This window comes from Ovis canadensis, chromosome 25 (genome assembly GCF_042477335.2).
Source record: "Ovis canadensis isolate MfBH-ARS-UI-01 breed Bighorn chromosome 25, ARS-UI_OviCan_v2, whole genome shotgun sequence".
NCBI classification, from domain to species: Eukaryota; Metazoa; Chordata; class Mammalia; order Artiodactyla; family Bovidae; genus Ovis; species Ovis canadensis.
Window position 1 is genome coordinate 15,136,546 of NC_091269.1, and position 71,032 is coordinate 15,207,577.

A 71,032-nucleotide genomic window follows, 5' to 3' on the forward strand; every position below is an offset into this window, starting at 1 on the left:
TTTCCGGGTGCGGCCAATGTGATTTCCGGGTGGGGCCCACGTGATTTCCTCTGGGGGCCCACGTGATTTCCCCTGGGGGCCCACGTGATTTCCCCGTGGGGCCCACGTGATTTCCCCTGGGGGCCCACGTGATTTCCCCTGGGGGCCCACGTGATTTCCGTGTGGGGCCCACGTGATTTCCCCGTGGGGCCCACGTGATTTCACCTGGGTGCCCACGTGATTTCCCCTGGGGGCCCACGTGATTTCCCCGTGGGGCCCACGTGATTTCCGGGTGGGGCCCACGTGATTTCCCCGTGGGGCCCACGTGATTTCAGGGTGGGGCCCACGTGATTTCCACGTGGGGCCCACGTGATTTCCGCGTGGGGCCCACGTGATTTCCCCTGGGGGCCCACGTGATTTCCCCGTGGGGCCCTCGTGATTTCTGGGTGGGGCCCACGTGATTTCCCCGTGGGGCCCACGTGATTTCCCCGTGGGGCCCACGTGATTTCCCCGTGGGGCCCACGTGATTTCCGGGTGGGGCCCACGTGATTTCCCCGTGGGGCCCACGTGATTTCCCCTTGGGGCTCACGTGATTCCCCGTGGGGCCCACGTGATTTCCCCGTGGGGCCCACGTGATTTCCCCGTGGGCCCCACGTGATTTCCGGGTGGGGCCCACGTGATTTCCGGGTGGGGCCCACGTGATTTCCCCTGGGGGCCCACGTGATTTCCCCGTGGGGCCCACGTGATTTCCCCTGGGGGCCCACGTGATTTCCCCTGGGGGCCCACGTGATTTCCCCGTGGGGCCCACGTGATTTCCCCTGGGGGCCCACGTGATTTCCCCTGGGGGCCCACGTGATTTCCCCGTGGGGCCCACGTGATTTCCCCTGGGGGCTCACGTGATTCCCCGTGGGGCCCACGTGATTTCCCCGTGGGGCCCACGTGATTTCCCCGTGGGTCCCACGTGATTTCCGGGTGGGGCCCACGTGATTTCCGGGTGGGGCCCACGTGATTTCCGGGTGGGGGCCACGTGATTTCCACTGGGGGCCCACGTGATTTCCCCTGGGGGCCCACGTGATTTCCCCGTGGGGCCCACGTGATTTCCCCTGGCGGCCCACGTTATTTCCCCTGAGGGGCCACGTGATTTCCCCGTTGGGCCCACGTGATTTCCCCTGGGGGCCCACGTGATTTCCCCTTGGGGCCCACGTGATTTACCCTGGGGGCCCACGTGATTTCCGGGTGGGGCCCACGTGATTTCCCCTGGGGGCACACGTGATTTCCCTTTAGGGCCCACGTGATTTCCGGGTGGGGCCCACGTGATTTCCCCGTGGGGCCCACGTGATTTCCCCGTGGGGCCCACGTGATTTCCCCTGGGGGCCAACGTGATTTCCCCTGGGGGCCCACGTGATTTCCGGGTGGGCCCCACGTGATTTCCGGGTGGGGCCCACTTGAATTCCCCTGGGGGCCCACGTGATTTCCCCGGGGGGCCCACGTGATTTCCCCGTGGGGCCCACGTGATTTCCCCTGGGGGCCCACGTGATTTCCCCGTGGGGCCCACGTGATTTCCCCTGGGGGCCCACGTGATTTCCCCTGGGGGCCCAAGTGATTTCCCCGTGGGGCCCACGTGATTTCCCCTGGGGGCCCACGTGATTTCCCCGTGGGGCCCACGTGATTTCCCCTGGGGGCCCACGTGATTTCCGGGTGGGGCCCACGTGATTTCCCCTGGGGGCCCACGTGATTTCCCTGTGGGGCCCACGTGATTTCCCATGTGGGCCCACGTGATTTCCCCTGGGGGCCCACGTGATTTCCCCTGGGGGACCACGTGATTTCCCCGTGGGGCCCACGTGATTTCCGGGTGGGGCCCACGTGATTTCCCCTGGGGGCCCACGTGATTTCCCCGTGGGGCCCACGTGATTTCCCCGTTGGTCCCACGTGATTTCCCCTGGGGGCCCACGTGATTTTCCCTGGGGGCCCACGTGATTTCCCCGTGGGGCCCACTTGATTTCCGGGTGGGGCCCACGTGATTTCCCCTGGGGGCCCACGTGATTTCCCCTGGGGGCCCACGAGATTTCCCCGTGGGGCCCACGTGATTTCCTGGTGGGGCCCACGTGATTTCCCCGTGGCGCCCACGTGATTTCCGGGTGGGGGCCACGTGATTTCCGGGTAGGGCCCACGTGATTTCCCCGTGGGGCCTACGTGATTTCCCCGTGGGGCCCACGTGATTTCCCCGTGGGACCCACGTGATTTCCCCTGGGGGCCCACGTGATGTCCCCTGGGGACCCACGTGATTTCCCCGTGGGGCCCACTTGATTTCCGGGTGGGGCCCATGTGATTTCCGGGTGGGGCCCACGTGATTTCCTCTGGGGGCCCACGTGATTTCCCCTGGGGGCCCACGTGATATCCCCGTGGGGCCCACGTGATTTCCCCTGGGGGCCCACGTGATTTCCCCTGGGGGCCCACGTGATTTCCGTGTGGGGCCCACGTGATTTCCCCGTGGGGCCCACGTGATTTCACCTGGGGGCCCACGTGATTTCCCCTGGGGGCCCACGTGATTTCCCCGTGGGGCCCACGTGATTTCCGGGTGGGGCCCACGTGATTTCCGGGTAGGGCCCACGTGATTTCCCCGTGGGGCCTACGTGATTTCCCCGTGGGGCCCACGTGATTTCCCCGTGGAGCCCACGTGATTTCCCCTGGGGGCCCACGTGATTTCCCCGTGGGGCCCACGTGATTTCCCCGTGGGGCCCACTTGATTTCCGGGTGGGGCCCATGTGATTTCCGGGTGGGGCCCACGTGATTTCCTCTGGGGGCCCACGTGATTTCCCCTGGGGGCCCACGTGATTTCCCCTGGGGGCCCACGTGATTTCCCCTGGGGGCCCACGTGATTTCCGTGTGGGGCCCACGTGATTTCCCCGTGGGGCCCACGTGATTTCCCCTGGGGGCCCACGTGATTTCCCCTGGGGGCCCACGTGATTTCCCCGTGGGGCCCACGTGATTTCCGGGTGGGGCCCACGTGATTTCCGGGTGGGGCCCATGTGATTTCCGGGTGGGGCCCACGTGATTTCCTCTGGGGGCCCACGTGATTTCCCCTGGGGGCCCACGTGATTTCCCCTGGGGGCCCACGTGATTTCCCCTGGGGGCCCACGTGATTTCCCCTGGGGGCCCACGTGATTTCCCCGTGGGGCCCACGTGATTTCCGGGTGGGGCCCACGTGATTTCCGGGTAGGGCCCACGTGATTTCCCCGTGGGGCCTACGTGATTTCCCCGTGGGGCCCACGTGATTTCCGCGTGGGACCCACGTGATTTCCCCTGGGGGCCCACGTGATTTCCCCTGGGGACCCACGTGGTTTCCCCTGGGGGCCCACGTGATTTCCCCGTGGGGCCCACGTGATTTCCGGGTGGGGCCCACGTGATTTCCGGGTAGGGCCCACGTGATTTCCCCTTGGGGCCTACGTGATTTCCCCGTGGGGCCCACGTGATTTCCCCGTGGGACCCACGTGATTTCCCATGGGGGCCCACGTGATTTCCCCGTGGGACCCACGTGATTTCCCCTGGGGGCCCAAGTGATTTCCCCGTGGGGCCCACGTGATTTCCCCTGGGGGCCCACGTGATTTCCCCGTGGGGGCCACGTGATTTCCCCGTTGGTCCCACGTGATTTCCCCTGGGGGCCCACGTGATTTTCCCTGGGGGCCCACGTGATTTCCCCGTGGGGCCCACGTGATGTCCGGGTGGGGCCCACGTGATGTCCCCGGGTGGCCCACGTGATTTCCCCTGGGGGCCCACGTGATTTCCCCGTGGGGCCCACGTGATTTCCAGGTGGGTCCCACGTGATTTCCCCGTGGCGCCCACGTGATTTCCGGGTGGGGGCCACGTGATTTCCACTGGGGGCCCACGTGATTTCCCCGTGGAGCCCACGTGATTTCCCCTGGGGGCCCACGTGATTTCCCCGTGGGGCCCACGTGATTTCCCCGTGGGGCCCACGTGATTTCCCCGTGGGGCCCACGTGATTTCCCCTGTGGTCCCACGTGATTTCCCCGTGGGGCCCACGTGATTTCCCCTGGGGGCCCACGTGATTTCCCCTGAGGGGCCACGTGATTTCCCCATGGGGCCCACGTGATTTCCCCTGGGGGCCCACGTGATTTCCCCTGGGGGCCCACGTGATTTCCCCGTGGGGCCCACGTGATTTCCGGGTGGGGCCCACGTGATTTCCGGGTGGGGCCCACGTGATTTCCCCTGGGGGCCCACGTGATTTCCCCTGGGGGCCCACGTGATTTCCCCGTGGGGCCCACGTGATTTCCGGGTGGGGCCCACGTGATTTCCGGGTGGGGCCCACGTGATTTCCCCTGGAGGCCCACGTGATTTCCCCGTGGGTCCCACGTTATTTCCCCGTGGGGCCCACGTGATTTCCCCGTGGGGCCCACGTGATTTCCGGGTGGGGCCCACGTGATTTCCCCGTGGGGCCCACGTGATTTCCCCGTGGGCCCCACGTGATTTCCCCTGGGTGCCCACGTGATTTCCCCGTGGGCCCCATGTGATTTCACCTGGGTGCCCACGTGATTTCCCCTGGGGGCCCACGTGATTTCCGGATGGGGCCCACGTGATTTCCCCGTGGGGCCCACGTGATTTCCCCTGGGGGCACACGTGATTTCCCCGTGGGGCCCACGTGATTTCCGGGTGGGGCCCACGTGATTTCCACGTGGGGCCCACGTGATTTCCCCGTGGGGCTCACGTGATTTCCCCGTGGGGCCCACGTGATTTCCCCGTGGGGCTCACGTGATTTCCCTTGGGGGCCCCCGTGATTTCCCCGTGGGCCCACGTGATTTCCACGTGGGGCCCACGTGATTTCCAGGTGGGGCCCACGTGATTTCCCCGTGGGGCCCACGTGATTTCCCCGTGGGGCCCACGTGATTTCCCCGTTGGTCCCACGTGATTTCCCCTGGGGGCCCACGTGATTTCCCTGTGTGGCCCACGTGATTTCCCCGTGGGGCCCACGTGATTTCCCCATGGGGCCCACGTGATTTCCCCGTGGGGCCCACCTGATTTCCCCGTGGGGCCCAAGTGATTTCCGGGTGGCGCCCACGTGATTTCCCCGTGGGGCCCACGTGATTTCCCCGTGGGGCCCACGTGATTTCCCCTGGGGGCCCAAGGGTTTTCCCCTGGGGGCCCACGTGATTTCCCCTGGGGGCCCACGTGATTTCCGGGTGGGGCCAACGTGATTTCCCTGTGGGGCCCACGTAATTTCCCCGTGGGGCCCACGTGATTTCCGGGTGGGGCCCAAGTGATTTCCCTTTGGGGCCCACGTGATTTCCCCGTGGGGCCCACGTGATTTCCCCGTTGGTCCCACGTGATTTCCCCTGGGGGCCCACGTGATTTCCCTGTGTGGCCCACGTGATTTCCCCGTGGGGCCCACGTGATTTCCCCGTGGGGCCCACGTGATTTCCCCGTGGGGCCCACCTGATTTCCCCGTGGGGCCCAAGTGATTTCCGGGTGGGGCCCACGTGATTTCCCCGTGGGGCCCACGTGATTTCCCCGTGGGGCCCACGTGATTTCCCCTGGGGGCCCAAGTGTTTTCCCCTGGGGGCCCACGTGATTTCCCCTGGGGGCCCACGTGATTTCCGGGTGGGGCCCACGTGATTTCCCCGTGGGTCCCACGTGATTTCCGGGTGGGGCCCACGTGATTTCCCTGTGGGGCCCACGTAATTTCCCCGTGGGGCCCACGTGATTTCCGGGTGGGGCCCAAGTGATTTCCCTGTGGGGCCCACGTGATTTCCCCGTGGGGCCCCCGTGATTTCCCCGTGGGGCCCACGTGATTTCCCCTGGGGGCACACGTGATTTCCCCTGGGGGCCCCCGTGATTTCCCCGTGGGGCCCACGTGATTTCAGGGTGGGGCCCACGTGATTTCCGGGTGGGGGCCACGTGATTTCCACTGGGGGCCCACGTGATTTCCCCGTGGGGCCCACGTGATTTCCCCGTGGGGGCCCACTTGATTTCCGGTTGGGGCCCATGTGATTTCCGGGTGGGGCCCACGTGATTTCCTCTGGGGGCCCACGTGATTTCCCCTGGGGGCCCACGTGATTTCCCCGTGGGGCCCACGTGATTTCCCCTGGGGGCCCACGTGATTTCCCCTGGGGGCCCACGTGATTTCCGTGTGGGGCCCACGTGATTTCCCCGTGGGGCCCACGTGATTTCACCTGGGTGCCCACGTGATTTCCCCTGGGGGCCCACGTGATTTCCCCGTGGGGCCCACGTGATTTCCGGGTGGGGCCCACGTGATTTCCCCGTGGGACCCACGTGATTTCCGGGTGGGGCCCACGTGATTTCCCTGTGGGGCCCACGTGATTTCCCCGTGGGGCCCACGTGATTTCCGGGTGGGGCCCAAGTGATTTCCCTGTGGGGCCCACGTGATTTCCCCTGGGGGCCCACGTGATTTCCCCTGGGGGCCCACGTGATTTCCCCTGGGGGCCCACGTGATTTCCCCGTGGGGCCCACGTGATTTCCAGGTGGGGCCAACGTGATTCCCCGTGGGGCCCACGTGATTTCCGGGTGGGGGCCACGTGATTTCCACTGGGGGCCTTCGTGATTTCCCCGTGGGGCCCACGTGATTTCCCCGTGGGGCCCACTTGATTTCCGGGTGGGGCCCATGTGATTTCCGGGTGGGGCCCACGTGATTTCCGGGTGGGGCCCACGTGATTTCCCCTGGGGGCCCACGTGATTTCCCCGTGGGGCCCACGTGATTTCCCCTGGGGGCCCACGTGATTTCCCCTGGGGGCCCACGTGATTTCCGTGTGGGGCCCACGTGATTTCCCCGTGGGGCCCACGTGATTTCACCTGGGTGCCCACGTGATTTCCCCTGGGGGCCCACGTGATTTCCCCGTGGGGCCCACGTGATTTCCGGGTGGGGCCCACGTGATTTCCCCGTGGGGCCCACGTGATTTCAGGGTGGGCCCCACGTGATTTCCACGTGGGGCCCACGTGATTTCCGCGTGGGGCCCACGTGATTTCCCCTGGGGGCCCACGTGATTTCCCCGTGGGGCCCTCGTGATTTCCGGGTGGGGCCCACGTGATTTCCCCGTGGGGCCCACGTGATTTCCCCGTGGGGCCAAAGTGATTTCCCCTGAGAGCCCACGTGATTTCCCCTGGGGGCCCAAGAGATTTCCCCGTGGGGCCCACGTGATTTCCGCGTGGGGCCCACGTGATTTCCCCGTGGGGCCCACGTGATTTCCGGGTGGGGCCCACGTGATTTCCCCGTGGGGCCCACGTGATTTCCCCTGGGGGCTCCCGTGATTCCCCGTGGGGCCCACGTGATTTCCCCGTGGGGCCCACGTGATTTCCCCGTGGGTCCCACGTGATTTCCGGGTGGGGCCCACGTGATTTCCGGGTGGGGCCCACGTGATTTCCCCTGGGGGCCCACGTGATTTCCCCGTGGGGCCCACGTGATTTCCCCTGGGGGCCCACGTGATTTCCCCTGGGGGCCCACATGATTTCCCCGTGGGGCCCACGTGATTTCCCCTGGGGGCCCACGTGATTTCCCCTGGGGGCCCACGTGATTTCCCCGTGGGGCCCACGTGATTTCCCCTGGGGGCTCACGTGATTCCCCGTGGGGCCCACGTGATTTCCCCGTGGGCCCACGTGATTTCCCCGTGGGTCCCACGTGATTTCCGGGTGGGGCCCACGTGATTTCCGGGTGGGGCCCACGTGATTTCCCCGTGGGGCCCACGTGATTTCCCCTGGGGGCCCAAGTGATTTCCCCTGGGGGCACACGTGATTTCCCCGTGGGGCCCACGTGATTTCCGGGTGGGGCCCACGTGATTTCCGCGTGGGGCCCACGTGATTTCCCCGTGGGGCCCACGTGATTTCCCCGTGGGGCTCACGTGATTTCCCTTGGGGGCCCCCGTGATTTCCCCGTGGGCCCACGTGATTTCCACGTGGGGCCCACGAGATTTCCAGGTGGGGCCCACGTGATTTCCCCGTGGGGCCCACGTGATTTCCCCGTGGGGCCCACGTGATTTCCCCGTTGGTCCCACGTGATTTCCCCTGGGGGCCCACGTGATTTTCCCTGGGGGCCCACGTGATTTCCCCGTGGGGTCCACGTGATTTCCGGGTGGGGCCCTCGTGATTTCCCCTGGGGGCCCACGTGATTTCCCCGTGTGGCCCAGTGATTTCCCCGTGGGGCCCACGTGATTTTCCCATGGGGCCCACGTGATTTCCCCGTGGGGCCCACCTGATTTCCCCGTGGGGCCCAAGTGATTTCCGGGTGGGGCCCACGTGATTTCCCCGTGGGGCCCACGTGATTTCCCCGTGGGGCCCACGTGATTTCCCCTGGGGGCCCAAGTGTTTTCCCCTGGGGGCCCACGTGATTTCCCCTGGGGGCCCACGTGATTTCCGGGTGGGGCCCACGTGATTTCCCCGTGGGGCCCACGTGATTTCCGGGTGGGGCCCACGTGATTTCCCTGTGGGGCCCACGTGATTTCCCCGTGGGGCCCACGTGATTTCCGGTTGGGGCCCAAGTGATTTCCCGGTGGGGCCCACGTGATTTCCCCTGGGGGCCCACGTGATTTCCCCTGGGGGCCCACGTGATTTCCCCGTGGGGCCCACTTGATTTCCAGGTGGGTCCCACGTGATTCCCCGTGGGGCCCACGTGATTTCCGGGTGGGGGCCACGTGATTTCCACTGGGGGCCTACGTGATTTCCACGTGGGGCCCACGTGATTTCCCCGTGGGGCCCACTTGATTTCCGGGTGGGGCCCATGTGATTTCCGGGTGGGGCCCACGTGATTTCCTCTGGGGGCCCACGTGATTTCCCCTGGGGGCCCACGTGATTTCCCCTGGGGGCCCACGTGATTTCCCCTGGGGGCCCACGTGATTTCCCCGTGGGGCCCACGTGATTTCCAGGTGGGGCCAACGTGATTCCCCGTGGGGCCCACGTGATTTCCGGGTGGGGGCCACGTGATTTCCACTGGGGGCGTTCGTGATTTCCCCGTGGGGCCCACGTGATTTCCCCGTGGGGCCCACTTGATTTCCGGGTGGGGCCCATGTGATTTCCGGGTGGGGCCCACGTGATTTCCGGGTGGGGCCCACGTGATTTCCCCTGGGGGCCCACGTGATTTCCCCGTGGGGCCCACGTGATTTCCCCTGGGGGCCCACGTGATTTCCCCTGGGGGCCCACGTGATTTCCGTGTGGGGCCCACGTGATTTCCCCGTGGGGCCCACGTGATTTCACCTGGGTGCCCACGTGATTTCCCCTGGGGGCCCACGTGATTTCCCCGTGGGGCCCACGTGATTTCCGGGTGGGGCCCACGTGATTTCCCCGTGGGGCCCACGTGATTTCAGGGTGGGGCCCACGTGATTTCCACGTGGGGCCCACGTGATTTCCGCGTGGGGCCCACGTGATTTCCCCTGGGGGCCCACGTGATTTCCCCGTGGGGCCCTCGTGATTTCCGGGTGGGGCCCACGTGATTTCCCCGTGGGGCCCACGTGATTTCCCCGTGGGGCCAAAGTGATTTCCCCTGAGAGCCCACGTGATTTCCCCTGGGGGCCCAAGAGATTTCCCCGTGGGGCCCACGTGATTTCCGCGTGGGGCCCACGTGATTTCCCCGTGGGGCCCACGTGATTTCCGGGTGGGGCCCACGTGATTTCCCCGTGGGGCCCACGTGATTTCCCCTGGGGGCTCCCGTGATTCCCCGTGGGGCCCACGTGATTTCCCCGTGGGGCCCACGTGATTTCCCCGTGGGTCCCACGTGATTTCCGGGTGGGGCCCACGTGATTTCCGGGTGGGGCCCACGTGATTTCCCCTGGGGGCCCACGTGATTTCCCCGTGGGGCCCACGTGATTTCCCCTGGGGGCCCACGTGATTTCCCCTGGGGGCCCACATGATTTCCCCGTGGGGCCCACGTGATTTCCCCTGGGGGCCCACGTGATTTCCCCTGGGGGCCCACGTGATTTCCCCGTGGGGCCCACGTGATTTCCCCTGGGGGCTCACGTGATTCCCCGTGGGGCCCACGTGATTTCCCCGTGGGCCCACGTGATTTCCCCGTGGGTCCCACGTGATTTCCGGGTGGGGCCCACGTGATTTCCGGGTGGGGCCCACGTGATTTCCCCGTGGGGCCCACGTGATTTCCCCGGGGGGCCCACGTGATTTCCCCTGGGGGCACACGTGATTTCCCCGTGGGGCCCACGTGATTTCCGGGTGGGGCCCACGTGATTTCCGCGTGGGGCCCACGTGATTTCCCCGTGGGGCCCACGTGATTTCCCCGTGGGGCTCACGTGATTTCCCTTGGGGGCCCCCGTGATTTCCCCGTGGGCCCACGTGATTTCCACGTGGGGCCCACGAGATTTCCAGGTGGGGCCCACGTGATTTCCCCGTGGGGCCCACGTGATTTCCCCGTGGGGCCCACGTGATTTCCCCGTTGGTCCCACGTGATTTCCCCTTGGGGCCCACGTGATTTTCCCTGGGGGCCCACGTGATTTCCCCGTGGGGTCCACGTGATTTCCGGGTGGGGCCCTCGTGATTTCCCCTGGGGGCCCACGTGATTTCCCCGTGTGGCCCAGTGATTTCCCCGTGGGGCCCACGTGATTTTCCCATGGGGCCCACGTGATTTCCCCGTGGGGCCCACCTGATTTCCCCGTGGGGCCCAAGTGATTTCCGGGTGGGGCCCACGTGATTTCCCCGTGGGGCCCACGTGATTTCCCCGTGGGGCCCACGTGATTTCCCCTGGGGGCCCAAGTGTTTTCCCCTGGGGGCCCACGTGATTTCCCCTGGGGGCCCACGTGATTTCCGGGTGGGGCCCACGTGATTTCCCCGTGGGGCCCACGTGATTTCCGGGTGGGGCCCACGTGATTTCCCTGTGGGGCCCACGTGATTTCCCCGTGGGGCCCACGTGATTTCCGGTTGGGGCCCAAGTGATTTCCCGGTGGGGCCCACGTGATTTCCGGGTGGGGGCCCTCGTGATTTCCCCGTGGGGGCCCACGTGATTTCCCCGTGGGGCCCACTTGATTTCCAGGTGGGTCCCACGTGATTCCCCGTGGGGCCCACGTGATTTCCGGGTGGGGGCCACGTGATTTCCACTGGGGGCCTACGTGATTTCCACGTGGGGCCCACGTGATTTCCCCGTGGGGCCCACTTGATTTCCGGGTGGGGCCCATGTGATTTCCGGGTGGGGCCCACGTGATTTCCTCTGGGGGCCCACGTGATTTCCCCTGGGGGCCCACGTGATTTCCCCGTGGGGCCCACGTGATTTCCCCTGGGGGCCCACGTGATTTCCCCTGGGGGCCCACGTGATTTCCGTGTGGGGCCCACGTGATTTCCCCGTGGGTCCCACGTGATTTCACCTGGGTGCCCACGTGATTTCCCCTGGGGGCCCACGTGATTTCCCCGTGGGGCCCAAGTGATTTCCGGGTGGGGCCCACGTGATTTCCCCGTGGGACCCACGTGATTTCCGGGTGGGGCCCACGTGATTTCCCTGTGGGGCCCACGTGATTTCCCCGTGGGGCCCACGTGATTTCCGGGTGGGGCCCAAGTGATTTCCCTGTGGGGCCCACGTGATTTCCCCTGGGGGCCCACGTGATTTCCCCTGGGGGCCCACGTGATTTCCCCTGGGGGCCCACGTGATTTCCCCGTGGGGCCCACGTGATTTCCAGGTGGGGCCCACGTGATTCCCCGTGGGGCCCACGTGATTTCCGGGTGGGGGCCACGTGATTTCCACTGGGGGCCTACGTGATTTCCCCGTGGGGCCCACGTGATTTCCCCGTGGGGCCCACTTGATTTCCGGGTGGGGCCCATGTGATTTCCGGGTGGGGCCCACGTGATTTCCTCTGGGGGCCCACGTGATTTCCCCTGGGGGCCCACGTGATTTCCCCTGGGGGCCCACGTGATTTCCCCGTGGGGCCCACGTGATTTCCGGGTGGGGCCCACGTGATTTCCCCGTGGGGCCCACGTGATTTCAGGGTGGGGCCCACGTGATTTGCCCGTGGAGCCCACGTGATTTCAGGGTGGGGCCCACGTGATTTCCACGTGGGGCCCACGTGATTTCCGCGTGGGGCCCACGTGATTTCCCCTGGGGGCCCACGTGATTTCCCCGTGGGGCCCTCGTGATTTCCGGGTGGGGCCCACGTGATTTCCCCGTGGGGCCCACGTGATTTCCCCTGGGGGCCCAAGTGATTTCCCCTGGGGGCCCACGTGATTTCCCCTGCGGGCCCAAGTGATTTCCCCGTGCGGCCCACGTGATTTCCCCGTGGGGCCCACGGGATTTCCCCGTGGGGCCCACGTGATTTCCGGGTGGGGCCCACGTGATTTCCCCGTGGGGCCCACGTGATTTCCCCTGGGGGCTCACGTGATTCCCCGTGGGGCCCACGTGATTTCCCCGTGGGGCCCACGTGATTTCCCCGTGGGTCCCACGTGATTTCCGGGTGGGGCTCACGTGATTTCCGGGTGGGGCCCACGTGATTTCCCCTGGGGGCCCACGTGATTTCCCCGTGGGGCCCACGTGATTTCCCCGTGGGGCCCACGTGATTTCCCCGTTGGTCCCACGTGATTTCCCCTGGGGGCCCACGTGATTTTCCCTTGGGGTCCCACGTGATTTCCCCGTGGGGCCCACGTAATTTCCGGGTAGGGCCCACGTGATTTCCGGGTGGGGCCCACGTGATTTCCCCGTGGGGCCTACGTGATTTCCCCGTGGGGCCCACGTGATTTTCCCGTGGGGCCCACGTGATTTCCGGGTGGGGCCCACGTGATTTCCCTGTGGGGCCCACGTGATTTCCGGGTGGGACCCACGTGATTTCCCCGTGGGGCCCACGTTATTTCCCCGTGGGGCCCACGTGATTTCCCCTGGGGGCCCACGTGATTTCCCCGTGGGGCCCACGTGATTTCCTCTGGGGGCCCACGTTATTTCCCCTGAGGGGCCACGTGATTTCCCCGTGAGGCCCACGTGATTTCCCCTGGGGGCCCACGTGATTTCCCCTTGGGGCCCACGTGATTTTCCCTGGGGGCCCACGTGATTTCCGGATGGGGCCCACGTGATTTCCCCTGGGGGCACACGTGATTTCCCTGTAGGGCCCACGTGATTTCCGGGTGGGGCCCACGTGATTTCCCCGTGGGGTCCACGTGATTTCCCCTGGGGGCCAACGTGATTTCCCCTGGGGGCCCACGTGATTTCCGGGTGGGCCCCACGTGATTTCCGGGTGGGGCCCACTTGAATTCCCCTGGGGGCCCACGTGATTTCCCCGTGGGCCCACGTGATTTCCCCGTGGGTCCCACGTGATTTCCCCGTGGGGCCCACGTGATTTCCCCTGGGGGCCCACGTGATTTCCCCGTGGGGCCCACGTGATTTCCCCTGGGGGCCCACGTGATTTCCCCGTGGGGCCCACGTGATTTCCCCTGGGGGCCCACGTGATTTCCCCGTGGGGCCCACGTGATTTCCCCTGGGGGCCCACGTGATTTCCCCTGGGGCCCCACGTGATTTCCCCTGGGGGCCCACGTGATTTCCCCGTGGGGCCCACGTGATTTCCGGGTGGGGCCCACGTGATTTCCCCGTTGGGCCCACGTGATTTCCCCTGGGGGCCCACGTGATTTCTCCTGGGGGCCCACGTGATTTCCCCGTGGGGCCCACGTGATTTCCCCTGAGGGCCCACGTCATTTCCCCGTGGGGCCCACGTGATTTCCCCTGGGGGCCCACGTGATTTCCCCGTGGGGCCCACGTGATTTCCCCTGGGGACCCATGTGATTTCCCCGTGGGGCCCACGTGATTTCCCCGTGGGGCCCACGTGATTTCCCCTGGGGTCCAAGTGATTTCCCCTGGGGGCCCACGTGATTTCCCCGTGGGGCCCACGTGATTACCCCTGGGGGCCCACGTGATTTCCCCTGGGGGCCCACGTGATTTCCCCGTGGGGCCCACGTGATTTCCGGGTGGGGCCCACGTGATTTCCCCGTGGGGCCCACGTGATTTCCGGGTGGGGCCCAAGTGATTTCCCCGTGGGGCCCACGTGATTTCCCCTGGGGGCCCACGTGATTTCCCCTGGGGGCCCACGTGATTTCCCCGTGGGGCCCACGTGATTTCCCCAGGGGGCCCACGTTATTTTCCCGTGGTGCCCACGTGATTTCCCCTGGGGGCCCACGTGATTTCCCCGTGGGGCCCACGTGATTTCCCCGTGGGGCCCACGTGATTTCCCCGTTGGTCCCACGTGATTTCCCCTGGGGGCCCACGTGATTTTCACTGGGGGCCCACGTGATTTCCCCGTGGGGCCCACGTGATTTCCGGGTGGGGCCCACGGGATTTCCCCTGGGGGCCCACGTGATTTCTCCTGGGGGCCCACGTGAGTTCCCCGTGGGGCCCACGTGATTTCCAGGTGGGGCCCACGTGATTTCCCCGTGGCGCCCACGTGATTTCCGGGTGGGGGCCACGTGATTTCCACTGGGGGCCCACGTGATTTCCCCGTGGAGCCCACGTGATTTCCCCTCGGGGCCCACGTGATTTCCCCGTGGGGCCCACGTGATTTCCCCGTGGGGCCCACTTGATTTCCGGGTGGGGCCCATGTGATTTCCGGGTGGGGCCCACGTGATTTCCTCTGGGGGCCCACGTGATTTCCCCTGGGGGCTCACGTGATTTCCCCGTGGGGCCCACGTGATTTCCGCTGGGGGCCCACGTGATTTCCCCTGGGGGCCCACGTGATTTCCGTGTGGGGCCCATGTGATTTCCCCGTGGGGCCCACGTGCTTTAACCTGGGGGCCCACGTGATTTCCCCTGTGGGCCCACGTGATTTCCCCGTGGGGTCCACGTGATATCCGGGTGGGGCCCACGTGATTTCCGGGTGGGGCCCACGTGATTTCCCCGTGGGGCCTACGTGATTTCCCCGTGGGGCCCACGTGATTTCCCCATGGGACCCACCTGATTTCCCCTGGGGGCCCACGTGATTTCCCCTGGGGACCCACGTGGTTTCCCCGTGGGGCCCACGTGATTTCCGGGTGGGGCTCACGTGATTTCCGGGTGGGGCCCACGTGATTTCCCCGTGGGGCCCACGTGATTTCCCCGTGGGGCCCACGTGATTTCCCCGTGGGGCCCACGTGATTTCAGGGTGGGGCCCACGTGATTTGCCCGTGGAGCCCACGTGATTTCAGGGTGGGGCCCACGTGATTTCCACGTGGGGCCCACGTGATTTCCGCGTGGGGCCCACGTGATTTCCCCTGGGGGCCCACGTGATTTCCCCGTGGGGCCCTCGTGATTTCCGGGTGGGGCCCACGTGATTTCCCCGTGGGGCCCAAGTGATTTCCCAGTGGGGCCCAAGTGATTTCCCCTGAGAGCCCACGTGATTTCCCCTGGGGGCCCAAGTGATTTCCCCGTGGGGCCCACGTGATTTCCCCGTGGGGCCCACGTGATTTCCCCGTGGGGCCCACGTGATTTCCGGGTGGGGCCCACGTGATTTCCCCGTGGGGCCCACGTGATTTCCCCTGGGGGCTCACGTGATTCCCCGTGGGGCCCACGTGATTTCCCCGTGGGGCCCACGTGATTTCCCCGTGGGTCCCACGTGATTTCCGGGTGGGGCTCACGTGATTTCCGGGTGGGGCCCACGTGATTTCCCCTGGGGGCCCACGTGATTTCCCCGTGGGGCCCACGTGATTTCCCCGTGGGGCCCACGTGATTTCCCCGTTGGTCCCACGTGATTTCCCCTGGGGGCCCACGTGATTTTCCCTTGGGGTCCCACGTGATTTCCCCGTGGGGCCCACGTAATTTCCGGGTAGGGCCCACGTGATTTCCGGGTGGGGCCCACGTGATTTCCCCGTGGGGCCTACGTGATTTCCCCGTGGGGCCCACGTGATTTTCCCGTGGGGCCCACGTGATTTCCGGGTGGGGCCCACGTGATTTCCCTGTGGGGCCCACGTGATTTCCGGGTGGGACCCACGTGATTTCCCCGTGGGGCCCACGTTATTTCCCCGTGGGGCCCACGTGATTTCCCCTGGGGGCCCACGTGATTTCCCCGTGGGGCCCACGTGATTTCCTCTGGGGGCCCACGTTATTTCCCCTGAGGGGCCACGTGATTTCCCCGTGAGGCCCACGTGATTTCCCCTGGGGGCCCACGTGATTTCCCCTTGGGGCCCACGTGATTTTCCCTGGGGGCCCACGTGATTTCCGGATGGGGCCCACGTGATTTCCCCTGGGGGCACACGTGATTTCCCTGTAGGGCCCACGTGATTTCCGGGTGGGGCCCACGTGATTTCCCCGTGGGGTCCACGTGATTTCCCCTGGGGGCCAACGTGATTTCCCCTGGGGGCCCACGTGATTTCCGGGTGGGCCCCACGTGATTTCCGGGTGGGGCCCACTTGAATTCCCCTGGGGGCCCACGTGATTTCCCCGTGGGCCCACGTGATTTCCCCGTGGGTCCCACGTGATTTCCCCGTGGGGCCCACGTGATTTCCCCTGGGGGCCCACGTGATTTCCCCGTGGGGCCCACGTGATTTCCCCTGGGGGCCCACGTGATTTCCCCGTGGGGCCCACGTGATTTCCCCTGGGGGCCCACGTGATTTCCCCGTGGGGCCCACGTGATTTCCCCTGGGGGCCCACGTGATTTCCCCTGGGGCCCCACGTGATTTCCCCTGGGGGCCCACGTGATTTCCCCGTGGGGCCCACGTGATTTCCGGGTGGGGCCCACGTGATTTCCCCGTTGGGCCCACGTGATTTCCCCTGGGGGCCCACGTGATTTCTCCTGGGGGCCCACGTGATTTCCCCGTGGGGCCCACGTGATTTCCCCTGAGGGCCCACGTCATTTCCCCGTGGGGCCCACGTGATTTCCCCTGGGGGCCCACGTGATTTCCCCGTGGGGCCCACGTGATTTCCCCTGGGGACCCACGTGATTTCCCCGTGGGGCCCACGTGATTTCCCCGTGGGGCCCACGTGATTTCCCCTGGGGTCCAAGTGATTTCCCCTGGGGGCCCACGTGATTTCCCCGTGGGGCCCACGTGATTACCCCTGGGGGCCCACGTGATTTCCCCTGGGGGCCCACGTGATTTCCCCGTGGGGCCCACGTGATTTCCGGGTGGGGCCCACGTGATTTCCCCGTGGGGCCCACGTGATTTCCGGGTGGGGCCCAAGTGATTTCCCCGTGGGGCCCACGTGATTTCCCCTGGGGGCCCACGTGATTTCCCCTGGGGGCCCACGTGATTTCCCCGTGGGGCCCACGTGATTTCCCCAGGGGGCCCACGTTATTTTCCCGTGGTGCCCACGTGATTTCCCCTGGGGGCCCACGTGATTTCCCCGTGGGGCCCACGTGATTTCCCCGTGGGGCCCACGTGATTTCCCCGTTGGTCCCACGTGATTTCCCCTGGGGGCCCACGTGATTTTCACTGGGGGCCCACGTGATTTCCCCGTGGGGCCCACGTGATTTCCGGGTGGGGCCCACGTGATTTCCCCTGGGGGCCCACGTGATTTCTCCTGGGGGCCCACGTGATTTCCCCGGGGGGCCCACGTGATTTCCAGGTGGGGCCCACGTGATTTCCCCGTGGCGCCCACGTGATTTCCGGGTGGGGGCCACGTGATTTCCACTGGGGGCCCACGTGATTTCCCCGTGGAGCCCACGTGATTTCCCCTCGGGGCCCACGTGATTTCCCCGTGGGGCCCACGTGATTTCCCCGTGGGGCCCACTTGATTTCCGGGTGGGGCCCATGTGATTTCCGGGTGGGGCCCACGTGATTTCCTCTGGGGGCCCACGTGATTTCCCCTGGGGGCTCACGTGATTTCCCCGTGGGGCCCACGTGATTTCCGCTGGGGGCCCACGTGATTTCCCCTGGGGGCCCACGTGATTTCCGTGTGGGGCCCATGTGATTTCCCCGTGGGGCCCACGTGCTTTAACCTGGGGGCCCACGTGATTTCCCCTGTGGGCCCACGTGATTTCCCCGTGGGGTCCACGTGATATCCGGGTGGGGCCCACGTGATTTCCGGGTGGGGCCCACGTGATTTCCCCGTGGGGCCTACGTGATTTCCCCGTGGGGCCCACGTGATTTCCCCATGGGACCCACCTGATTTCCCCTGGGGGCCCACGTGATTTCCCCTGGGGACCCACGTGGTTTCCCCGTGGGGCCCACGTGATTTCCGGGTGGGGCTCACGTGATTTCCGGGTGGCGCCCACGTGATTTCCCCGTGGGGCCCACGTGATTTCCGCGGTGGGGCCCACGTGATTTCCCCGTGGGGTCCACCTGATTTCCGCGTGGGGCCCACGTGATTTCCCCGTGGGGCCCACGTGATTTCCCCGTGGGGCCCACGTGATTTCCCCTGAGGTCCCACGTGATTTCCCCGTGGGGCCCACGTGATTTCCCCTGGGGGCCCACGGGATTTCCCCTGAGGGGCCACGTGATTTCCCCCTGGGGCGCACGTGATTTCCCCTGGGGGCCCACGTGATTTCCCCTGGGGGCCCACGTGATTTCCCCGTGGGGCCCACGTGATTTCCGGGTGGGGCCCACGTGATTTCCGGGTGGGGCCCACGTGATTTCCCCTGGGGGCCCACGTGATTTCCCCTGGGGGCCCACGTGATTTCCCCGTGGGGCCCACGTGATTTCCGGGTGGGGCCCACGTGATTTCCGGGTGGGGCCCACGTGATTTCCCCTGGAGGCCCACGTGATTTCCCCGTGGGACCCACGTTATTTTCCCGTGGGGCACACGTGATTTCCCCGTGGGGCCCACGTGATTTCCGGGTGGGGCCCACGTGATTTCCCCGTGGGGCCCACGTGATTTCCGGGTGGGGCCCACGTGATTTCCCCATGGGGCGCACGTGATTTCCCCTGGGGGCCCACGTGATTTCCCCTGGGGGCCCACGTGATTTCCCCGTGGGGCCCACGTGATTTTCGGGTGGGGCCCACGTGATTTCCGGGTGGGTCCCACGTGATTTCCCCTGGAGGCCCACGTGATTTCCCCGTGGGACCCACGTTATTTCCCCGTGGGGCCCACGTGATTTCCCCGTGGGGCCCACGTGATTTCCGGGTGGGGCCCACGTGATTTCCCCATGGGGCGCACGTGATTTCCCCTGGGGGCCCACGTGATTTCCCCTGGGGGCCCACGTGATTTCCCCGTGGGGCCCACGTGATTTCCGGGTGGGGCCCACGTGATTTCCGGGTGGGGCCCACGTGATTTCCCCTGGAGGCCCACGTGATTTCCCCGTGGGACCCACGTTATTTCCCCGTGGGGCCCACGTGATTTCCCCGTGGGGCCCACGTTATTTCCCCGTGGGGCCCACGTGATTTCCCCTGGGGGCCCACGTGATTTCCCCGTGGGGCCCACGTGATTTCCCCTGGGGGCCCACGTTATTTCCCCTGAGGGGCCACGTGATTTCCCCGTGGGGCCCACGTGATTTCCCCTGGGGGCCCACGTGATTTCCCCTTGGGGCCCACGTGATTTTCCCTGGGGGCCCACGTGATTTCCGGGTGGGGCCCACGTGATTTCCCCTGGGGTCACACGTGATTTCCCTGTAGGGCCCACGTGATTTCCGAGTGGGGCCCACGTGATTTCCCCGTGGGGTCCACGTGATTTCCCCTGGGGGCCAACGTGATTTCCCCTGGGGGCCCACGTGATTTCCGGGTGGGCCCCACGTGATTTCCGGGTGGGGCCCACTTGAATTCCCCTGGGGGCCCACGTGATTTCCCCGTGGGGCCCACGTGATTTCCCCGTGGGTCCCACGTGATTTCCCCGTGGGGCCCACGTGATTTCCCCTGGGGGCCCACGTGATTTCCCCGTGGGGCCCACGTGATTTCCCCTGGGGGCCCACGTGATTTCCCCTGGGGGCCCAAGTGATTTCCCCGTGGGGCCCACGTGATTTCCCCTGGGGGCCCACGTGATTTCCCCGTGGGGCCCACGTGATTTCCCCTGGGGGCCCACGTGATTTCCGGGTGGGGCCCACGTGATTTCCCCTGGGGGCCCACGTGATTTCCCTGTGGGGCCCACGTGATTTCCCCTGGGGGCCCACGTGATTTCCCCTGGGGGCCCACGTGATTTCCCCTGGGGGCCCACGTGATTTCCCCGTGGGGCCCACGTGATTTCCGGGTGGGGCCCAAGTGATTTCCCCGTGGGGCCCACGTGATTTCCCCTGGGGGCCCACGTGATTTCCCCGTGGGGCCCACGTGATTTCCCCTGAGGGCCCACGTCATTTCCCCGTGGGGCCCACGTGATTTCCCCTGGGGGCCCACGTGATTTCCCCGTGGGGCCCAGGTGATTTCCCCTGGGGGCCCACGTGATTTCCCCGTGGGGCCCACGTGATTTCCCCTGGGGACCCACGTGATTTCCCCTGGGGGCCCACGTGATTTCCCCGTGGGGCCCACGTGATTTCCCCTGGGCGCCCACGTGATTTCCCCTGGGGGCCCACGTGATTTCCCCTGGGTGCCCACGTGATTTCCCCGTGGGGCCCACGTGATTTCCCCGTGGGGCCCACGTGATTTCCCCGTGAGGCCCACGTGATTTCCCCTGGGGGCCCAAGTGATTTCCCCGTGGGGCCCACGTGATTTCCCCGTGGGGCCCACGTGATTTCCCCTGGGGGCCAAGTGATTTCCCCTGGGGGCCCACGTGATTTCCCCGTGGGGCCCACGTGATTACCCCTGGGGGCTCACGTGATTTCCCCTGGGGGCCCACGTGATTTCCCCGTGGGGCCCACGTGATTTCCGGGTGGGGCCCACGTGATTTCCCCGTGGGGCCCACGTGATTTCCGGGTGGGGCCCACGTGATTTCCCCGTGGGGCCCACGTGATTTCCCCTGGGGGCTCACGTGATTCCCCGTGGGGCCCACGTGATTTCCCCGTGGGGCCCACGTGATTTCCCCGTGGGTCCCACGTGATTTCCGGGTGGGGCTCACGTGATTTCCGGGTGGGGCCCACGTGATTTCCCCTGGGGGCCCACGTGATTTCCCCGTGGGGCCCACGTGATTTCCCCGTGGGGCCCACGTGATTTCCCCGTTGGTCCCACGTGATTTCCCCTGGGGGCCCACGTGATTTTCCCTTGGGGTCCCACGTGATTTCCCCGTGGGGCCCACGTAATTTCCGGGTAGGGCCCACGTGATTTCCGGGTGGGGCCCACGTGATTTCCCCGTGGGGCCTACGTGATTTCCCCGTGGGGCCCACGTGATTTTCCCGTGGGGCCCACGTGATTTCCGGGTGGGGCCCACGTGATTTCCCTGTGGGGCCCACGTGATTTCCGGGTGGGACCCACGTGATTTCCCCGTGGGGCCCACGTTATTTCCCCGTGGGGCCCACGTGATTTCCCCTGGGGGCCCACGTGATTTCCCCGTGGGGCCCACGTGATTTCCTCTGGGGGCCCACGTTATTTCCCCTGAGGGGCCACGTGATTTCCCCGTGAGGCCCACGTGATTTCCCCTGGGGGCCCACGTGATTTCCCCTTGGGGCCCACGTGATTTTCCCTGGGGGCCCACGTGATTTCCGGATGGGGCCCACGTGATTTCCCCTGGGGGCACACGTGATTTCCCTGTAGGGCCCACGTGATTTCCGGGTGGGGCCCACGTGATTTCCCCGTGGGGTCCACGTGATTTCCCCTGGGGGCCAACGTGATTTCCCCTGGGGGCCCACGTGATTTCCGGGTGGGCCCCACGTGATTTCCGGGTGGGGCCCACTTGAATTCCCCTGGGGGCCCACGTGATTTCCCCGTGGGCCCACGTGATTTCCCCGTGGGTCCCACGTGATTTCCCCGTGGGGCCCACGTGATTTCCCCTGGGGGCCCACGTGATTTCCCCGTGGGGCCCACGTGATTTCCCCTGGGGGCCCACGTGATTTCCCCGTGGGGCCCACGTGATTTCCCCTGGGGGCCCACGTGATTTCCCCGTGGGGCCCACGTGATTTCCCCTGGGGGCCCACGTGATTTCCCCTGGGGCCCCACGTGATTTCCCCTGGGGGCCCACGTGATTTCCCCGTGGGGCCCACGTGATTTCCGGGTGGGGCCCACGTGATTTCCCCGTTGGGCCCACGTGATTTCCCCTGGGGGCCCACGTGATTTCTCCTGGGGGCCCACGTGATTTCCCCGTGGGGCCCACGTGATTTCCCCTGAGGGCCCACGTCATTTCCCCGTGGGGCCCACGTGATTTCCCCTGGGGGCCCACGTGATTTCCCCGTGGGGCCCACGTGATTTCCCCTGGGGACCCACGTGATTTCCCCGTGGGGCCCACGTGATTTCCCCGTGGGGCCCACGTGATTTCCCCTGGGGTCCAAGTGATTTCCCCTGGGGGCCCACGTGATTTCCCCGTGGGGCCCACGTGATTACCCCTGGGGGCCCACGTGATTTCCCCTGGGGGCCCACGTGATTTCCCCGTGGGGCCCACGTGATTTCCGGGTGGGGCCCACGTGATTTCCCCGTGGGGCCCACGTGATTTCCGGGTGGGGCCCAAGTGATTTCCCCGTGGGGCCCACGTGATTTCCCCTGGGGGCCCACGTGATTTCCCCTGGGGGCCCACGTGATTTCCCCGTGGGGCCCACGTGATTTCCCCAGGGGGCCCACGTTATTTTCCCGTGGTGCCCACGTGATTTCCCCTGGGGGCCCACGTGATTTCCCCGTGGGGCCCACGTGATTTCCCCGTGGGGCCCACGTGATTTCCCCGTTGGTCCCACGTGATTTCCCCTGGGGGCCCACGTGATTTTCACTGGGGGCCCACGTGATTTCCCCGTGGGGCCCACGTGATTTCCGGGTGGGGCCCACGTGATTTCCCCTGGGGGCCCACGTGATTTCTCCTGGGGGCCCACGTGCTGTCCCCGGGGGGCCCACGTGATTTCCAGGTGGGGCCCACGTGATTTCCCCGTGGCGCCCACGTGATTTCCGGGTGGGGGCCACGTGATTTCCACTGGGGGCCCACGTGATTTCCCCGTGGAGCCCACGTGATTTCCCCTCGGGGCCCACGTGATTTCCCCGTGGGGCCCACGTGATTTCCCCGTGGGGCCCACTTGATTTCCGGGTGGGGCCCATGTGATTTCCGGGTGGGGCCCACGTGATTTCCTCTGGGGGCCCACGTGATTTCCCCTGGGGGCTCACGTGATTTCCCCGTGGGGCCCACGTGATTTCCGCTGGGGGCCCACGTGATTTCCCCTGGGGGCCCACGTGATTTCCGTGTGGGGCCCATGTGATTTCCCCGTGGGGCCCACGTGCTTTAACCTGGGGGCCCACGTGATTTCCCCTGTGGGCCCACGTGATTTCCCCGTGGGGTCCACGTGATATCCGGGTGGGGCCCACGTGATTTCCGGGTGGGGCCCACGTGATTTCCCCGTGGGGCCTACGTGATTTCCCCGTGGGGCCCACGTGATTTCCCCATGGGACCCACCTGATTTCCCCTGGGGGCCCACGTGATTTCCCCTGGGGACCCACGTGATTTCCCCGTGGGGCCCACGTGATTTCCGGGTGGGGCTCACGTGATTTCCGGGTGGCGCCCACGTGATTTCCCCGTGGGGCCCACGTGATTTCCGGGTGGGGCCCACGTGATTTCCCCGTGGGGTCCACCTGATTTCCGCGTGGGGCCCACGTGATTTCCCCGTGGGGCCCACGTGATTTCCCCGTGGGGCCCACGTGATTTCCCCTGAGGTCCCACGTGATTTCCCCGTGGGGCCCACGTGATTTCCCCTGGGGGCCCACGGGATTTCCCCTGAGGGGCCACGTGATTTCCCCATGGGGCGCACGTGATTTCCCCTGGGGGCCCACGTGATTTCCCCTGGGGGCCCACGTGATTTCCCCGTGGGGCCCACGTGATTTCCGGGTGGGGCCCACGTGATTTCCGGGTGGGGCCCACGTGATTTCCCCTGGGGGCCCACGTGATTTCCCCTGGGGGCCCACGTGATTTCCCCGTGGGGCCCACGTGATTTCCGGGTGGGGCCCACGTGATTTCCGGGTGGGGCCCACGTGATTTCCCCTGGAGGCCCACGTGATTTCCCCGTGGGACCCACGTTATTTTCCCGTGGGGCCCACGTGATTTCCCCGTGGGGCCCACGTGATTTCCGGGTGGGGCCCACGTGATTTCCCCGTGGGGCCCACGTGATTTCCGGGTGGGGCCCACGTGATTTCCCCATGGGGCGCACGTGATTTCCCCTGGGGGCCCACGTGATTTCCCCTGGGGGCCCACGTGATTTCCCCGTGGGGCCCACGTGATTTTCGGGTGGGGCCCACGTGATTTCCGGGTGGGGCCCACGTGATTTCCCCTGGAGGCCCACGTGATTTCCCCGTGGGACCCACGTTATTTCCCCGTGGGGCCCACATGATTTCCCCGTGGGGCCCACGTGATTTCCGGGTGGGGCCCACGTGATTTCCCCATGGGGCGCACGTGATTTCCCCTGGGGGCCCACGTGATTTCCCCTGGGGGCCCACGTGATTTCCCCGTGGGGCCCACGTGATTTCCGGGTGGGGCCCACGTGATTTCCGGGTGGGGCCCACGTGATTTCCCCTGGAGGCCCACGTGATTTCCCCGTGGGACCCACGTTATTTCCCCGTGGGGCCCACGTGATTTCCCCGTGGGGCCCACGTTATTTCCCCGTGGGGCCCACGTGATTTCCCCTGGGGGCCCACGTGATTGCCCCGTGGGGCCCACGTGATTTCCCCTGGGGGCCCACGTTATTTCCCCTGAGGGGCCACGTGATTTCCCCGTGGGGCCCACGTGATTTCCCCTGGGGGCCCACGTGATTTCCCCTTGGGGCCCACGTGATTTTCCCTGGGGGCCCACGTGATTTCCGGGTGGGGCCCACGTGATTTCCCCTGGGGTCACACGTGATTTCCCTGTAGGGCCCACGTGATTTCCGAGTGGGGCCCACGTGATTTCCCCGTGGGGTCCACGTGATTTCCCCTGGGGGCCAACGTGATTTCCCCTGGGGGCCCACGTGATTTCCGGGTGGGCCCCACGTGATTTCCGGGTGGGGCCCACTTGAATTCCCCTGGGGGCCCACGTGATTTCCCCGTGGGGCCCACGTGATTTCCCCGTGGGTCCCACGTGATTTCCCCGTGGGGCCCACGTGATTTCCCCTGGGGGCCCACGTGATTTCCCCGTGGGGCCCACGTGATTTCCCCTGGGGGCCCACGTGATTTCCCCTGGGGGCCCAAGTGATTTCCCCGTGGGGCCCACGTGATTTCCCCTGGGGGCCCACGTGATTTCCCCGTGGGGCCCACGTGATTTCCCCTGGGGGCCCACGTGATTTCCGGGTGGGGCCCACGTGATTTCCCCTGGGGGCCCACGTGATTTCCCTGTGGGGCCCACGTGATTTCCCCTGGGGGCCCACGTGATTTCCCCTGGGGGCCCACGTGATTTCCCCTGGGGGCCCACGTGATTTCCCCGTGGGGCCCACGTGATTTCCGGGTGGGGCCCAAGTGATTTCCCCGTGGGGCCCACGTGATTTCCCCTGGGGGCCCACGTGATTTCCCCGTGGGGCCCACGTGATTTCCCCTGAGGGACCACGTCATTTCCCCGTGGGGCCCACGTGATTTCCCCTGGGGGCCCACGTGATTTCCCCGTGGGGCCCAGGTGATTTCCCCTGGGGGCCCACGTGATTTCCCCGTGGGGCCCACGTGATTTCCCCTGGGGACCCACGTGATTTCCCCTGGGGGCCCACGTGATTTCCCCGTGGGGCCCACGTGATTTCCCCTGGGCGCCCACGTGATTTCCCCTGGGGGCCCACGTGATTTCCCCTGGGTGCCCACGTGATTTCCCCGTGGGGCCCACGTGATTTCCCCGTGGGGCCCACGTGATTTCCCCGTGAGGCCCACGTGATTTCCCCTGGGGGCCCAAGTGATTTCCCCGTGGGGCCCACGTGATTTCCCCGTGGGGCCCACGTGATTTCCCCTGGGGGCCAAGTGATTTCCCCTGGGGGCCCACGTGATTTCCCCGTGGGGCCCACGTGATTACCCCTGGGGGCTCACGTGATTTCCCCTGGGGGCCCACGTGATTTCCCCGTGGGGCCCACGTGATTTCCGGGTGGGGCCCACGTGATTTCCCCGTGGGGCCCACGTCATTTCCCGGTGGGGCCCAAGTGATTTCCCCATGGGGCCCACGTGATTTCCACTGGGGGCCCACGTGATTTCCCCGTGGGGCCCACGTGATTTCCCCAGGGGGCCCACGTTATTTTCCCGTGGTGCCCACGTGATTTCCCCTGGGGGCCCACGTGATTTCCCCGTGGGGCCCACGTGATTTCCCCGTGGGGCCCACTTGATTTCCGGGTGGGGCCCATGTGATTTCCGGGTGGGGCCCACGTGATTTCCCTTGGGGGCCCACGTGATTTCCCCTGGGGGCCCACGTGATTTCCCCGTGGGGCCCACGTGATTTCCGCTGGGGGCCCACGTGATTTCCCCTGTGGGCCCACGTGATTTCCGTGTGGGGCCCATGTGATTTCCCCGTGGGGCCCACGTGCTTTCACCTGGGGGCCCACGTGATTTCCCCTGGGGGCCCACGTGATTTCCCCGTGGGGCCCACGTGATTTCCGGGTGGGGCCCACGTGATTTCCGGGTGGGGCCCACGTGATTTCCCCGTGGGGCCTACGTGATATCCCCGTGGGGCCCACGTGATTTCCCCATGGGACCCACGTGATTTCCCCTGGGGGCCCACGTGATTTCCCCTGGGGACCCACGTGGTTTCCCCGTGGGGCCCACGTGATTTCCCCTGGGGGCGCACGTGATTTCCCCTGGGGGCCCACGTGATTTCCCCGTGGGGCCCACGTGATTTCCCGGTGGGGCCCACGTGATTTCCCCGTGGGGTCCACCTGATTTCCGCGTGGGGCCCACGTGATTTCCCCGTGGGGCCCACGTGATTTCCCCGTGGGGCCCACGTGATTTCCCCGTGGGTCCCACGTGATTTCCCCTGGGGGCCCACGTGATTTTCCCTGGGGGCCCACGTGATTTCCCCGTGGGGTCCACGTGATTTCCGGGTGGGGCCCACGTGATTTCCCCTGGGGGCCCACGTGATTTCCCCGTGTGGCCCACGTGATTTCCCCGTGGGGCCCACGTGATTTCCCCTGGGGGCCCACGTGATTTCCGGGTGGGGCCCACGTGATTTCCCCGTGGGGCCCACGTGATTTCCGGGTGGGGCCCACGTGATTTCCCTGTGGGGCCCACGTGATTTCCGGGTGGGGCCCACGTGATTTCCCCGTGGGGCCCACGTGATTTCCCCATGGGGCCCACGTGATTTCCCCTGGGGGTCCACGTGATTTCCCCTGGGGGCCCACGTGATTTCCCCGTGGCGCCCACGTGATTTCCAGGTGGGGCCCACGTGATTTCCCCGTGGGGCCCACGTGATTTCCGGGTGGGGGCCACGTGATTTCCACTGGGGGCCCACGTGATTTCCCCGTGGGGCCCACGTGATTTCCCCGTGGGGCCCACTTGATTTCCGGGTGGGGCCCATGTGATTTCCGGGAGGGGCCCACGTGATTTCCCCGTGGGGCCCACGTGATTTCACCTGGGGGCCCACGTGATTTCCCCTGGGGGCCCACGTGATTTCCTCGTGGGGCCCACGTGATTTCCGGGTGGGGCCCACGTGATTTCCCCGTGGGGCCCACGTGATTTCAGGGTGGGGCCCACGTGATTTCCACGTGGGGCCCACGTGATTTCCGCGTGGGGCCCACGTGATTTCCCCTGGGGGCCCACGTGATTTCCCCATGGGGCCCTCGTGATTTCCGGGTGGGGCCCACGTGATTTCCCCGTGGGGCCCACGTGATTTCCCCGTGGGGCCCAAGTGATTTCCCCTGAGGGCCCTCGTGATTTCCCCTGGGGGCCCAAGTGATTTCCCCGTGGGGCCCACGTGATTTCCCCGTGGGGCCCACGTGATTTCCCCGTGGGGCCCACGTGATTTCCGGGTGGGGCCCACGTGATTTCCGGGTGGGGCCCACGTGATTTCCCCTGGGGGCCCACGTGATTTCCCCGTGGGGCCCACGTGATTTCCCCTGGGGGCCCACGTGATTTCCTCGTGGGGCCCACGTGATTTCCCCGTGGGGCCCACGTGATTTCCCCTGGGGGCCCACGTGATTTCCCCGTGGGGCCCACGTGATTTCCCCTGGGGGCCCAAGTGATTTCCCCTGGGGGCCCACGTGATTTCCCCGTGGGGCCCACGTGATTTCCCCTGGGGGCCCACGTGATTTCCCCTGGGGGCCCACGTGATTTCCCCTGGGGGCCCATGTGATTTCCCCGTGGGGCCCACGTGATTTCCGGGTGGGGCCCACGTGATTTCCCCGTGGGGCCCACGTGATTTCCCCTGGGGGCCCACGTCATTTCCCCTGGGGGCCCACGTGATTTCCCCTGGGGGCCCACGTGATTTCCCCGTGGGGTCCACGTGATTTCCCCTGGGGACCCACGTGATTTCCCCTGGGGGCCCACGTGATTTCCCCGTGGGGCCCACGTGATTTCCCCTGGGGGCCCACGTGATTTCCCTGGGGGCCCACGTGATTTCCCCTGGGGGCCCACGTGATTTCCCCGTGGGGCCCACGTGATTTCCCGTGGGGCCCACGTTATTTCCGGGTGGGGCCCACGTGATTTCCGGGTGGGGCCCACGTGATTTCCCCTGGGGGCCCACGTGATTTCCCCGTGGGACCCACGTTATTTTCCCGTGGGGCCCACGTGATTTCCCCTGGGGGCCCACGTGATTTCCGGGTGGGGCCCACGTGATTTCCCCTTGGGGCCCACGTGATTTCCCCGTGGGGCCCACGTGATTTCCCCGTGGGGCCCACGTGATTTCCCCGTGGGGTCCACGTGATTTCCCCGTGGGGCCCACCTGATTTCCCCGTGGGGCCCACGTGATTTCCGGGTGGGGCTCACGTGATTTCCGGGTGGCGCCCACGTGATTTCCCCGTGGGGCCCACCTGATTTCCGGGTGGGGCCCACTTGATTTCCCCCGGGGGCCCACGTGATTTCCCCCTGGGGCCCACGTGATTTCCCCTGGGGGCACACGTGATTTCCCCCTGGGGCCCACGTGATTTCCCCGTGGGGCCCACGTGATTTCCGGGTGGGGCCCACGTCATTTCCGGGTGGGGCCCACGTGATTTCCCCTGGGGGCCTACGAGATTTCCCCGTGGGGCCCACGTGATTTCCCCGTGCGGCCCACGTGATTTCCGGGTGGGGCCCACGTGATTTCCCCGTGGGGCCCACGTGACTTCCGGGTGGGGCCCACGTGATTTCCCCGTGGGGCCCACGTGATTTCCACGTGGGGCCCACGTGATTTCCCCTGGGGGCCCACGTGATTTCCCCTGGTGGCCCACGTGGTTTCCCCGTGGGGCCCACGTGTTTTCCCCTGGTGGCGCACGTGATTTCCCCTGGGGGCCCACGTGATTTCCCCGTGGGGCCCACGTGATTTCCGGGTGGGGCCCACGTGATTTCCCCGTGAGGCCCCGTGATTTCCGGGTGGGGCCCACGTGATTTCCCCGTGGGGCCCACGTGATTTCCCCGTGGGGCCCACGTGATTTCCCCTGAGGTCCCACGTGATTTCATGTGGGGCCCACGTGATTTCCCCTGGGGGCACACGTGATTTCCCTGTAGGGCCCACGTGATTTCCGGGTGGCGCCCACGTGATTTCCCCGTGGGGTCCACGTGATTTCCCCTGGGGGCCAACGTGATTTCCCCTGGGGGCCCACGTGATTTCCGGGTGGGCCCCACGTGATTTTCCGGGTGGGGCCCACTTGAATTCCCCTGGGGGCCCACGTGATTTCCCCGTGGGGCCCACGTGATTTCCCCGTGGGTCCCACGTGATTTCCCCGTGGGGCCCACGTGATTTCCCCTGGGGGCCCACGTGATTTCCCCGTGGGGCCCACGTGATTTCCCCTGGGGGCCCACGTGATTTCCCCTGGGGGCCCAAGTGATTTCCCCGTGGGCCCCATGTGATTTCCCCTGGGGGCCCACGTGATTTCCCCGTGGGGCCCACGTGATTTCCCCTGGGGGCCCACGTGATTTCCGGGTGGGGCCCACGTGATTTCCCCTGAGGGCCCACGTCATTTCCCCGTGGGGCCCACGTGATTTCCCCTGGGGGCCCACGTGATTTCCCCGTGGGGCCCACGTGATTTCCCCTGGGGACCCACGTGATTTCCCCTGGGGGCCCACGTGATTTCCCCGTGGGGCCCACGTGATTTCCCCTGGGGGCCCACGTGATTTCCCTGGGGGCCCACGTGATTTCCCCGTGGGGCCCACGTGATTTCCCGTGGGGCCCACGTGATTTCCGGGTGGGGCCCACGTGATTTCCGGGTGGGGCCCACGTGATTTCCCCTGGGGGCCCACGTGATTTCCCCGTGGGACCCAGGTTATTTCCCCGTGGGGCCCACGTGATTTCCCCTGGGGGCCCACGTGATTTCCGGGTGGGGCCCACGTGATTTCCTCGTGGGGCCCACGTGATTTCCCCGTGGGGCCCACGTGATTTCCCCGTGGGGCCCACGTGATTTCCCCGTGGGGCCCACGTGATTTCCCCGTGGGGCCCACCTGATTTCCCCGTGGGGCCCACGTAATTTCCGGGTGGGGCTCACGTGATTTCCGGGTGGCGCCCACGTGATTTCCCCGTGGGGCCCACCTGATTTCCGGGTGGGGCCCACGTGATTTCCCCCGGGGGCCCACGTGATTTCCCCCTGGGGCCCACGTGATTTCCCCTGGGGGCACACGTGATTTCCCCGTGGGGCCCACGTGATTTCCCCGTGGGGCCCACGTGATTTCCGGGTGGGGCCCACGTCATTTCCGGGTGGGGCCCACGTGATTTCCCCTGGGGGCCTACGAGATTTCCCCGTGGGGCCCACGTGATTTCCCCGTGCGGCCCACGTGATTTCCGGGTGGGGCCCACGTGATTTCCCCGTGGGGCCCACGTGATTTCCGGGTGGGGCCCACGTGATTTCCCCGTGGGGCCCCGTGATTTCCGCGTGGGGCCCACGTGATTTCCCCGTGGGGCCCACGTGATTTCCCCGTGGGGCTCACGTGATTTCCCCTGAGGTCCCACGTGATTTCATGTGGGGCCCACGTGATTTCCCCTGGGGGCCCACGTGATTTCCACGTGGGGCCCACGTGATTTCCCCTGGGGGCCCACGTGATTTCCCATGAGGGGCCACGTGATTTCCCCGTGGGGCCCACGTGATTTCCCCTGGGGGCCCACGTGATTTCCTCTGGGGGCCCACGTGATTTCCCCTGGGGGCCCACGTGATTTCCGGGTGGGGCCCTCGTGATTTCCCCTGAGGGGCCACGTGATTTCCCCATGGGGCGCACGTGATTTCCCCTGGGGGCCCAAGTGATTTCCCCGTGGGGCCCACGTGATTTCCCCTGGGGGCCCACGTGATTTCCCCGTGGGGCCCACGTGATTTCCCCTGGGGGCCCACGTGATTTCCAGTTGGGGCCCACGTGATTTCCCCTGGGGGCCCACGTGATTTCACTGTGGGGCCCACGTGATTTCCCCTGGGGGCCCACGTGATTTCCCCTGGGGGCCCACGTGATTTCCCCTGGGGGCCCACGTGGTTTCCCCGTGGGGCCCACGTGATTTCCCCTGGGGGCGCACGTGATTTCCCCTGGGGGCCCACGAGATTTCCCCGTGAGGCCCACGTCATTTCCGGGCTGGGCCCACGTGATTTCCCCGTGGGGCCCACGTGATTTCCGCGTGGGGCCCACGTGATTTCCGCGTGTGGCCCACGTGATTTCCCCGTGGGGCCCACGTGATTTCCCCTGGGGGCCCACGTGATTTCCCCGTGGGGCCCACGTGATTTCCCCGTGGGGCCCAAGTGATTTCCGGGTGGGGCCCACGTGATTTCCCCGTGGGGTCCACGTGATTTCCCCTGGGGGCCCACGTGATTTCCCCTGGGGGCCCACGTGATTTCCCCGTGGGGCCCACGTGATTTCCGGGTGGGGCCCATGTGATTTCCGGGTGGGGCCCACGTGAATTCCCCTGGGGGCCCACGTGATTTCCCCGTGGGGCCCACGTGATTCCCCTGGGGGCCCACGTGATTTTCCCGTGGGGCCCACGTGATTTCCCCTGGGGGCCCACGTGATTTCCCCGTGGGCCCCACGTGATTTCCCCTGGGGGCCCACGTGATTTCCCCTGGTGGCCCAAGTGATTTCCTCGTGGGGCCCACGTGATTTCCCCTGGGGGCCCACGTGATTTCCCCGTGGGGCCCACGTGATTTCCCCTGGGGGCCCACGTGATTTCCGGGTGGGGCCCACGTGATTTCCGGGTGGGGTCCACGTGATTTCCCTGTGGGGCCCACGTGATTTCCCCTGGGGGCCCACGTGATTTCCCCTGGGGGCCCACGTGATTTCCCCTGGGGGCCCACGTGATTTCCCCGTTGGGCCCACGTGATTTCCGGGTGGGGCCCACGTGATTTCCCCGTGGGGCCCACGTGATTTCCCCGTTGGGCCCACCTGATTTCCCCTGGGGGCCCACGTGATTTCCCCGTGGGGCCCACGTGATTTCCCCTGAGGGCCCACGTCATTTCCCCGTGGGGCCCACGTGATTTCCCCTGGGGGCCCACGTGATTTCCCCGTGGGGCCCACGTGATTTCCCCGTGGGACCCACGTGATTTCCCGTGGGGCCCACGTGATTTCCGGGTGGGGCCCACGTGATTTCCGGGTGGGGCCCAAGTGATTTCCCCTGGGGGCCCACGTGATTTCCCCGTGGGACCCACGTTATTTCCCCGTAGGGCCCACGTGATTTCCCCATGGGGCCCACGTGATTTCCGGGTGGGGCCCACGTGATTTCCCCGTGGGGCCCACGTGATTTCCCCTGGGGGCCCACGTGATTTCCCCGTGGGGCCCACGTGATTTCCCCTGAGGGCACACGTGATTTCCCCGTGGGGCCCACGTGATTTCCGGGTGTGGCCCACGTGATTTCCGCGTGGGGCCCACGTGATTTCCCCGTGGGGCCCACGTGATTTCCCCGTGGGGCCCACGTGATTTCCCCGTGGGGCCCACGTGATTTCCCCTGGGGGCCCACGTGATTTCCCCTCGGGGCCCAAGTGACTTCCCTGTGGGGCCCACGTGATTTCCCCTGGGGGCCCACGTGATTTCCCCTGGGGGCCCACGTGATTTCCCGGTGGGGCCCACGTGATTTCCAGGTGGGGCCCACGTGATTTTCCCGTGGGGCCCACGTGATTTCCCCGTGGGGCCCACGTGATTTCCCAGTTGGGCCCACGTGATTTCCCCGTGGGGCCCACTTGATTTCCCCTGGGGCTCACGTGATTTCCCCGTGGGGCCCACGTGATTTCCCCTGGGGGCCCACGTGATTTCCCCTGGGGGCCCACGTGATTTCCCCGTGGGGCCCACGTGATTTCCCCGTGGGGCCCACGTGATTTCCCCTGGGGGCCCAAGTGATTTCCCCTGGGGGCCCACGTGATTTCCCCTGGGGGCCCACGTGATTTCCCCGTGGGGCCCACGTGATTTCCCCTGGGGGCCCACGTGATTTCCGGGTGGGGCCCACGTGATTTCCCCTGGGGGCCCACGTGATTTCCCCGTGGGGCCCACGTGATTTCCCCGTGGGGCCCACGTGATTTCCGGGTGGGGCCCACGTGATTTCCCCGTGGGGTCCACGTGATTTCCCCTGGGGGCCCACGTGATTTCCCCTGGGGGCCCACGTGATTTCCCCGTGGGGTCCACGTGATTTCCCCTGGGGGCCCACGTGATTTCCCCGTCGGCCCCACGTGATTTCCCCTGGGGGCCCACGTGATTTCCCCTGGTGGCCCAAGTGATTTCCTCGTGGGGCCCACGTGATTTCCCCTGGGGGCCCACGTGATTTCCCCGTGGGGCCCACGTGATTTCCCCTGGGGGCCCACGTGATTTCCGGGTGGGGCCCACGTGATTTCCGGGTGGGGTCCACGTGATTTCCCTGTGGGGCCCACGTGATTTCCCCTGGGGGCCCACGTGATTTCCCCTGGGGGCCCACGTGATTTCCCCTGGGGGCCCACGTGATTTCCCCGTTGGGCCCACGTGATTTCCGGGTGGGGCCCACGTGATTTCCCCGTGGGGCCCACGTAATTTCCCCGTTGGGCCCACCTGATTTCCCCTGGGGGCCCACGTGATTTCCCCGTGGGGCCCACGTGATTTCCCCTGAGGGCCCACGTCATTTCCCCGTGGGGCCCACGTGATTTCCCCTGGGGGCCCACGTGATTTCCCCGTGGGGCCCACGTGATTTCCCCTGGGGACCCACGTGATTTCCCCTGGGGGCCCACGTGATTTCTCCGTGGGGCCCACGTGATTTCCCCTGGGGGCCCACGTGATTTCCACTGGGGGCGCACGTGATTTCCCCTGGGGGCCCACGTGATTTCCCCGTGGGACCCACGTGATTTCCCGTGGGGCCCACGTGATTTCCGGGTGGGGCCCACGTGATTTCCGGGTGGGGCCCAAGTGATTTCCCTGGGGGCCCACGTGATTTCCCCGTGGGACCCACGTTATTTCCCCGTAGGGCCCACGTGATTTCCCCATGGGGCCCACGTGATTTCCGGGTGGGGCCCACGTGATTTCCCCGTGGGGCCCACGTGATTTCCCGGTGGGGCCCACGTGATTTCCCCTGGGGGCCCACGTGATTTCCCCGTGGGACCCACGTGATTTCCCCTGGGGGCCCACGTGATTTCCGGATGGGGCCCACGTGATTTCCCCGTGGGGCCCACGTGATTTCCCCTGAGGGCACACGTGATTTCCCCGTGGGGCCCACGTGATTTCCGGGTGTGGCCCACGTGATTTCCGCGTGGGGCCCACGTGATTTCCCCGTGGGGCCCACGTGATTTCCCCGTGGGGCCCACGTGATTTCCCCGTGGGGCCCACGTGATTTCCCCTGGGGGCCCACGTGATTTCCCCTCGGGGCCCAAGTGACTTCCCTGTGGGGCCCACGTGATTTCCCCTGGGGGCCCACGTGATTTCCCCTGGGGGCCCACGTGATTTCCCAGTGGGGCCCACGTGATTTCGAGGTGGGGCCCACGTGATTTTCCCGTGGGGCCCACGTGATTTCCCCGTGGGGCCCACGTGATTTCCCAGTTGGGCCCACGTGATTTCCGGGTGGGGCCCACGTGATTTCCCCTTGGGGCCCACGTGATTTCCGGGTGGGGCCCACGAGATTTCCCTGTGGGGCCCACGTGATTTCCCCGTGGGGCCTACGTGATTTCCGGGTGGGGTCCACGTGATTTCCCTGTGGGGCCCACGTGATTTCCCCGTGGGGCCCACGTGATTTCCGCTGGGGGCGCACGTGATTTCCCCTGGGGGCCCACGTGATTTCCCCGTGGGGCCCACGTGATTTCAGGGTGGGGCCCACGTGATTTCCGGGTGGGGGCCACGTGATTTCCCCTGGGGGCCCAAGTGATTTCCCCGTGGGGCCCACGTGATTTCCCCTGGGGGCCCACGTGATTTCCCCGTGGGCCCCACGTGATTTCCCCGTGGGGCCCACTTGATTTCCGGGTGGGGCCCATGTGATTTCCGCTGGGGGCCCACGTGATTTCCCCTGGGGGCCCACGTGATTTCCGGGTGGGGCCCACGTGATTTCCCCTGGGGGCCCACGTGATTTCCCCTGGGGGCCCACGTGATTTCCGGGTGGGGCCCACGTGATTTCCCCGTGGGGCCCACGTGATTTCACCTGGGGGCCCACGTGATTTCCACTGGGGGCCCACGTGATTTCCCCGTGGGGCCCACGTGATTTCCGGTTGGGGCCCACGTGATTTCCCCGTGGGGCCCACGTGATTTCAGGGTGGGGCCCACGTGATTTCCACGTGGGGCCCACGTGATTTCCCCGTGAGGCCCACGTGATTTCGCCGTGGGGCCCACGTGATTTCCCCTGGGGGCCCACGTGGTTTCCCCGTGGGGCCCACGTGATTTCCGGCTGGGGCCCACGTGATTTCCCCGTGGGGCCCACGTGATTTCCCCGTGGGGCCCAAGTGATTTCCCCGTGGGTCCCACCTGATTTCCGGGTGGGGCCCACGTGATTTCCGGGTGGGGCCCACGTGATTTCCCCTGGGGGCCCACGTGATTTCCCCGTGGGGCCCACGTGATTTCCGGGTGGGGCCCACGTGATTTCCCCGTGGGGCCCACGTGATTTCCCCGTGGGGCCCACGTGATTTGCCCGTGGGGCCCATGTGATTTCCGGGTGGGGCCCACGTGATTTCCCCGTGGGGCCCACGTGATTTCCCCAGGGGGCTCACCTGATTCCCCGTGGGGCCCACGTGATTTCCCCGTGGGGCCCACGTGATTTCCCCGTGGGTCCCACGTGATTTCCGGGTGGGGCCCACGTGATTTCCGGGTGGGGCCCACGTGATTTCCCCTGGGGGCCCACGTGATTTCCCCTGGGGGCCCACGTGATTTCCCCGTGGGGCCCACGTGATTTTCGGGTGGGGCCCACGTGATTTCCGGGTGGGGCCCACGTGATTTCCCCTGGAGGCCCACGTGATTTCCCCGTGGGACCCACGTTATTTCCCCGTGGGGCCCACGTGATTTCCCCGTGGGGCCCACGTGATTTCCGGGTGGGGCCCACGTGATTTCCCCATGGGGCGCACGTGATTTCCCCTGGGGGCCCACGTGATTTCCCCTGGGGGCCCACGTGATTTCCCCGTGGGGCCCACGTGATTTCCGGGTGGGGCCCACGTGATTTCCGGGTGGGGCCCACGTGATTTCCCCTGGAGGCCCACGTGATTTCCCCGTGGGACCCACGTTATTTCCCCGTGGGGCCCACGTGATTTCCCCGTGGGGCCCACGTTATTTCCCCGTGGGGCCCACGTGATTTCCCCTGGGGGCCCACGTGATTTCCCCGTGGGGCCCACGTGATTTCCCCTGGGGGCCCACGTTATTTCCCCTGAGGGGCCACGTGATTTCCCCGTGGGGCCCACGTGATTTCCCCTGGGGGCCCACGTGATTTCCCCTTGGGGCCCACGTGATTTTCCCTGGGGGCCCACGTGATTTCCGGGTGGGGCCCACGTGATTTCCCCTGGGGTCACACGTGATTTCCCTGTAGGGCCCACGTGATTTCCGAGTGGGGCCCACGTGATTTCCCCGTGGGGTCCACGTGATTTCCCCTGGGGGCCAACGTGATTTCCCCTGGGGGCCCACGTGATTTCCGGGTGGGCCCCACGTGATTTCCGGGTGGGGCCCACTTGAATTCCCCTGGGGGCCCACGTGATTTCCCCGTGGGGCCCACGTGATTTCCCCGTGGGTCCCACGTGATTTCCCCGTGGGGCCCACGTGATTTCCCCTGGGGGCCCACGTGATTTCCCCGTGGGGCCCACGTGATTTCCCCTGGGGGCCCACGTGATTTCCCCTGGGGGCCCAAGTGATTTCCCCGTGGGGCCCACGTGATTTCCCCTGGGGGCCCACGTGATTTCCCCGTGGGGCCCACGTGATTTCCCCTGGGGGCCCACGTGATTTCCGGGTGGGGCCCACGTGATTTCCCCTGGGGGCCCACGTGATTTCCCTGTGGGGCCCACGTGATTTCCCCTGGGGGCCCACGTGATTTCCCCTGGGGGCCCACGTGATTTCCCCTGGGGGCCCACGTGATTTCCCCGTGGGGCCCACGTGATTTCCGGGTGGGGCCCAAGTGATTTCCCCGTGGGGCCCACGTGATTTCCCCTGGGGGCCCACGTGATTTCCCCGTGGGGCCCACGTGATTTCCCCTGAGGGCCCACGTCATTTCCCCGTGGGGCCCACGTGATTTCCCCTGGGGGCCCACGTGATTTCCCCGTGGGGCCCAGGTGATTTCCCCTGGGGGCCCACGTGATTTCCCCGTGGGGCCCACGTGATTTCTCCTGGGGACCCACGTGATTTCCCCTGGGGGCCCACGTGATTTCCCCGTGGGGCCCACGTGATTTCCCCTGGGCGCCCACGTGATTTCCCCTGGGGGCCCACGTGATTTCCCCTGGGTGCCCACGTGATGTCCCCGTGGGGCCCACGTGATGTCCCCGTGGGGCCCACGTGATTTCCCCGTGAGGCCCACGTGATTTCCCCTGGGGGCCCAAGTGATTTCCCCGTGGGGCCCACGTGATTTCCCCGTGGGGCCCACGTGATTTCCCCTGGGGGCCAAGTGATTTCCCCTGGGGGCCCACGTGATTTCCCCGTGGGGCCCACGTGATTACCCCTGGGGGCTCACGTGATTTCCCCTGGGGGCCCACGTGATTTCCCCGTGGGGCCCACGTGATTTCCGGGTGGGGCCCACGTGATTTCCCCGAGGGGCCCACGTGATTTCCGGGTGGGGCCCAAGTGATTTCCCCATGGGGCCCACGTGATTTCCACTGGGGGCCCACGTGATTTCCCCGTGGGGCCCACGTGATTTCCCCAGGGGGCCCACGTTATTTTCCCGTGGTGCCCACGTGATTTCCCCTGGGGGCCCACGTGATTTCCCCGTGGGGCCCACGTGATTTCCCCGTGGGGCCCACTTGATTTCCGGGTGGGGCCCATGTGATTTCCGGGTGGGGCCCACGTGATTTCCCTTGGGGGCCCACGTGATTTCCCCTGGGGGCCCACGTGATTTCCCCGTGGGGCCCACGTGATTTCCGCTGGGGGCCCACGTGATTTCCCCTGTGGGCCCACGTGATTTCCGTGTGGGGCCCATGTGATTTCCCCGTGGGGCCCACGTGCTTTCACCTGGGGGCCCACGTGATTTCCCCTGGGGGCCCACGTGATTTCCCCGTGGGGCCCACGTGATTTCCGGGTGGGGCCCACGTGATTTCCGGGTGGGGCCCACGTGATTTCCCCGTGGGGCCTACGTGATATCCCCGTGGGGCCCACGTGATTTCCCCATGGGACCCACGTGATTTCCCCTGGGGGCCCACGTGATTTCCCCTGGGGACCCACGTGGTTTCCCCGTGGGGCCCACGTGATTTCCCCTGGGGGCGCACGTGATTTCCCCTGGGGGCCCACGTGATTTCCCCGTGGGGCCCACGTGATTTCCCGGTGGGGCCCACGTGATTTCCCCGTGGGGCCCACCTGATTTCCGCGTGGGGCCCACGTGATTTCCCCGTGGGGCCCACGTGATTTCCCCGTGGGGCCCACGTGATTTCCCCGTGGGTCCCACGTGATTTCCCCTGGGGGCCCACGTGATTTTCCCTGGGGGCCCACGTGATTTCCCCGTGGGGTCCACGTGATTTCCGGGTGGGGCCCACGTGATTTCCCCTGGGGGCCCACGTGATTTCCCCGTGTGGCCCATGTGATTTCCCCGTGGGGCCCACGTGATTTCCCCTGGGGGCCCACGTGATTTCCGGGTGGGGCCCACGTGATTTCCCCGTGGGGCCCACGTGATTTCCGGGTGGGGCCCACGTGATTTCCCTGTGGGGCCCACGTGATTTCCGGGTGGGGCCCACGTGATTTCCCCGTGGGGCCCACGTGATTTCCCCATGGGGCCCACGTGATTTCCCCTGGGGGTCCACGTGATTTCCCCTGGGGGCCCACGTGATTTCCCCGTGGCGCCCACGTGATTTCCAGGTGGGGCCCACGTGATTTCCCCGTGGGGCCCACGTGATTTCCGGGTGGGGGCCACGTGATTTCCACTGGGGGCCCACGTGATTTCCCCGTGGGGCCCACTTGATTTCCGGGTGGGGCCCATGTGATTTCCGGGAGGGGCCCACGTGATTTCCCCGTGGGGCCCACGTGATTTCACCTGGGGGCCCACGTGATTTCCCCTGGGGGCCCACGTGATTTCCTCGTGGGGCCCACGTGATTTCCGGGTGGGGCCCACGTGATTTCCCCGTGGGGCCCACGGGATTTCAGGGTGGGGCCCACGTGATTTCCACGTGGGGCCCACGTGATTTCCGCGTGGGGCCCACGTGATTTCCCCTGGGGGCCCACGTGATTTCCCCGTGGGGCCCTCGTGATTTCCGGGTGGGGCCCACGTGATTTCCCCGTGGGGCCCACGTGATTTCCCCGTGGGGCCCAAGTGATTTCCCCTGAGGGCCCTCGTGATTTCCCCTGGGGGCCCAAGTGATTTCCCCGTGCGGCCCACGTGATTTCCGGGTGGGGCCCACGTGATTTCCCCGTGGGGCCCACGTGATTTCCGGGTGGGGCCCACGTGATTTCCCCGTGGGGCCCACGTGATTTCCCCTGGGGGCTCACGTGATTCCCCATGGGGCCCACGTGATTTCCCCGTGGGGCCCACGTGATTTCCCCGTGGGTCCCACGTGATTTCCGGGTGGGGCCCACGTGATTTCCGGGTGGGGCCCACGTGATTTCCCCTGGGGGCCCACGTGATTTCCCCGTGGGGCCCACGTGATTTCCCCTGGGGGCCCACGTGATTTCCTCGTGGGGCCCACGTGATTTCCCCGTGGGGCCCACGTGATTTCCCCTGGGGGCCCACGTGATTTCCCCGTGGGGCCCACGTGATTTCCCCTGGGGGCCCAAGTGATTTCCCCTGGGGGCCCACGTGATTTCCCCGTGGGGCCCACGTGATTTCCCCTGGGGGCCCACGTGATTTCCCCTGGGGGCCCACGTGATTTCCCCTGGGGGCCCATGTGATTTCCCCGTGGGGCCCACGTGATTTCCGGGTGGGGCCCACGTGATTTCCCCGTGGGGCCCACGTGATTTCCCCTGGGGGCCCACGTCATTTCCCCTGGGGGCCCACGTGATTTCCCCTGGGGGCCCACGTGATTTCCCCGTGGGGTCCACGTGATTTCCCCTGGGGACCCACGTGATTTCCCCTGGGGGCCCACGTGATTTCCCCGTGGGGCCCACGTGATTTCCCCTGGGGGCCCACGTGATTTCCCTGGGGGCCCACGTGATTTCCCCTGGGGGCCCACGTGATTTCCCCGTGGGGCCCACGTGATTTCCCGTGGGGCCCACGTGATTTCCGGGTGGGGCCCACGTGATTTCCGGGTGGGGCCCACGTGATTTCCCCTGGGGGCCCACGTGATTTCCCCGTGGGACCCACGTTATTTTCCCGTGGGGCCCACGTGATTTCCCCTGGGGGCCCACGTGATTTCCGGGTGGGGCCCACGTGATTTCCCCGTGGGGCCCACGTGATTTCCCCAGTGGGGCCCACGTGATTTCCCCGTGGGGGCCCACGTGATTTCCCCGTGGGGCCCACGTGATTTCCCCGTGGGGCCCACCTGATTTCCCCGTGGGGCCCACGTGATTTCCGGGTGGGGCTCACGTGATTTCCGGGTGGCGCCCACGTGATTTCCCCGTGGGGCCCACCTGATTTCCGGGTGGGGCCCACTTGATTTCCCCCGGGGGCCCACGTGATTTCCCCCTGGGGCCCACGTGATTTCCCCTGGGGGCACACGTGATTTCCCCCTGGGGCCCACGTGATTTCCCCGTGGGGCCCACGTGATATCCGGGTGGGGCCCACGTCATTTCCGGGTGGGGCCCACGTGATTTCCCCTGGGGGCCTACGAGATTTCCCCGTGGGGCCCACGTGATTTCCCCGTGCGGCCCACGTGATTTCCGGGTGGGGCCCACGTGATTTCCCCGTGGGGCCCACGTGACTTCCGGGTGGGGCCCACGTGATTTCCCCGTGGGGCCCACGTGATTTCCACGTGGGGCCCACGTGATTTCCCCTGGGGGCCTACGTGATTTCCCCTGGTGGCCCACGTGGTTTCCCCGTGGGGCCCACGTGTTTTCCCCTGGTGGCGCACGTGATTTCCCCTGGGGGCCCACGAGATTTCACCGTGGGGCCCACGTGATTTCCGGGTGGGGCCCACGTGATTTCCCCGTGGGGCCCCGTGATTTCCGCGTGGGGCCCACGTGATTTCCCCGTGGGGCCCACGTGATTTCCCCGTGGGGCCCACGTGATTTCCCCTGAGGTCCCACGTGATTTCATGTGGGGCCCACGTGATTTCCCCTGGGGGCACACGTGATTTCCCTGTAGGGCCCACGTGATTTCCGGGTGGCGCCCACGTGATTTCCCCGTGGGGTCCACGTGATTTCCCCTGGGGGCCAACGTGATTTCCCCTGGGGGCCCACGTGATTTCCGGGTGGGCCCCACGTGATTTCCGGGTGGGGCCCACTTGAATTCCCCTGGGGGCCCACGTGATTCCCCGTGGGGCCCACGTGATTTCCCCGTGGGTCCCACGTGATTTCCCCGTGGGGCCCACGTGATTTCCCCTGGGGGCCCACGTGATTTCCCCGTGGGGCCCACGTGATTTCCCCTGGGGGCCCACGTGATTTCCCCTGGGGGCCCAAGTGATTTCCCCGTGGGCCCCACGTGATTTCCCCTGGGGGCCCACGTGATTTCCCCGTGGGGCCCACGTGATTTCCCCTGGGGGCCCACGTGATTTCCGGGTGGGGCCCACGTGATTTCCCCTGGGGGCCCACGTGATTTCCCCTGGGGGCCCACGTGATTTCCCCTGGGGGCCCACGTGATTTCCCCGTGGGGCCCACGTGATTTCCGGGTGGGGCCCAAGTGATTTCCCCGTGGGGCCCACGTGATTTCCCCGTGGGGCCCACGTGATTTCCCCGTTGGTCCCACGTGATTTCCCCTGGGGGCCCACGTCATTTCCCCGTGGGGCCCACGTGATTTCCCCTGGGGGCCCACGTGATTTCCCCGTGGGGCCCAGGTGATTTCCCCTGGGGACCCACGTGATTTCCCCTGGGGGCCCACGTGATTTCCCCGTGGGGCCCACGTGATTTCCCCTGGGGACCCACGTGATTTCCCCTGGGGGCCCACGTGATTTCCCCGTGGGGCCCACGTGATTTCCCCTGGGCGCCCACGTGATTTCCCCTGGGGGCCCACGTGATTTCCCCTGGGTGCCCACGTGATTTCCCCGTGGGGCCCACGTGATTTCCCCGTGGGGCCCACGTGATTTCCCCGTGAGGCCCACGTGATTTCCCCTGGGGGCCCAAGTGATTTCCCAGTGGGGCCCACGTGATTTCCCCGTGGGGCCCACGTGATTTCCCCTGGGGGCCAAGTGATTTCCCCTGGGGGCCCACGTGATTTCCCCGTGGGGCCCACGTGATTACCCCTGGGGGCTCACGTGATTTCCCCTGGGGGCCCACGTGATTTCCCCGTGGGGCCCACGTGATTTCCGGGTGGGGCCCACGTGATTTCCCCGTGGGGCCCACGTGATTTCCGGGTGGGGCCCAAGTGATTTCCCCATGGGGCCCACGTGATTTCCACTGGGGGCCCACGTGATTTCCCCGTGGGGCCCACGTGATTTCCCCAGGGGCCCACGTTATTTTCCCGTGGTGCCCACGTGATTTCCCCTGGGGGCCCACGTGATTTCCCCGTGGGGCCCACGTGATTTCCCCGTGGGGCCCACTTGATTTCCGGGTGGGGCCCATGTGATTTCCGGGTGGGGCCCACGTGATTTCCCTTGGGGGCCCACGTGATTTCCCCTGGGGGCCCACGTGATTTCCCCGTGGGGCCCACGTGATTTCCGCTGGGGGCCCACGTGATTTCCCCTGGGGGCCCACGTGATTTCCGTGTGGGGCCCATGTGATTTCCCCGTGGGGCCCACGTGCTTTCACCTGGGGGCCCACGTGATTTCCCCTGGGGGCCCACGTGATTTCCCCGTGGGGCCCACGTGATTTCCGGGTGGGGCCCACGTGATTTCCCTGTGGGGCCCACGTGATTTCCGGGTGGGGCCCACGTGATTTCCCCGTGGGGCCCACGTGATTTCCCCATGGGGCCCACGTGATTTCCCCTGGGGGTCCACGTGATTTCCCCTGGGGGCCCACGTGATTTCCCCGTGGCGCCCACGTGATTTCCAGGTGGGGCCCACGTGATTTCCCCGTGGGGCCCACGTGATTTCCGGGTGGGGGCCACGTGATTTCCACTGGGGGCCCACGTGATTTCCCCGTGGGGCCCACGTGATTTCCCCGTGGGGCCCACTTGATTTCCGGGTGGGGCCCATGTGATTTCTGGGTGGGGCCCACGTGATTTCCCCGTGGGGCCCACGTGATTTCACCTGGGGGCCCACGTGATTTCCCCTGGGGGCCCACGTGATTTCCTCGTGGGGCCCACGTGATTTCCGGGTGGGGCCCACGTGATTTCCCCGTGGGGACCACGTGATTTCAGGGTGGGGCCCACGTGATTTCCACGTGGGGCCCACGTGATTTCCGCGTGGGGCCCACGTGATTTCCCCTGGGGGCCCACGTGATTTCCCCGTGGGGCCCTCGTGATTTCCGGGTGGGGCCCACGTGATTTCCCCGTGGGGCCCACGTGATTTCCCCGTGGGGCCCAAGTGATTTCCCCTGAGGGCCCACGTGATTTCCCCTGGGGGCCCAAGTGATTTCCCCGTGGGACCCACGTGATTTCCCCGTGGGGCCCACGTGATTTCCCCGTGGGCCCACGTGATTTCCGGGTGGGGCCCACGTGATTTCCCCGTGGGGCCCACGTGATTTCCCCTGGGGGCTCACGTGATTCCCCGTGGGGCCCACGTGATTTCCCCGTGGGGCCCACGTGATTTCCCCGTGGGTCCCACGTGATTTCCGGGTGGGGCCCACGTGATTTCCGGGTGGGGCCCACGTGATTTCCCCTGGGGGCCCACGTGATTTCCCCGTGGGGCCCACGTGATTTCCCCTGGGGGCCCACGTGATTTCCTCGTGGGGCCCACGTGATTTCCCCGTGGGGCCCACGTGATTTCCCCTGGGGGCCCACGTGATTTCCCCGTGGGGCCCACGTGATTTCCCCTGGGGGCCCAAGTGATTTCCCCTGGGGGCCCACGTGATTTCCCCGTGGGGCCCACGTGATTTCCCCTGGGGGCCCACGTGATTTCCCCTGGGGGCCCACGTGATTTCCCCTGGGGGCCCATGTGATTTCCCCGTGGGGCCCACGTGATTTCCGGGTGGGGCCCACGTGATTTCCCCGTGGGGCACACGTGATTTCCCCTGGGGGCCCACGTGATTTCTCCTGGGGGCCCACCTGATTTTCCCGTGGGGCCCACGTGATTTCCCCTGAGGGCCCACGTCATTTCCCCGTGGGGCCCACGTGATTTCCCCTGGGGGCCCACGTGATTTCCCCGTGGGGCCCACGTGATTTCCCCTGGGGACCCACGTGATTTCCCCTGGGGGCCCACGTGATTTCCCCGTGGGGCCCACGTGATTTCCCCTGGGGGCCCACGTGATTTCCCTGGGGGCCCACGTGATTTCCCCTGGGGGCCCACGTGATTTCCCCGTGGGGCCCACGTGATTTCCCGTGGGGCCCACGTGATTTCCGGGTGGGGCCCACGTGATTTCCGGGTGGGGCCCACGTGATTTCCCCTGGGGGCCCACGTGATTTCCCCGTGGGACCCACGTTATTTCCCCGTGGGGCCCACGTGATTTCCCCTGGGGGCCCACGTGATTTCCGGGAGGGGCCCACGTGATTTCCTCGTGGGGCCCACGTGATTTCCCCGTGGGGCCCACGTGATTTCCCCGTGGGGCCCACGTGATTTCCCCGTGGGGCCCACGTGATTTCCCCGTGGGGCCCACCTGATTTCCCCGTGGGGCCCACGTGATTTCCGGGTGGGGCTCACGTGATTTCCGGGTGGCGCCCACGTGATTTCCCCGTGGGGCCCACCTGATTTCCGGGTGGGGCCCACGTGATTTCCCCCGGGGGCCCACGTGATTTCCCCCTGGGGCCCACGTGATTTCCCCTGGGGGCACCACGTGATTTCCCCGTGGGGCCCACGTGATTTCCCCGTGGGGCCCACGTGATTTCCGGGTGGGGCCCACGTCATTTCCGGGTGGGGCCCACGTGATTTCCCCTGGGGGCCTACGAGATTTCCCCGTGGGGCCCACGTGATTTCCCCGTGCGGCCCACGTGATTTCCGGGTGGGGCCCACGTGATTTCCCCGTGGGGCCCACGTGAATGCCGGGTGGGGCCCACGTGATTTCCCCGTGGGGCCCACGTGATTTCCACGTGGGGCCCACGTGATTTCCCCTGGGGGCCCACGTGATTTCCCCTGGTGGCCCACGTGGTTTCCCCGTGGGGCCCACGTGATTTCCCCTGGTGGCGCACGTGATTTCCCCTTGGGGCCCACGTGATTTCCCCGTGGGGCCCACGTGATTTCCGGGTGGGGCCCACGTGATTTCCCCGTGGGGCCCCGTGATTTCCGCGTGGGGCCCACGTGATTTCCCCGTGGGGCCCACGTGATTTCCCCGTGGGGCTCACGTGATTTCCCCTGAGGTCCCACGTGATTTCATGTGGGGCCCACGTGATTTCCCCTGGGGGCCCACGTGATTTCCACGTGGGGCCCACGTGATTTCCCCTGGGGGCCCACGTGATTTCCCATGAGGGGCCACGTGATTTCCCCGTGGGGCCCACCTGATTTCCCCTGGGGGCCCACGTGATTTCCCCTGGGGGCCCACGTGATTTCCCCTGGGGGCCCACGTGATTTCCGGGTGGGGCCCTCGTGATTTCCCCTGAGGGGCCACGTGATTTCCCCATGGGGCGCACGTGATTTCCCCTGGGGGCCCAAGTGATTTCCCCGTGGGGCCCACGTGATTTCCCCTGGGGGCCCACGTGATTTCCCCGTGGGGCCCACGTGATTTCCCCTGGGGGCCCACGTGATTTCCAGTTGGGGCCCACGTGATTTCCCCTGGGGGCCCACGTGATTTCACTGTGGGGCCAACGTGATTTCCCCTGGGGGCCCACGTGATTTCCCCTGGGGGCCCACGTGATTTCCCCTGGGGGCCCACGTGGTTTCCCCGTGGGGCCCACGTGATTTCCCCTGGGGGCGCACGTGATTTCCCCTGGGGGCCCACGAGATTTCCCCGTGAGGCCCACGTCATTTCCGGGCGGGGCCCACGTGATTTCCCCGTGGGGCCCACGTGATTTCCGCGTGGGGCCCACGTGATTTCCGCGTGTGGCCCACGTGATTTCCCCGTGGGGCCCACGTGATTTCCCCTGGGGGCCCACGTGATTTCCCCGTGGGGCCCACGTGATTTCCCCGTGGGGTCCACGTGATTTCCCCTGGGGGCCCACGTGATTTCCCCTGGGGGCCCACGTGATTTCCCCGTGGGGCCCACGTGATTTCCGGGTGGGGCCCATGTGATTTCCGGGTGGGGCCCACGTGAATTCCCCTGGGGGCCCACGTGATTTCCCCGTGGGGCCCACGTGATTCCCCTGGGGGCCCACGTGATTTTCCCGTGGGGCCCACGTGATTTCCCCTGGGGGCCCACGTGATTTCCCCGTGGGCCCCACGTGATTTCCCCTGGGGGCCCACGTGATTTCCCCTGGTGGCCCAAGTGATTTCCTCGTGGGGCCCACGTGATTTCCCCTGGGGGCCCACGTGATTTCCCCGTGGGGCCCACGTGATTTCCCCTGGGGGCCCACGTGATTTCCGGGTGGGGCCCACGTGATTTCCGGGTGGGGTCCACGTGATTTCCCTGTGGGGCCCACGTGATTTCCCCTGGGGGCCCACGTGATTTCCCCTGGGGGCCCACGTGATTTCCCCTGGGGGCCCACGTGATTTCCGGGTGGGGCCCACGTGATTTCCCCGTGGGGCCCACGTGATTTCCCCGTTGGGCCCACCTGATTTCCCCTGGGGGCCCACGTGATTTCCCCGTGGGGCCCACGTGATTTCCCCTGAGGGCCCACGTCATTTCCCCGTGGGGCCCACGTGATTTCCCCTGGGGGCCCACGTGATTTCCCCGTGGGGCCCACGTGATTTCCCCGTGGGACCCACGTGATTTCCCGTGGGGCCCACGTGATTTCCGGGTGGGGCCCACGTGATTTCCGGGTGGGGCCCAAGTGATTTCCCCTGGGGGCCCACGTGATTTCCCCGTGGGACCCACGTTATTTCCCCGTAGGGCCCACGTGATTTCCCCATGGGGCCCACGTGATTTCCGGGTGGGGCCCACGCGATTTCCCCGTGGGGCCCACGTGAGTTCCCCTGGGGGCCCCCGTGATGTCCCCGTGGGGCCCACGTGATTTCCCCTGGGGGCCCACGTGATTTCCGGATGGGGCCCACGTGATTTCCCCGTGGGGCCCACGTGATTTCCCCTGAGGGCACACGTGATTTCCCCGTGGGGCCCGCGTGATTTCCGGGTGTGGCCCACGTGATTTCCGCGTGGGGCCCACGTGATTTCCCCGTGGGGCCCACGTGATTTCCAGGTGGGGCCCACGTGATTTCCCCTGGGGGCCCACGTGATTTCCCCTGGGGGCCCACGTGATTTCCCCGTGGGGCCCACGTGATTTCCCCGTGGGGCCCACGTGATTTCCCCTGGGGGCCCAAGTGATTTCCCCTGGGGGCCCACGTGATTTCCCCTGGGGGCCCACGTGATTTCCCCTGGGGGCCCACGTGATTTCCCCGTGGGCCCCACGTGATTTCCCCGTGGGGCCCACTTGATTTCCGGGTGGGGTGCATGTGATTTCCTCTGGGGGCCCACGTGATTTCCCCTGGGGGCCCACGTGATTTCCCCGTGGGGCCCACGTGATTTCCCCTGGGGGCCCACGTGATTTCCCCTGGGGGCCCACGTGATTTCCCCGTGGGGTCCACGTGATTTCCCCTGGGGGCCCACGTGATTTCCCCTGGGGGCCCACGTGATTTCCCCGTGGGGCCCACTTGATTTCCCCTGGGGCTCACGTGATTTCCCCGTGGGGCCCACGTGATTTCCCCTGGGGGCCCACGTGATTTCCCCTGGGGGCCCACGTGATTTCCCCGTGGGGCCCACGTGATTTCCCCGTGGGGCCCACGTGATTTCCCCTGGGGGCCCAAGTGATTTCCCCTGGGGGCCCGCGTGATTTCCCCTGGGGGCCCACGTGATTTCCCCGTGGGGCCCACGTGATTTCCCCTGGGGGCCCACGTGATTTCCGGGTGGGGCCCACGTGATTTCCCCTGGGGGCCCACGTGATTTCCCCGTGGGGCCCACGTGATTTCCCCGTGGGGCCCACGTGATTTCCGGGTGGGGCCCACGTGATTTCCCCGTGGGGTCCACGTGATTTCCCCTGGGGGCCCACGTGATTTCCCCTGGGGGCCCACGTGATTTCCCCGTGGGGTCCACGTGATTTCCCCTGGGGGCCCACGTGATTTCCCCGTGGGCCCCACGTGATTTCCCCTGGGGGCCCACGTGATTTCCCCTGGTGGCCCAAGTGATTTCCTCGTGGGGCCCACGTGATTTCCCCTGGGGGCCCACGTGATTTCCCCGTGGGGCCCACGTGATTTCCCCTGGGGGCCCACGTGATTTCCGGGTGGGGCCCACGTGATTTCCGGGTGGGGTCCACGTGATTTCCCTGTGGGGCCCACGTGATTTCCCCTGGGGGCCCACGTGATTTCCCCTGGGGGCCCACGTGATTTCCCCTGGGGGCCCACGTGATTTCCCCGTTGGGCCCACGTGATTTCCGGGTGGGGCCCACGTGATTTCCCCGTGGGGCCCACGTAATTTCCCCGTTGGGCCCACGTGATTTCCCCTGGGGGCCCACGTGATTTCCCCGTGGGGCCCACGTGATTTCCCCTGAGGGCCCACGTCATTTCCCCGTGGGGCCCACGTGATTTCCCCTGGGGGCCCACGTGATTTCCCCGTGGGGCGCACGTGATTTCCCCTGGGGACCCACGTGATTTCCCCTGGGGGCCCACGTGATTTCTCCGTGGGGCCCACGTGATTTCCCCTGGGGGCCCACGTGATTTCCACTGGGGGCGCACGTGATTTCCCCTGGGGGCCCACGTGATTTCCCCGTGGGACCCACGTGATTTCCCGTGGGGCCCACGTGATTTCCGGGTGGGGCCCACGTGATTTCCGGGTGGGGCCCAAGTGATTTCCCCTGGGGGCCCACGTGATTTCCCCGTGGGACCCACGTTATTTCCCCGTAGGGCCCACGTGATTTCCCCATGGGGCCCACGTGATTTCCGGGTGGGGCCCACGTGATTTCCCCGTGGGGCCCACGTGATTTCCCGGTGGGGCCCACGTGATTTCCCCTGGGGGCCCACGTGATTTCCCCGTGGGGCCCACGTGATTTCCCCTGGGGGCCCACGTGATTTCCGGATGGGGCCCACGTGATTTCCCCGTGGGGCCCACGTGATTTCCCCTGAGGGCACACGTGATTTCCCCGTGGGGCCCACGTGATTTCCGGGTGTGGCCCACGTGATTTCCGCGTGGGGCCCACGTGATTTCCCCGTGGGGCCCACGTGATTTCCCCGTGGGGCCCACGTGATTTCCCCGTGGGGCCCACGTGATTTCCCCTGGGGGCCCACGTGATTTCCCCTCGGGGCCCAAGTGACTTCCCTGTGGGGCCCACGTGATTTCCCCTGGGGGCCCACGTGATTTCCCCTGGGGGCCCACGTGATTTCCCAGTGGGGCCCACGTGATTTCCAGGTGGGGCCCACGTGATTTTCCCGTGGGGCCCACGTGATTTCCCCGTAGGGCCCACGTGATTTCCCAGTTGGGCCCACGTGATTTCCGGGTGGGGCCCACGTGATTTCCCCTTGGGGCCCACGTGATTTCCGGGTGGGGCCCACGAGATTTCCCTGTGGGGCCCACGTGATTTCCCCGTGGGGCCTACGTGATTTCCGGGTGGGGTCCACGTGATTTCCCTGTGGGGCCCACGTGATTTCCCCGTGGGGCCCACGTGATTTCCCCTGGGGGCTCACGTGATTTCCCCTGGGGGCCCACGTGATTTCCCCGTGGGGCCCACGTGATTTCAGGGTGGGGCCCACGTGATTTCCGGGTGGGGGCCACGTGAGTTCCCCTGGGGGCCCAAGTGATTTCCCCGTGGGGCCCACGTGATTTCCCCGGGGGGCCCACGTGATTTCCCCGTGGGCCCCACGTGATTTCCCCGTGGGGCCCACTTGATTTCCGGGTGGGGCCCATGTGATTTCCTCTGGGGGCCCACGTGATTTCCCCTGGGGGCCCACGTGATTTCCCCGTGGGGCCCACGTGATTTCCCCTGGGGGCCCACGTGATTTCCCCTGGGGGCCCACGTGATTTCCGGGTGGGGCCCACGTGATTTCCCCGTGGGGCCCACGTGATTTCACCTGGGGGCCCACGTGATTTCCACTGGGGGCCCACGTGATTTCCCCGTGGGGCCCACGTGATTTCCGGTTGGGGCCCACGTGATTTCCCCGTGGGGCCCACGTGATTTCAGGGTGGGGCCCACGTGATTTCCACGTGGGGCCCACGTGATTTCCCCGTGAGGCCCACGTGATTTCGCCGTGGGGCCCACGTGATTTCCCCTGGGGGCCCACGTGGTTTCCCCGTGGGGCCCACGTGATTTCCGGCTGGGGCCCACGTGATTTCCCCGTGGGGCCCACGTGATTTCCCCGTGGGGCCCAAGTGATTTCCCCGTGGGTCCCACCTGATTTCCGGGTGGGGCCCACGTGATTTCCGGGTGGGGCCCACGTGATTTCCCCTGGGGGCCCACGTGATTTCCCCGTGGGGCCCACGTGATTTCCGGGTGGGGCCCACGTGATTTCCCCGTGGGGCCCACGTGATTTCCCCGTGGGGCCCACGTGATTTGCCCGTGGGGCCCATGTGATTTCCGGGTGGGGCCCACGTGATTTCCCCGTGGGGCCCACGTGATTTCCCCAGGGGGCTCACCTGATTCCCCGTGGGGCCCACGTGATTTCCCCGTGGGGCCCACGTGATTTCCCCGTGGGTCCCACGTGATTTCCGGGTGGGGCCCACGTGATTTCCGGGTGGGGCCCACGTGATTTCCCCTGGGGGCCCACGTGATTTCCCCGTGGGGCCCACGTGATTTCCCCTGGGGGCCCACGTTATTTCCTCGTGGGGCTCACGTGATTTCCCCGTGGGGCCCACGTGATTTCCCCGTGGGGCCCACGTGATTTCCCCTGGGGGCCCACGTGATTTCCCCTGGGGGCCCACGTGATTTCCCCGTGGGGACCACGTGATTTCCCCTGGGGGCCCACGTGATTTCCCCTGGGGGCCCACGTGATTTCCCCGTGGGGCCCACGTGATTTCCCCAGGGGGCCCACGTGATTTCCCCTGGGGGCCCACGTGATTTCCCCGTGGGGCCCACGTGATTTCCCCTGGGGGCCCACGTGATTTCCCCTGGGGGCCCACGTGATTTCCCCGTGGGGCCCACGTGATATCCGGGTGGGGCCCACGTGATTTCCGGGTGGGGCCCACGTGATTTCCCCTGGGGGCCCACGTGATTTCCCCAGGGGGCCCACGTGATTTCCCCTGGGGGCCCACGTGATTTCCCCGTGGGGCCCACGTGATTTCCCCTGGGGGCCCACGTGATTTCCCCTGGGGGCCCACGTGATTTCCCCGTGGGGTCCACGTGATTTCCCCTGGGGGCCCACGTGATTTCCCCTGGGGGCCCACGTGATTTCCCCGTGGGGCCCACGTGATTTCCGGGTGGGGCCCATGTGATTTCCGGGTGGGGCCCACGTGAATTCCCCTGGGGGCCCACGTGATTTCCCCGTGGGGCCCACGTGATTCCCCTGGGGGCCCACGTGATTTTCCCGTGGGGCCCACGTGATTTCCCCTGGGGGCCCACGTGATTTCCCCGTGGGCCCCACGTGATTTCCCCTGGGGGCCCACGTGATTTCCCCTGGTGGCCCAAGTGATTTCCTCGTGGGGCCCACGTGATTTCCCCTGGGGGCCCACGTGATTTCCCCGTGGGGCCCACGTGATTTCCCCTGGGGGCCCACGTGATTTCCGGGTGGGGCCCACGTGATTTCCGGGTGGGGTCCACGTGATTTCCCTGTGGGGCCCACGTGATTTCCCCTGGGGGCCCACGTGATTTCCCCTGGGGGCCCACGTGATTTCCCCTGGGGGCCCACGTGATTTCCCCGTTGGGCCCACGTGATTTCCGGTTGGGGCCCACGTGATTTCCCCGTGGGGCCCACGTGATTTCCCCGTTGGGCCCACCTGATTTCCCCTGGGGGCCCACGTGATTTCCCCGTGGGGCCCACGTGATTTCCCCTGAGGGCCCACGTCATTTCCCCGTGGGGCCCACGTGATTTCCCCTGGGGGCCCACGTGATTTCCCCGTGGGGCCCACGTGATTTCCCCGTGGGACCCACGTGATTTCCCGTGGGGCCCACGTGATTTCCGGGTGGGGCCCACGTGATTTCCGGGTGGGGCCCAAGTGATTTCCCCTGGGGGCCCAGGTGATTTCCCCGTGGGACCCACGTTATTTCCCCGTAGGGCCCACGTGATTTCCCCATGGGGCCCACGAGATTTCCGGGTGGGGCCCACGTGATTTCCCCGTGGGGCCCACGTGATTTCCCCTGGGGGCCCACGTGATTTCCCCGTGGGGCCCACGTGATTTCCCCGTGGGGCCCACGTGATTTCCGGGTGTGGCCCACGTGATTTCCGCGTGGGGCCCACGTGATTTCCCCGTGGGGCCCACGTGATTTCCCCGTGGTGCCCACGTGATTTCCCCGTGGGGCCCACGTGATTTCCGCGTGGGGCCCACGTGATTTCCCCGTGGGGCCCACGTGATTTCCCCGTGGGGCCCACGTGATTTCCCCATGGGGCCCACGTGATTTCCGGGTGGGGCCCACGTGATTTCCCCGTGGGGCCCACGTGATTTCCCCGTGGGGCCCACGTGATTTCCCCTGAGGGCACACGTGATTTCCCCGTGGGGCCCACGTGATTTCCGGGTGTGGCCCACGTGATTTCCGCGTGGGGCCCACGTGATTTCCCCGTGGGGCCCACGTGATTTCCCCGTGGGGCCCACGTGATTTCCCCATGGGGCCCACGTGATTTCCGGGTGGGGCCCACGTGATTTCCCCGTGGGGCCCACGTGATTTCCCGTGGGGCCCACGTGATTTCCGGGTGGGGCCCACGTGATTTCCGGGTGGGGCCCAAGTGATTTCCCCTGGGGGCCCAGGTGATTTCCCCGTGGGACCCACGTTATTTCCCCGTAGGGCCCACGTGATTTCCCCATGGGGCCCACGTGATTTCCGGGTGGGGCCCACGTGATTTCCCCGTGGGGCCCACGTGATTTCCCCTGGGGGCCCACGTGATTTCCCCGTGGGGCCCACGTGATTTCCCCGTGGGGCCCACGTGATTTCCGGGTGTGGCCCACGTGATTTCCGCGTGGGGCCCACGTGATTTCCCCGTGGGGCCCACGTGATTTCCCCGTGGTGCCCACGTGATTTCCCCGTGGGGCCCACGTGATTTCCGCGTGGGGCCCACGTGATTTCCCCGTGGGGCCCACGTGATTTCCCCGTGGGGCCCACGTGATTTCCCCTGAGGGCCCACGTCATTTCCCCGTGGGGCCCACGTGATTTCCCCTGGGGGCCCACGTGATTTCCCCGTGGGGCGCACGTGATTTCCCCTGGGGACCCCCGTGATTTCCCCTGGGGGCCCACGTGATTTCTCCGTGGGGCCCACGTGATTTCCCCTGGGGGCCCACGTGATTTCCACTGGGGGCGCACGTGATTTCCCCTGGGGGCCCACGTGATTTCCCCGTGGGACCCACGTGATTTCCCGTGGGGCCCACGTGATTTCCCGGTGGGGCCCACGTGAATTCCGGGTGGGGCCCAAGTGATTTCCCCTGGGGGCCCACGTGATTTCCCCGTGGGACCCACGTTATTTCCCCGTAGGGCCCACGTGATTTCCCCATGGGGCCCACGTGATTTCCGGGTGTGGCCCACGTGATTTCCCCGTGGGGCCCACGTGATTTCCCGGTGGGGCCCACGTGATTTCCCCTGGGGGCCCACGTGATTTCCCCGTGGGGCCCACGTGATTTCCCCTGGGGGCCCACGTGATTTCCGGATGGGGCCCACGTGATTTCCCCGTGGGGCCCACGTGATTTCCCCTGAGGGCACACGTGATTTCCCCGTGGGGCCCACGTGATTTCCGGGTGTGGCCCACGTGATTTCCGCGTGGGGCCCACGTGATTTCCCCGTGGGGCCCACGTGATTTCCCCGTGGGGCCCACGTGATTTCCCCGTGGGGCCCACGTGATTTCCCCTGGGGGCCCACGTGATTTCCCCTCGGGGCCCAAGTGACTTCCCTGTGGGGCCCACGTGATTTCCCCTGGGGGCCCACGTGATTTCCCCTGGGGGCCCACGTGATTTCCCAGTGGGGCCCACGTGATTTCCAGGTGGGGCCCACGTGATTTTCCCGTGGGGCCCACGTGATTTCCCCGTGGGGCCCACGTGATTTCCCAGTTGGGCCCACGTGATTTCCGGGTGGGGCCCACGTGATTTCCCCTTGGGGCCCACGTGATTTCCGGGTGGGGCCCACGAGATTTCCCTGTGGGGCCCACGTGATTTCCCCGTGGGGCCTACGTGATTTCCGGGTGGGGTCCACGTGATTTCCCTGTGGGGCCCACGTGATTTCCCCGTGGGGCCCACGTGATTTCCCCTGGGGGCTCACGTGATTTCCCCTGGGGGCCCACGTGATTTCCCCGTGGGGCCCACGTGATTTCAGGGTGGGGCCCACGTGATTTCCGGGTGGGGGCCACGTGATTTCCACTGGGGGCCCAAGTGATTTCCCCGTGGGGCCCACGTGATTTCCCCTGGGGGCCCACGTGATTTCCCCGTTGGCCCCACGTGATTTCCCCGTGGGGCCCACTTGATTTCCGGGTGGGGCCCATGTGATTTCCTCTGGGGGCCCACGTGATTTCCCCTGGGGGCCCACGTGATTTCCCCGTGGGGCCCACGTGATTTCCCCTGGGGGCCCACGTGATTTCCCCTGGGGGCCCACGTGATTTCCGGGTGGGGCCCACGTGATTTCCCCGTGGGGCCCACGTGATTTCACCTGGGGGCCCACGTGATTTCCACTGGGGGCCCACGTGATTTCCCCGTGGGGCCCACGTGATTTCCGGTTGGGGCCCACGTGATTTCCCCGTGGGGCCCACGTGATTTCAGGGTGGGGCCCACGTGATTTCCACGTGGGGCCCACGTGATTTCCCCGTGAGGCCCACGTGATTTCGCCGTGGGGCCCACGTGATTTCCCCTGGGGGCCCACGTGGTTTCCCCGTGGGGCCCACGTGATTTCCGGCTGGGGCCCACGTGATTTCCCCGTGGGGCCCACGTGATTTCCCCGTGGGGCCCACGTGATTTCCCCGTGGGTCCCACCTGATTTCCGGGTGGGGCCCACGTGATTTCCGGGTGGGGCCCACGTGATTTCCCCTGGGGGCCCACGTGATTTCCCCGTGGGGCCCACGTGATTTCCGGGTGGGGCCCACGTGATTTCCCCGTGGGGCCCACGTGATTTCCCCGTGGGGCCCACGTGATTTGCCCGTGGGGCCCATGTGATTTCCGGGTGGGGCCCACGTGATTTCCCCGTGGGGCCCACGTGATTTCCCCAGGGGGCTCACCTGATTCCCCGTGGGGCCCACGTGATTTCCCCGTGGGGCCCACGTGATTTCCCCGTGGGTCCCACGTGATTTCCGGGTGGGGCCCACGTGATTTCCGGGTGGGGCCCACGTGATTTCCCCTGGGGGCCCACGTGATTTCCCCGTGGGGCCCACGTGATTTCCCCTGGGGGCCCACGTTATTTCCTCGTGGGGCTCACGTGATTTCCCCGTGGGGCCCACGTGATTTCCCCGTGGGGCCCACGTGATTTCCCCTGGGGGCCCACGTGATTTCCCCTGGGGGCCCACGTGATTTCCCCGTGGGGACCACGTGATTTCCCCTGGGGGCCCACGTGATTTCCCCTGGGGGCCCACGTGATTTCCCCGTGGGGCCCACGTGATTTCCCCAGGGGGCCCACGTGATTTCCCCTGGGGGCCCACGTGATTTCCCCGTGGGGCCCACGTGATTTCCCCTGGGGGCCCACGTGATTTCCCCTGGGGGCCCACGTGATTTCCCCGTGGGGCCCACGTGATATCCGGGTGGGGCCCACGTGATTTCCGGGTGGGGCCCACGTGATTTCCCCTGGGGGCCCACGTGATTTCCCCAGGGGGCCCACGTGATTTCCCCTGGGGGCCCACGTGATTTCCCCGTGGGGCCCACGTGATTTCCCCTGGGGGCCCACGTGATTTCCCCTGGGGGCCCACGTGATTTCCCCGTGGGGCCCACGTGATTTCCCCTGGGGGCCCACGTGATTTCCCCTGGGGGCCCCCGTGATTTCCCCGTGGGGCCCACGTGATTTCCGGGTGGGGCCCATGTGATTTCCGGGTGGGGCCCACGTGAATTCCCCTGGGGGCCCACGTGATTTCCCCGTGGGGCCCACGTGATTCCCCTGGGGGCCCACGTGATTTTCCCGTGGGGCCCACGTGATTTCCCCTGGGGGCCCACGTGATTTCCCCGTGGGCCCCACGTGATTTCCCCTGGGGGCCCACGTGATTTCCCCTGGTGGCCCAAGTGATTTCCTCGTGGGGCCCACGTGATTTCCCCTGGGGGCCCACGTGATTTCCCCGTGGGGCCCACGTGATTTCCCCTGGGGGCCCACGTGATTTCCGGGTGGGGCCCACGTGATTTCCGGGTGGGGTCCACGTGATTTCCCTGTGGGGCCCACGTGATTTCCCCTGGGGGCCCACGTGATTTCCCCTGGGGGCCCACGTGATTTCCCCTGGGGGCCCACGTGATTTCCCCGTTGGGCCCACGTGATTTCCGGGTGGGGCCCACGTGATTTCCCCGTGGGGCCCACGTGATTTCCCCGTTGGGCCCACCTGATTTCCCCTGGGGGCCCACGTGATTTCCCCGTGGGGCCCACGTGATTTCCCCTGAGGGCCCACGTCATTTCCCCGTGGGGCCCACGTGATTTCCCCTGGGGGCCCACGTGATTTCCCCGTGGGGCCCACGTGATTTCCCCGTGGGACCCACGTGATTTCCCGTGGGGCCCACGTGATTTCCGGGTGGGGCCCACGTGATTTCCGGGTGGGGCCCAAGTGATTTCCCCTGGGGGCCCAGGTGATTTCCCCGTGGGACCCACGTTATTTCCCCGTAGGGCCCACGTGATTTCCCCATGGGGCCCACGTGATTTCCGGGTGGGGCCCACGTGATTTCCCCGTGGGGCCCACGTGATTTCCCCTGGGGGCCCACGTGATTTCCCCGTGGGGCCCACGTGATTTCCCCGTGGGGCCCACGTGATTTCCGGGTGTGGCCCACGTGATTTCCGCGTGGGGCCCACGTGATTTCCCCGTGGGGCCCACGTGATTTCCCCGTGGTGCCCACGTGATTTCCCCGTGGGGCCCACGTGATTTCCGGGTGGGGCCCACGTGATTTCCGCGTGGGGCCCACGTGATTTCCCCGTGGGGCCCACGTGATTTCCCCGTGGGGCCCACGTGATTTCCCCATGGGGCCCACGTGATTTCCGGGTGGGGCCCACGTGATTTCCCCGTGGGGCCCACGTGATTTCCCCGTGGGGCCCACGTGATTTCCCCTGAGGGCACACGTGATTTCCCCGTGGGGCCCACGTGATTTCCGGGTGTGGCCCACGTGATTTCCGCGTGGGGCCCACGTGATTTCCCCGTGGGGCCCACGTGATTTCCCCGTGGGGCCCACGTGATTTCCCCGTGGGGCCCACGTGATTTCCCCTGGGGGCCCACGTGATTTCCCCTCGGGGCCCAAGTGACTTCCCTGTGGGGCCCACGTGATTTCCCCTGGGGGCCCACGTGATTTCCCCTGGGGGCCCACGTGATTTCCCGGTGGGGCCCACGTGATTTCCAGGTGGGGCCCACGTGATTTTCCCGTGGGGCCCACGTGATTTCCCCGTGGGGCCCACGTGATTTCCCAGTTGGGCCCACGTGATTTCCCCGTGGGGCCCACTTGATTTCCCCTGGGGCTCACGTGATTTCCCCGTGGGGCCCACGTGATTTCCCCTGGGGGCCCACGTGATTTCCCCTGGGTGCCCACGTGATTTCCCCGTGGGGCCCACGTGATTTCCCCGTGGGGCCCACGTGATTTCCCCTGGGGGCCCAAGTGATTTCCCCTGGGGGCCCACGTGATTTCCCCTGGGGGCCCACGTGATTTCCCCGTGGGGCCCACGTGATTTCCCCTGGGGGGCACGTGATTTCCGGGTGGGGCCCACGTGATTTCCCCTGGGGGCCCACGTGATTTCCCCGTGGGGCCCACGTGATTTCCCCGTGGGGCCCACGTGATTTCCGGGTGGGGCCCACGTGATTTCCCCGTGGGGTCCACGTGATTTCCCCTGGGGGCCCACGTGATTTCCCCTGGGGGCCCACGTGATTTCCCCGTGGGGCCCACGTGATTTCCGGGTGGGGCCCATGTGATTTCCGGGTGGGGCCCAAGTGAATTCCCCTGGGGGCCCACGTGATTTCCCCGTGGGGCCCACGTGATTCCCCTGGGGGCCCACGAGATTTTCCCGTGGGGCCCACGTGATTTCCCCTGGGGGCCCACGTGATTTCCCCGTGGGCCCCACGTGATTTCCCCTGGGGGCCCACGTGATTTCCCCTGGTGGCCCAAGTGATTTCCTCGTGGGGCCCACGTGATTTCCTCGTTGGGCCCACCTGATTTCCCCTGGGGGCCCACGTGATTTCCCCGTGGGACCCACGTGATTTCCCGTGGGGCCCACGTGATTTCCGGGTGGGGCCCACGTGATTTCCGGGTGGGGCCCAAGTGATTTCCCCTGGGGGCCCACGTGATTTCCCCGTGGGACCCACGTTATTTCCCCGTAGGGCCCACGTGATTTCCCCATGGGGCCCACGTGATTTCCGGGTGGGGCCCACGTGATTTCCCCGTGGGGCCCACGTGATTTCCCGGTGGGGCCCACGTGATTTCCCCTGGGGGCCCACGTGATTTCCCCGTGGGGCCCACGTGATTTCCCCTGGGGGCCCACGTGATTTCCGGATGGGGCCCACGTGATTTCCCCGTGGGGCCCACGTGATTTCCCCTGAGGGCACACGTGATTTCCCCGTGGGGCCCACGTGATTTCCGGGTGTGGCCCACGTGATTTCCGCGTGGGGCCCACGTGATTTCCCCGTGGGGCCCACGTGATTTCCCCGTGGGGCCCACGTGATTTCCCCTGGGGGCCCACGTGATTTCCCCTCGGGGCCCAAGTGACTTCCCTGTGGGGCCCACGTGATTTCCCCTGGGGGCCCACGTGATTTCCCCTGGGGGCCCACGTGATTTCCCAGTGGGGCCCACGTGATTTCCAGGTGGGGCCCACGTGATTTTCCCGTGGGGCCCACGTGATTTCCCCGTGGGGCCCACGTGATTTCCCAGTTGGGCCCACGTGATTTCCGGGTGGGGCCCACGTGATTTCCCCTTGGGGCCCACGTGATTTCCGGGTGGGGCCCACGTGATTTCCCTGTGGGGCCCACGTGATTTCCCCGTGGGGCCTACGTGATTTCCGGGTGGGGTCCACGTGATTTCCCTGTGGGGCCCACGTGATTTCCCCTGGGGGCTCACGTGATTTCCCCTGGGGGCCCACGTGATTTCCCCGTGGGGCCCACGTGATTTCAGGGTGGGGCCCACGTGATTTCCGGGTGGGGGCCACGTGATTTCCACTGGGGGCCCAAGTGATTTCCCCGTGGGGCCCACGTGATTTCCCCTGGGGGCCCACGTGATTTCCCCGTGGGCCCCACGTGATTTCCCCGTGGGGCCCACTTGATTTCCGGGTGGGGCCCATGTGATTTCCTCTGGGGGCCCACGTGATTTCCCCTGGGGGCCCACGTGATTTCCCCGTGGGGCCCACGTGATTTCCCCTGGGGGCCCACGTGATTTCCCCTGGGGGCCCACGTGATTTCCGGGTGGGGCCCACGTGATTTCCCCGTGGGGCCCACGTGATTTCACCTGGGGGCCCACGTGATTTCCCCTGGGGGCCCACGTGATTTCCCCGTGGGGCCCACGTGATTTCCGGTTGGGGCCCACGTGATTTCCCCGTGGGGCCCACGTGATTTCAGGGTGGGGCCCACGTGATTTCCACGTGGGGCCCACGTGATTTCCCCGTGAGGCCCACGTGATTTCGCCGTGGGGCCCACGTGATTTCCCCTGGGGGCCCACGTGGTTTCCCCGTGGGGCCCACGTGATTTCCGGCTGGGGCCCACGTGATTTCCCCTGGGGGCCCACGTGATTTCCCCGTGGGGACCACGTGATTTCCCCTGGGGGCCCACGTGATTTCCCCTGGGGGCCCACGTGATTTCCCCAGGGGGCCCACGTGATTTCCCCTGGGGGCCCACGTGATTTCCCCGTGGGGCCCACGTGATTTCCCCTGGGGGCCCACGTGATTTCCCCTGGGGGCCCACGTGATTTCCCCGTGGGGCCCACGTGATTTCCGGGTGGGGCCCACGTGATTTCCGGGTGGGGCCCACGTGATTTCCCCTGGGGGCCCACGTGATTTCCCCATGGGGCTCACGTGATTTCCCCTGGGGACGCACGTGATTTCCCCTGGGGGCCCACGTCATTTCCCCGTGGGGCCCACGTGATTTCCGCTGGGGGCCCACGTGATTTCCCCTGGGGGCCAACGTGATTTCCCCGTGGGGCCCACGTGATTTCCCCGTGGGGCCCACGTGATTTCCGGGTGGGGCCCACGTGATTTCCGGGTGGGGCCCACGTGATTTCCCCTGGGGGCCCACGTGATTTCCCCGTGGGGCCCACGTGATTTCCCCTGGGGGCCCACGTGATTTCCCCGTGGGGCCCACGTGATTTCCGGGTGGGGCCCACGTGATCTCCGTGTGGGGCCCACGTGATTTCCCCTGGGGGCCCACGTGATTTCCCAGTGGGGCCCACGTGATTTCCCCGTGGGGCCCACGTGTTTTCCCCAGGGGCCCCACGTGATTTCCCCTCGGGGCACACGTGGCTTCCCCGTGGGGCCCACGTGATTTCCCCTGGGGGCCCTCGTGATTTCCGGGTGGGGCCCACGTGATTTCCCCGTGTGGCCCACGTGATTTCCCCGTGGGGCCCACGAGATTTCCCCGTGGGGCCCACGTGATTTCCCCTGGGGGCCCACGTGATTTCCCCTGAGGGGCCACGTGATTTCCCCGTGGGGCCCACGTGATTTCCCCTGGGGGCCCACGTGATTTCCCCTGAGGGGCCACGTGATTTCCCCGTGGAGCCCACGTGATTTCCCCTGGGGGCCCACGAGATTTCCCCTGGGGGCCCACGTGATTTCCCCTGGGGGCCCACGTGATTTCCGGGTGGGGCCCTCGTGATTTCCCCGTGGGGCCCACGTGATTTCCCCTCGGGGCCCACGTGATTTCCCCTCTGGGCCCACGTGATTTCCCCGTGGGGCCCACGTGATTTCCGGGTGGGGCCCACGTGATTTCCGGGTGGGGCCCACGTGATTTCCCCGTGGGGCCTACGTGAGTTCCCCGTGGGGCCCACGTGAGTTCCCCATGGGACCCACGTGATTTCCCCTGGGCCCCCACGTGATTTCCCCTGGGGGCCCACGTGGTTTCCCCGTGGGGCCCACGTGATTTCCCCTGGGGGCGCACGTGATTTCCCCTGGGGGCCCACGAGATTTCCCCGTGAGGCCCACGTGATTTCCGGGCGCGGCCCACGTGATTTCCCCGTGGGGCCCACGTGATTTCCGCGTGGGGCCCACGTGATTTCCGCGTGGGGCCCACGTGATTTCCCCGTGGGGCCCACGTGATTTCCCCTGGGGGCCCACGTGATTTCCCCGTGGGGCCCACGTGATTTCCCCGTGGGGCCCACGTGATTTCCGGGTGGGGCCCACGTGATTTCCCCGTGGGGTCCACGTGATTTCCCCGTGGGGCCCACGTGATTTCCGGGTGGGGCCCATGTGATTTCCGGGTGGGGCCCACGTGAATTCCCCTGGGGGCCCACGTGATTTCCCCTGTGGGCCCACGTGATTTCCCCTGGGGGCCCACGTGATTTTCCCGTGGGGCCCACGTGATTTCCCCTGGGGGCCCACGTGATTTCCCCGTGGGCCCCACGTGATTTCCCCTGGGGGCCCACGTGATTTCCCCTGGGGGCCCAAGTGATTTCCCCGTGGGGCCCACGTGATTTCCCCTGGGGGCCCACGTGATTTCCCCGTGGGGCCCACGTGATTTCCCCTGGGGGCCCACGTGATTTCCGGGTGGGGCCCACGTGATTTCCGGGTGGGGCCCACGTGATTTCCCTGTGGGGCCCACGTGATTTCCCCTGGGGGCCCACGTGATTTCCCCTGGGGGCCCACGTGATTTCCCCTGGGGGCCCACGTGATTTCCCCGTTGGGCCCACGTGATTTCCGGGTGGGGCCAACGTGATTTCCCCGTGGGGCCCACGTGATTTCCCCGTTGGGCCCACCTGATTTCCCCTGGGGGCCCACGTGATTTCCCCGTGGGGCCCACGTGATTTCCCCTGAGGGCCCACGTCATTTCCCCGTGGGGCCCACGTGATTTCCCCTGGGGGCCCACGTGATTTCCCCGTGGGGCCCACGTGATTTCCCCTGGGGACCCACGTGATTTCCCCTGGGGGCCCACGTGATTTCTCCGTGGGGCCCACGTGATTTCCCCTGGGGGCCCACGTGATTTCCACTGGGGGCGCACGTGATTTCCCCTGGGGGCCCACGTGATTTCCCCGTGGGGCCCACGTGATTTCCCCGTGGGGCCCACGGGCTTTCCGGGTGGGGCCCACGTGCTTTCCGGGTGGGGCCCAAGTGATTTCCCCTGGGGGCCCACGTGATTTCCCCGTGGGACCCACGTTATTTCCCCGTAGGGCCCACGTGATTTCCCCATGGGGCCCACGTGATTTCCGGGTGGGGCCCACGTGATTTCCCCGTGGGGCCCACGTGATTTCCCCGTGGGGCCCACGTGATTTCCCATGGGGGCCCACGTGATTTCCCCGTGGGCCCCACGTGATTTCCCCTGGGGGCCCACGTGATTTCCGGATGGGGCCCACGTGATTTCCCCGTGGGGCCCACGTGATTTCCCCTGAAGGCACACGTGATTTCCCCGTGGGGCCCACGTGATTTCCGGGTGTGGCCCACGTGATTTCCGCGTGGGGCCCACGTGATTTCCCCGTGGGGCCCACGTGATTTCCCCGTGGGGCCCACGTGATTTCCCTGTGCGGCCCACGTGATTTCCCCTGGGGGCCCACGTGATTTCCCCTCGGGGCCCAAGTGACTTCCCTGTGGGGCCCACGTGATTTCCCCTGGGGGCCCACGTGATTTCCCCTGGGGGCCCACGTGATTTCCCAGTGGGGCCCACGTGATTTCCCGGTGGGGCCCACGTGATTTTCACGTGGGGCCCACGTGATTTCCCCGTGGGGCCCACGTGATTTCCCAGTGGGGCCCACGTGATTTCCCCGTGGGGCCCACTTGATTTCCCCTGGGGCTCACGTGATTTCCCCGTGGGGCCCACGTGATTTCCCCTGGGGGCCCACGTGATTTCCCCTGGGGGCCCACGTGATTTCCCCGTGGGGCCCACGTGATTTCCCCGTGGGGCCCACGTGATTTCCCCTGGGGGCCCAAGTGATTTCCCCTGGGGGCCCACGTGATTTCCCCTGGGGGCCCACGTGATTTCCGGGTGGGGCCCACGTGATTTCCCCGTGGGGCCCACGTGGTTTCCGGGTGGGGCCCACGTGATTTCCCTGTGGGGCCCACGTGATTTCCCCGTGGGCCCTACGTGATTTCCGGGTGGGGCCCATGTGATTTCCCTGTGGGGCCCACGTGATTTCCCCGTGGGGCCCACGTGATTTCCCCTGGGGGCTCACGTGATTTCCCCTGGGGGCCCACGTGATTTCCCCGTGGGGCCCACGTGATTTCAGGGTGGGGCCCACGTGATTTCCGGGTGGGGGCCACGTGATTTCCACTGGGGGCCCACGTGATTTCCCCGTGGGGCCCACGTGATTTCCCCTGGGGGCCCACGTGATTTCCCCGTGGGCCCCACGTGATTTCCCCGTGGGGCCCACTTGATTTCCGGGTGGGGCCCATGTGATTTCCGGGTGGGGCCCACGTGATTTCCCCTGGGGGCCCACGTGATTTCCGGGTGGGACCCACGTGATTTCCCCGTGGGGCCCACGTGATTTCACCTGGGGGCCCACGTGATTTCCCCTGGGGGCCCACGTGATTTCCCCGTGGGGCCCACGTGATTTCCGGTTGGGGCCCACGTGATTTCCCCGTGGGGCCCACGTGATTTCCGGGTGGGGCCCACGTGATTTCCACGTGGGGCCCACGTGATTTCCCCGTGGGGCCCACGTGATTTCCCCTGGGGGCCCACGTGATTTCACCTGGGGGCCCACGTGATTTCCCCGTGGGGGCCACGTGATTTCCCCGTGGGGCCCACGGGATTTCCGGTTGGGGCCCACGTGATTTCCCCGTGGGGCCCACGTGATTTCAGGGTGGGGCCCACGTGATTTCCACGTGGGGCCCACGTGATTTCCCCGTGGGGCCCACGTGATTTCCACTGGGGGCCCACGTGATTTCCGCGTCGGGCCCACGTGATTTCCCCGTGGGGCCCAAGTGATTTCGCCGTGGGTCCCACGTGATTTCCGGGTGGGGCCCACGTGATGTCCGGGTGGGGACCACGTGATTTCCCCTGGGGCCCCACGTGATTTCCCCGTGGGGCCCACGTGATTTCCGCGTGGGGCCCACGTGATTTCCGCGTGGGGCCCACGTGATTTCCCCGTGGGGCCCACGTGATTTCCCCGTGGGGCCCACGTGATTTCCCCGTGGGGCTCACGTGATTTCCCCTGGGGGCCCCCGTGATTTCCCCGTGGGCCCACGTGATTTCCACGTAGGGCCCACGTGATTTCCAGGTGGGGCCCACGTGATTTCCCCGTGGGGCCCACGTGATTCCCCCGTGGGGCCCACGTGATTTCCCCGTTGGTCCCACGTGATTTCCCCTGGGGGCCCACGTGATTTTCCCTGGGGGCCCACGTGATTTCCCCGTGGGGCCCACGTGATTTCCGGGTGGGGCCCACGTGATTTCCCCTGGGGGCCCACGTGATTTCCCCGTGTGGCCCACGTGATTTCCCCGTGGGGCCCACGTGATTTCCCCATGGGGCCCACGTGATTTCCGCAGGGGGCCCACGTGATTTCCCCTGGGGGCCCACGTGATTTCCCCGTGGGGCCCACCTGATTTCCCCGTGGGGCCCAAGTGATTTCCGGGTGGGGCCCACGTGATTTCCCCGTGGGGCCCACGTGATTTCCCCTGGGGGCCCACGTGATTTCACCTGGGGGCCCACGTGATTTCCCCGTGGGGCCCACGTGATTTCCCCGTGGGGCCCACGTGATTTCCGGTTGGGGCCCACGTGATTTCCCCGTGGGGCCCACGTGATTTCAGGGTGGGGCCCACGTGATTTCCACGTGGGGCCCACGTGATTTCCCCGTGGGGCCCACGTGATTTCCCCTGGGGGCCCACGTGATTTCCGCGTCGGGCCCACGTGATTTCCCCGTGGGGCCCAAGTGATTTCGCCGTGGGTCCCACGTGATTTCCGGTTGGGGCCCACGTGATTTCCGGGTGGGGACCACGTGATTTCCCCTGGGGGCCCACGTGATTTCCCCGTGGGGTCCCACGTGATTTCCGGGTGGGGCCCACCAGATTTCCGCGTGGGGCCCACGTGATTTCCCCGTGGGGCCCACGTGATTTCCCCGTGGGGCTCACGTGATTTCCCCTGGGGGCCCCCGTGATTTCCCCGTGGGCCCACGTGATTTCCACGTGGGGCCCACGTGATTTCCAGGTGGGGCCCACGTGATTTCCCCGTGGGGCCCACGTGATTTCCCCGTGGGGCCCACGTGATTTCCCCGTTGGTCCCACGTGATTTCCCCTGGGGGCCCACGTGATTTTCCCTGGGCGCCATGTGATTTCCCCGTGGGGCCCACGTGATTTCCGGGTGGGGCCCACGTGATTTCCCCTGGGGGCCCACGTGATTTCCCCGTGTGGCCCACGTGATTTCCCCGTGGGGCCCACGTGATTTCCCCATGGGGCCCACGTGATTTCCCCAGGGGGCCCACGTGATTTCCCGGTGGGGCCCACGTGATTTCCAGGTGGGGCCCACGTGATTTTCCCGTGGGGCCCACGTGATTTCCCCGTGGGGCCCACGTGATTTCCCAGTTGGGCCCACGTGATTTCCCCGTGGGGCCCACTTGATTTCCCCTGGGGCTCACGTGATTTCCCCGTGGGGCCCACGTGATTTCCCCTGGGGGCCCACGTGATTTCCCCTGGGGGCCCACGTGATTTCCCCGTGGGGCCCACGTGATTTCCCCGTGGGGCCCACGTGATTTCCCCTGGGGGCCCAAGTGATTTCCCCTGGGGGCCCACGTGATTTCCCCTGGGGGCCCACGTGATTTCCCCGTGGGGCCCACGTGATTTCCCCTGGGGGCCCACGTGATTTCCGGGTGGGGCCCACGTGATTTCCCCTGGGGGCCCACGTGATTTCCCCGTGGGGCCCACGTGATTTCCCCGTGGGGCCCACGTGATTTCCGGGTGGGGCCCACGTGATTTCCCCGTGGGGTCCACGTGATTTCCCCTGGGGGCCCACGTGATTTCCCCTGGGGGCCCACGTGATTTCCCCGTGGGGCCCACGTGATTTCCGGGGGGGGCCCATGTGATTTCCGGGTGGGGCCCAAGTGAATTCCCCTGGGGGCCCACGTGATTTCCCCGTGGGGCCCACGTGATTCCCCTGGGGGCCCACGTGATTTTCCCGTGGGGCCCACGTGATTTCCCCTGGGGGCCCACGTGATTTCCCCGTGGGCCCCACGTGATTTCCCCTGGGGGCCCACGTGATTTCCCCTGGTGGCCCAAGTGATTTCCTCGTGGGGCCCACGTGATTTCCCCGTTGGGCCCACCTGATTTCCCCTGGGGGCCCACGTGATTTCCCCGTGGGACCCACGTGATTTCCCGTGGGGCCCACGTGATTTCCGGGTGGGGCCCACGTGATTTCCGGGTGGGGCCCCCGTGATTTCCCCTGGGGGCCCACGTGATTTCCCCGTGGGACCCACGTTATTTCCCCGTAGGGCCCACGTGATTTCCCCATGGGGCCCACGTGATTTCCGGGTGGGGCCCACGTGATTTCCCCGTGGGGCCCACGTGATTTCCCGGTGGGGCCCACGTGATTTCCCCTGGGGGCCCACGTGATTTCCCCGTGGGGCCCACGTGATTTCCCCTGGGGGCCCACGTGATTTCCGGATGGGGCCCACGTGATTTCCCCGTGGGGCCCACGTGATTTCCCCTGAGGGCACACGTGATTTCCCCGTGGGGCCCACGTGATTTCCGGGTGTGGCCCACGTGATTTCCGCGTGGGGCCCACGTGATTTCCCCGTGGGGCCCACGTGATTTCCCCGTGGGGCCCACGTGATTTCCCCTGGGGGCCCACGTGATTTCCCCTCGGGGCCCAAGTGACTTCCCTGTGGGGCCCACGTGATTTCCCCTGGGGGCCCACGTGATTTCCCCTGGGGGCCCACGTGATTTCCCAGTGGGTCCCACGTGATTTCCAGGTGGGGCCCACGTGATTTTCCCGTGGGGCCCACGTGATTTCCCCGTGGGGCCCACGTGATTTCCCAGTTGGGCCCACGTGATTTCCGGGTGGGGCCCACGTGATTTCCCCTTGGGGCCCACGTGATTTCCGGGTGGGGCCCACGTGATTTCCCTGTGGGGCCCACGTGATTTCCCCGTGGGGCCTACGTGATTTCCGGGTGGGGTCCACGTGATTTCCCTGTGGGGCCCACGTGATTTCCCCGTGGGGCCCACGTGATTTCCCCTGGGGGCTCACGTGATTTCCCCTGGGGGCCCACGTGATTTCCCCGTGGGGCCCACGTGATTTCAGGGTGGGGCCCACGTGATTTCCGGGTGGGGGCCACGTGATTTCCACTGGGGGCCCATGTGATTTCCCCGTGGGGCCCACGTGATTTCCCCTGGGGGCCCACGTGATTTCCCCGTGGGCCCCACGTGATTTCCCCGTGGGGCCCACTTGATTTCCGGGTGGGGCCCATGTGATTTCCTCTGGGGGCCCACGTGATTTCCCCTGGGGGCCCACGTGATTTCCCCGTGGGGCCCACGTGATTTCCCCTGGGGGCCCACGTGATTTCCCCTGGGGGCCCACGTGATTTCCGGGTGGGGCCCACGTGATTTCCCCGTGGGGCCCACGTGATTTCACCTGGGGGCCCACGTGATTTCCCCTGGGGGCCCACGTGATTTCCCCGTGGGGCCCACGTGATTTCCGGTTGGGGCCCACGTGATTTCCCCGTGGGGCCCACGTGATTTCAGGGTGGGGCCCACGTGATTTCCACGTGGGGCCCACGTGATTTCCCCGTGAGGCCCACGTGATTTCGCCGTGGGGCCCACGTGATTTCCCCTGGGGGCCCACGTGGTTTCCCCGTGGGGCCCACGTGATTTCCGGCTGGGGCCCACGTGATTTCCCCTGGGGGCCCACGTGATTTCCCCGTGGGGACCACGTGATTTCCCCTGGGGGCCCACGTGATTTCCCCTGGGGGCCCACGTGATTTCCCCAGGGGGCCCACGTGATTTCCCCTGGGGGCCCACGTGATTTCCCCGTGGGGCCCACGTGATTTCCCCTGGGGGCCCACGTGATTTCCCCTGGGGGCCCACGTGATTTCCCCGTGGGGCCCACGTGATTTCCGGGTGGGGCCCACGTGATTTCCGGGTGGGGCCCACGTGATTTCCCCTGGGGGCCCACGTGATTTCCCCATGGGGCTCACGTGATTTCCCCTGGGGACGCACGTGATTTCCCCTGGGGGCCCACGTCATTTCCCCGTGGGGCCCACGTGATTTCCGCTGGGGGCCCACGTGATTTCCCCTGGGGGCCAACGTGATTTCCCCGTGGGGCCCACGTGATTTCCCCGTGGGGCCCACGTGATTTCCGGGTGGGGCCCACGTGATTTCCGGGTGGGGCCCACGTGATTTCCCCTGGGGGCCCACGTGATTTCCCCGTGGGGCCCACGTGATTTCCCCTGGGGGCCCACGTGATTTCCCCGTGGGGCCCACGTGATTTCCGGGTGGGGCCCACGTGATCTCCGTGTGGGGCCCACGTGATTTCCCCTGGGGGCCCACGTGATTTCCCAGTGGGGCCCACGTGATTTCCCCGTGGGGCCCACGTGTTTTCCCCAGGGGCCCCACGTGATTTCCCCTCGGGGCACACCTGGCTTCCCCGTGGGGCCCACGTGATTTCCCCTGGGGGCCCTCGTGATTTCCGGGTGGGGCCCACGTGATTTCCCCGTGTGGCCCACGTGATTTCCCCGTGGGGCCCACGTGATTTCCCCGTGGGGCCCACGTGATTTCCCCTGGGGGCCCACGTGATTTCCCCTGAGGGGCCACGTGATTTCCCCGTGGGGCCCACGTGATTTCCCCTGGGGGCCCACGTGATTTCCCCTGAGGGGCCACGTGATTTCCCCGTGGAGCCCACGTGATTTCCCCTGGGGGCCCACGAGATTTCCCCTGGGGGCCCACGTGATTTCCCCTCTGGGCCCACGTGATTTCCCCGTGGGGCCCACGTGATTTCCGGGTGGGGCCCACGTGATTTCCGGGTGGGGCCCACGTGATTTCCCCGTGGGGCCTACGTGATTTCCCCGTGGGGCCCACGTGATTTCCCCATGGGACCCACGTGATTTCCCCTGGGCCCCCACGTGATTTCCCCTGGGGGCCCACGTGGTTTCCCCGTGGGGCCCACGTGATTTCCCCTGGGGGCGCACGTGATTTCCCCTGGGGGCCCACGAGATTTCCCCGTGAGGCCCACGTGATTTCCGGGCGGGGCCCACGTGATTTCCCCGTGGGGCCCACGTGATTTCCGCGTGGGGCCCACGTGATTTCCGCGTGGGGCCCACGTGATTTCCCCGTGGGGCCCACGTGATTTCCCCTGGGGGCCCACGTGATTTCCCCGTGGGGCCCACGTGATTTCCCCGTGGGGCCCACGTGATTTCCGGGTGGGGCCCACGTGATTTCCCCGTGGGGTCCACGTGATTTCCCCGTGGGGCCCACGTGATTTCCGGGTGGGGCCCATGTGATTTCCGGGTGGGGCCCACGTGAATTCCCCTGGGGGCCCACGTGATTTCCCCTGTGGGCCCACGTGATTTCCCCTGGGGGCCCACGTGATTTTCCCGTGGGGCCCACGTGATTTCCCCTGGGGGCCCACGTGATTTCCCCGTGGGCCCCACGTGATTTCCCCTGGGGGCCCACGTGATTTCCCCTGGGGGCCCAAGTGATTTCCCCGTGGGGCCCACGTGATTTCCCCTGGGGGCCCACGTGATTTCCCCGTGGGGCCCACGTGATTTCCCCTGGGGGCCCACGTGATTTCCGGGTGGGGCCCACGTGATTTCCGGGTGGGGCCCACGTGATTTCCCTGTGGGGCCCACGTGATTTCCCCTGGGGGCCCACGTGATTTCCCCTGGGGGCCCACGTGATTTCCCCTGGGGGCCCACGTGATTTCCCCGTTGGGCCCACGTGATTTCCGGGTGGGGCCAACGTGATTTCCCCGTGGGGCCCACGTGATTTCCCCGTTGGGCCCACCTGATTTCCCCTGGGGGCCCACGTGATTTCCCCGTGGGGCCCACGTGATTTCCCCTGAGGGCCCACGTCATTTCCCCGTGGGGCCCACG